A 72,089-nucleotide genomic window follows, 5' to 3' on the forward strand; every position below is an offset into this window, starting at 1 on the left:
GCTTTATGAAGGACTCTGTGTCAGATATATTTCTAATTCACCTGGATTATAAACATTACATACTGACGATGAGGAATATGTTTGAACCCTATTGCTTTAGCTCAGCAAACAGTGAGTAACCTGCTGCAATACTCACAAGAATGGCTGCATGTAATGAGTACAATTTCTCTGTGTTTGACTCTGATGCAGAACTTATCTCTGTAGGCCCAAGATGGCTAAAATGGATTCAGAGATTTGAAAAATGTTCTTATTGCTTTGGATGTTACTGATACAAACAGAAAAAAAGGCTTTACTGCTTTATTTACCTGGAGAAAAAGTGTATGACATTTGATACCTTGCCTGCAACCACTGACACATACCATGATGTTAAAGATAAACTGGTAACATATGTTATCCCAGAAAGAACACTCAGTATGAAATATACATATTCAGACAGGCAACACCACAGGGTGATGAACCTTTAGATGCATTTCAAATCAGGTTACGTTTACTATACAGGGGCGCAATCACATATATGGCGCAGGTTTCGGCGCAAGCGTGGGAACCTGCACCGGCCGTTATTTCACCTCACACATCGGGGTATTACAAATACTGCGCCGTTAGATGCTAAACTGGCGTAAGTAGGACAAACTGGCGATCTTCTGAAATGTGCGCAAATACACATTTCAGTCGTCGTAAGTAACTTACGCCAGTATTTTGTCCATGGAAAGTGTCAATAAAAATTATTTTTATGCAAATTAGGCTGACACCGCGATTAGCCTAATTTGCATAAAACTATTTCAAATATAAATGCGACACGTAATTACGCTATTCAAAATTCATATAAAAACCCATGCGCAGCTGCCATTTTCTTCAGTGTGTATGGATTGTTCATTGAGCTACAGCACACTACAGTGAAGTGGAGGATTAGTCAGAGTAGAGAGAGAGGCGCAAACAGAGGAGTTAGTTAGGTCGAATTGTTGTTTGATTAAGCTTGTACACTTACACATATTTTTACATATTGCACACAATTTGCATACATACATATACAAATACACCACACTTTTTTTTTTTATCACCTCACACATTTGCAGGGGCAGGAATAATAAATGTTTAGAAGAGGTTTAACTGTTTGAGATTTGCGGCTGATATGTATGTGATTGCGCATGCGTTTGTTAGGCCTTCAGGGAGTTACGTTGCTTTTTTAGTCAGTGCAAGGGTTACTGCGCCTGCAATTTGTGGCGAGATAAGAATGGAGTAGATTCTCTGAATTCTGAGCGCGTAAGTCCTTACGCTGTATATTAGATACCAAATTGCGCGGCTGTTCTATGTTAGTCTATGGGTAAAAAAAATAAGTCCGAAGGGTGAAATATATAAGCGCCTAACCAAAATCGCGTAAAATCTGGCGGCGTAGGATTTTGCGGGCGATGCTGCATATGTAATGGAGGCCAAAGAATTGTGAGTTTTCAGATGTTGAAAATGAGATTAAAGCACAAATAATATAAAGCTGCATTTCTTCAAAACTTAGGAAATATGCACTGAGACAATCTGAACTATCTTTAAAAGGCTTGCTTTATTATGGCAGAACATCAGACATTTCTGACAGGCAAGCTGCAAGCATAGAAAATAGATCTACTAATGATCAGTTTATTATAAATAGAGTTCAAAAAGACAGTTCAATAGTACAACCACAAGAAAGAACCAGACCTCATACCTCATATGTGATATGCAGGAACTGTGGTGGTTTCTATCCACATAATGGGACCTGTCCAGCAAGGAATAAGCAATGCAGGGCAAGTGTAAAATGTAATCTTTTTGCAAAGCAATGTAGAACAAAATTGTATCAAAAACTTCAATCACATACAGATCCACATACATCAGAGCAGTGGAAAGTAAAAAATCTAGTCAGATCTCCTGATCAAAAAGGACAACACTCAAACAATGATTACAAATATGTATTTGTAGTAAACAGCATGTGTAACCTAACTCAGCCACAAGTTGATTTACTCATTAATGACACTAAAATCACTTCATTGATTTATTCAGTGTCTGTTGTTAATTTAGTGGGTGAACAAACTTTTCACATGTTAAAACTACAACCACAGTGTTACGGTTGCCTCCAGGCTGGCTGGAAGTTGGACCGTAGAAAAGGATGCTCCTAGCGCTCACCAAAGGAGCAGCAGCACCGTAGACTCTATAACTACTGCGGAGCCACCATCAGTAATGCAGACTATATAAACCACCGCTGCTGGGCTGGTATCTCGCCGTCTGCTCTGCGCCCTGGACCTACGACTAGGCTCCAGTAGGCGAACCTCTTCCTTCTGTAGCAATCCCTGTAGCTAAGGGAGTATGAAAAACATAGCAATCCCTGTAGTGATTATAGCTGAAGCTGTCCCCTACAAACATGAGTCAAAGCTGCAAGTTAGAGGGTCAAAAATAGGTCTGATGTGCTGGAGCACACAGCCTCCTTTTTATTGAGGTTACATGCAAACAGGACACTCTCAGGGGGAGGCATAAAATCCCCCATCACACATTTGATATTAGATAGAGAGACACTCCCTTTGACAGGCCACAACATTTACTTCAGCAGATAACATTACACACAATAAAACAATGCAGTCCACCTTATCAATACTAGTCTGATTAGACAATGGGAAAGTTGATCACTAAACCTAATTAGAGCTAATCCCAGCAGACTTGTATGTAGAATAGGTTTCTTGAAGCTGAACAAAATTTAACTCTTAATGGCACACAATGAAACTGAACCAAGTGGGAGAAAGCCAGGGACAAGTCATTTCACAGGTCTGGGGACATAGTCTTAAAGGGGCATTGTTCACCAAAGTCACAATATGTCCCCAGACGGTTCTTAAAGGGCCATACACACCCAATAAAAGTTAATAGGTTTTCAGGGGCACAATCTTCCAGGGGCCATAGTCATGTGGAAGGAGGCTGGCAAATAGGCTTCTCCAAAATCCAGGGAAGCAGGGCAATTTTCCATTTAAAGGGCCAGTTACAAACAGCAGTTTGTAACATATCTCCCCTTTTGGAGGGAGACTAACCAGGCACCTGACCTTCAGCCGGTCAGTGCCTAAGTTAGTCTCGCAACCCACCCACAAATAATCGTTAGCAGAAAAGTAGCCCCCACACAATACGTAGTACTGGCCTGTAAGTTCCAGGTTGTAGGATGAAAGTGTAGCATCCTCGGCCTTCCTGGCGCAGCTGGGCAAATAGCTGATGGTACTTGGGGGGCAGAGGCCAGCGGCACTCTGCCCTGGTGCCAGCGCTTCTGCTGGGGTGAGGGGTTTGCAGGCCAGTCCTGTAACAAGGACAAGGTCTGTAGGGCAGAGGCCAGCAGCGCTCTGTCCTGATGCCAGCTCTTCTGCTGGGGGAATTGGGGCATAGTCCTGCCCGGTGGCAAAGGGAACGTGGGGGTCAGTGGGGGTTAACATCTCCACTGTTAACCCTGGGCCCAAGTTAGGAGTTAGCTGGGGAGGGGGAGATTGGCTTACCTCCTCCTCCTGATACTCCGGCGGCCGTTGGGAAGGGAGGTCGATGCTCTCCGCTTCCTGTGGAACATGCTGCGGCTGGGGAGAGAGACCGGTTGTCTCCTCTCCCTGGAAGGCACACTCCGGCTGGGGAGGGAAGTCGATGCTCTCCCCTCCCTGTATCTGGGTCTGTCGCTGGTGATCTGGGCCGCCTGCCCAGCATCCCTGTAGGGCCGGTAGAGAGACTGCGGTCCCATCTCCACCTGCCTGCTGGGGGTCCTCCCAGGACCAGTCTATGAGGCCTGCTGCCTCTGGTATCTCTGGTTGGGGTTGGGGAAGGAGACCGGTTGTCTCTTCCCTCTGCACAGTATACTGCCGCTGGGGAGGGAGGTTGCTGCTCTCCTCTCCCTGTGGAACATGCTGCGGCTGGGGAGAGAGACCAGGTGTCCATACCCTCAAACTCCACAGTTGGCGCTCAAAGGCTCGTGCCGCTTCGTTCTCAGTAGCCAATTCCCGGATGAGGCAACTGACTACCTCCTGTGCAGGGTCTGGACCATATCGGACTAGCCGCCTCTTTACCTCTGGAACGAAATCAGCGCCCTCATAGCGACGGATTAGGTTGAGGTGCTCTTCACAGGGTTCTGACCAGTGTCTTGTCAGCTCCATGCTGCTGTAGGTAGGGACGCTGCGCAGTGGCTAGCGTTGCCCTCAATTACTCTCTTACGATACCAGTGCTGTTGTGGTGCTGCTCCTTGCGCTAGGACGCGATCCCACCGCTGCCGCCAAATGTTACGGTTGCCTCCAGGCTGGCTGGAAGTTGGACCGTAGAAAAGGATGCTCCTAGCGCTCACCAAAGGAGCAGCAGCACCGTAGACTCTATAACTACTGCGGAGCCACCATCAGTAATGCAGACTATATAAACCACCGCTGCTGGGCTGGTATCTCGCCGTCTGCTCTGCGCCCTGGACCTACGACTAGGCTCCAGTAGGCGAACCTCTTCCTTCTGTAGCAATCCCTGTAGCTAAGGGAGTATGAAAAACATAGCAATCCCTGTAGTGATTATAGCTGAAGCTGTCCCCTACAAACATGAGTCAAAGCTGCAAGTTAGAGGGTCAAAAATAGGTCTGATGTGCTGGAGCACACAGCCTCCTTTTTATTGAGGTTACATGCAAACAGGACACTCTCAGGGGGAGGCATAAAATCCCCCATCACACATTTGATATTAGATAGAGAGACACTCCCTTTGACAGGCCACAACATTTACTTCAGCAGATAACATTACACACAATAAAACAATGCAGTCCACCTTATCAATACTAGTCTGATTAGACAATGGGAAAGTTGATCACTAAACCTAATTAGAGCTAATCCCAGCAGACTTGTATGTAGAATAGGTTTCTTGAAGCTGAACAAAATTTAACTCTTAATGGCACACAATGAAACTGAACCAAGTGGGAGAAAGCCAGGGACAAGTCATTTCACAGGTCTGGGGACATAGCCTTAAAGGGGCATTGTTCACCAAAGTCACAATATGTCCCCAGACGGTTCTTAAAGGGCCATACACACCCAATAAAAGTTAATAGGTTTTCAGGGGCACAATCTTCCAGGGGCCATAGTCATGTGGAAGGAGGCTGGCAAATAGGCTTCTCCAAAATCCAGGGAAGCAGGGCAATTTTCCATTTAAAGGGCCAGTTACAAACAGCAGTTTGTAACACACAGTTTACACAGAGTACAATGAATATATATGCATATAGATCAACTAAACTCCTTAATGTCATTGGTAACTTTACAGCCACATGTGCATTCAAACACATCAAAACAGCAACTATGTTTTATGTTGTAAAGGGTCAAATCTCTTCTATTCTGAGTTTTGAAACCTCATCCAGTTTGGGACTTATAAAGCTGATGAATGCAATCTCACCTAGAAAGTGCACAGGATCTGTAGCATATCAGTTAGTACAACAGTAGTCTGATTTGCTTAATGGCATTGGTAGACTGAAAGATTTAAAAGTATAGCTGAATATTAATCCTCATATAAAACCTGTAATACAACCACATAGAATAATTCCATTTTATCTAAGGCACAAGGTTGAAGCTGAAATCAAGAACCTTGAAACACAAAATCTCCCCAAAAGTGTGAATGCCAAAACCCAAAGACCCAAATAATGTAAGAAAATGCATAGGCATGAGACAAGCAAACACTGCCATCATCAGGGAGTGCCATGTTACTCCAACATTAGATGATATAATTCATGATCCAAAACAGGCAAAAAATTTCGCCAGACTTGATTTAAAATCAGGCTACTATCAACTGGAATTGGATCCAACAAGCAGATATATAACTACTTTCTCAACACACACAGGATTGTAGAGATACAAGCGCCTATGTTTTGGTGTTTCTTCTGCTGCTGAAATATTTAAAAATGTAATGCAGCAAACATTATCTGGAATTCCAGGAGTTAAGAACTTCAGCAATGAAATTATTGTGTTTGGAGGTACTCAAGAGGACCATGATAAACATCTCACTGCAATTTTTGAGCAACTAGACTACACGAGAAAGGACTTACCTTAAATCGTGTGAATTTAACAAAACTAAACTAAAATTTTATGGATTTTCAGCTGAAGGTGAATCAGCAGTTCCAAAGAAAGTGGACGCAATTCAGAATGCAAATCCTCCTATATATTCCAGTGAAAACTGAAGTTTCCTAGGGATGGTTAATTCATGATGTTTATTTATCCCTAATTTTTCTACTATTGCCACACCATTAAGAGCGTTAACAAAGAAAAAGTGTGCCATGGCGTTGGACTGATACTGAACAACAAGCTTTTCAACAATCGAAAAAAGAGATTGAACAGTCACAAGACATGTCCTATTTTGACCCTCAGCGACAAACTATTCTTTTAGTAGTTGTTAGCCCTGCTGGTTTAGATGCTATTCTGCACAGAGAGAAGAAAAAGGCAAGCATTATATCATTGCTTATGGAAGCAGTTCCCTAATTGATCTGGAAAAACGTTATTCTCAAACCGAACATGAAGCTCTGGCATTAATTTGGAGTTGTGAATACTTTCATTTACATTTGTATGGTTTTCCATTTACACTGATCCTAAGCCTTTACAGTTGATCTGGAATAATTCAAAACCGCCCGCTAGAATAGAAAGATGGGCTTTAAGGCTACAGCCATACAATGTCACTGTGGTTTATAAATCTGGAAAATAGAACCCAGCAGACTATATATCTCGACATTCTATATCAGTAGGTTCACTTACAAGTTCTTCAAGTTCCGTGGTTACAGAAGAATATATTAATTTTGTTACTAATCCTGCTATACCTAAAGCATTGAGTGTAGAAGAAATACAACAAGTAACAATAGCTGATCCTATACTGCAAAAACTTTCTGTATTAATTCAGAATGGAAAATGGAAAACAGCTGACTCTGACAAAGTACATGGAAAAGAGTTGAAAACATTTGTAAGATTTTGGCAAATAACTCAGGGGCCTGGATTACAAGCTGCTCGGTAAATGTGTTGTAAACATACCGTGCGCAATGTGGCTTTAATGCAATTTCCATTGTGCCGCCATTACAAGTTTCAAGAAAACTTTCTTTTGTGTGCGTTATGCTGCGGTAACCCACATACCGCACACAAACCAAGTTCTGAAGTGGCGTGCACATGCAAGTATTCCCACATAGAGATCAATTAAGAAAAAATGTTGGAAAAAAAAACTAACACCTGCGATTGCAAAATCGCCATCACATTTTCGCATTCCCCATTGAAGTCTATGGAGAAAAAGAAAGTTGTCGAAAAACATGCTAACATAAGCCCCTAGTCTAATAACCCCTAAACCGCCATCTCCCCACAAAGAAACTACTAAATAAACCTATTAACCCCTAAACCACCATGCCCCCGCATCACAACTACTAAATAAACCTATTAACCCCTAAACCGCCATCCCCCCACATCGCAACTGCTAAATAAATCTAATAACCCCTAAACCACCATCCCCTCACATAGCAACTACTAACTAAACCTATTAACCCCTAAACTGCAATCCCCTCACAACACAACTACCTATATTAAACTATTGACCACTACTACTTCCACCAAATCCCTTTCCTTCCCTTTCCTTCCCCCTCCTCCCTTTACCCCTAACCCAGACCGTTTCCCTGAACAAGGTTATATAGGATACAGACTCACAAATGTCTTCCCTCAGGTTTCTCACCCACAATGTTAGAGGCTTGAATACAGTGGGAAAGAGGAGCCTTCTCGCTAGATCCCTACACTTCCACAAGGTCAATGTGGCCCTTCTCCAAGAAACACACTTACTTGCCGATAACCCCCCTACATACATCTCCCGGGACTTCCCCGTCATTGAGGTAGCCTCATACTCAAAAAAAGCTAGAGGAGTGGCCATACTAGTTCATAAAAGGGTAGCATTTGAACCCCTCCAGGTGATTAGGGACCCCCAAGCAAGGTATCTTATTGTTGTTTGTAACCTAGACCATGTTACTTATACCCTAGTGTCTGTCTATCTACCAAACACTTCTCAACCTAGATACCTGAGGCAGATAATGAATAAAGTTGAACAGTTCAAATAGGGCAGGATGATCCTAGCGGGCGATCTGAATATGGTGTGGGATAATGGGCTAGATAGGAAAAGATTATCCTCTCAGAGACAAACGGTCACTCCAGACTCCCTAAGTGGTAGATTTAGAGAGCTTATGACTAGATTTAATTATTTTGATATATGGAGATCCCTGCATCCCTGTGACAAAGACTACACCCACTTCTCTCACCCTCACTCCACATTTTCCAGACTGGACTATTTTTTCTGCCATCCTGAAACTCTGGACCATATACGGACCACGAGTATCCATATATGCCCCTGGTCTGACCATGACCAGGTCACACTAGACCTAGATGCTAAACACACCACCAGTATCAGACCACCATGGAGGCTACCCCACCATCTCTTGGCTGATATCCCTTTAGAGAGGAACTTAGGAAGGAAATAATAGCCACATTGCAAATCAATGACTCTCCCGAAGTCCGGGATGACATAATTTGGAGGGCATTCAAGGCTACTACTCGAGGCCTATTTATACGAAAACAGACACACTTAAGGAAACAGGCGGGCCTCTCTCTGTCCCAGGCACACTGCTGGTTATGCTCCCTAGAATTACAACAACGCACTTCAGACACCGCAGACTTGAGGCAGGAGGTCAAGGACCTCAGAAAACACATTTGTCAATTAGAATTTAGAAAGACCCAAAACAATCTCCTAAAATTAAAACAGCTTATGTACGTGAAGGGTAATACAGCAGACACCATTCTTGCCAATAAAATTAGGCAGCGTAGGGGCGCGTCACATATTCATGAGCTTAGACAGGGCACTCAGGTCTCCAGGCTACCCTCTTTAATTGGCCGGCAGTTTAGTGATTATTACTCCTCACTATACAATATCCAGGATCAGGTGGGGTTTGAACAGTCTCCATCAGCACATATAAGCCCGTTCCTACACTCCTTGAAACTCCCCACCCTTGATGAAGCACAAAAGGAACTTATAGATGTACCTATCACTTGTCAAGAAGTGAAACAGGTAATTAAAGATTTGAAATACCTTAAGGCCCCGGGCCCAGATGGGTTCACTGCAATATTCTACAAAATATACCTCAATGAAATTTCACCCATCCTTACCCGATTCTTCAAATTAGCAATGGATGAGGGCAAATTTAGGGGGGAGTTCCTTGAAGCGTCTATCATTACCCTACCCAAACCTAACAAGGACCCAATGTTATGCACTACCTACAGACCTATATCACTCACTAATACTGATATTTAAATCTATGCTAAGATTCTGGCCAAGAGATTAGCAAGACTATTACCTTCCCTTATTAACCCAGACCAAGTGGGCTTCATCCCGGGAAGGGAGGGCCCAGACAATACTAGAAGGTTGATGAACATACTATGTGAAGCTTACAGGTTGAATAGGCCTTTAGCCATGCTCTCCCTCGATGCAGAGAAGGCCTTTGACCGGGTCCGTTGGGAATACTTGTGGAGAGTCTTGGACACTTTCCAGTTCCCAACACAGATTATTCAAGCAGTGAATGTGGTCCCTCTCCCCCAATCCCATCTCTCCATCCCTTCTCCCTTCCCTTTAACTGTTGAACCTGGTAGATGGTCGCAGCTAGCTCCCCCAGGAGTACAAAGGAGAGCCGGGACCCTCAATGTCATGTCATTCTTGTTGTACTGTTAACACATTTCATGTTTCAATATTGTATTCATACACGAATATGTGACTCTGTATTTGTAGTATGCTTTGGTTGTACAGTTGTCATTTACTATCTGGTGAAAAAATTAAAATATTTTTATTATTAAAAAAAAAAAATAATGCAAAAGGTAAACAAAACAGAACCCGAAAGTGCAGCAAAAATAGGCGAGACACTGCTGCAAAACCAGACATGACTGTAACGACTTGCTTTGTTGAAGAGTAGGCTCTGGAGCACCAATGCACTACTAGGAGCTAGTGAGAGCATTTTTTTTTTAAAGTGACATTCCCTTATAGCAACCAATCATCTTTGTAGCCATACGGCTCATTTTTTTTATAAGGTCTTCTTTTATGTTAAATTCATGTGTGAGGCAGTGATGGGAACGCATGCGCAATATGTGAAGATCCCAATGACAACATAGTAGACAGTGAATTGAAACTCTTGTTCTGATTCACTGTTTAATTACTGTGATCTGCTTAATAAAGTGCTGCGAGGCAGCAATATATTTAAAGAGGATCTGACACGACACCGAGAAATATTCAAAAGTACAGACATTACTCTATAAAGGCAGCATGGCAGAGAGACATTTTACTATACATCACAATAGATTCCAATGCTGGGGAAATATTCCAAGCAGCATCAGCACTGACATTGGCGATGTAGAGTAAAGGATCACTTTTAAATATATAGCACAGAGCCTAATAAATATACCTATGTACCCTGAACCGATATAATCCCCCACCGCAAACTAACCCTACACTACTTAACCCCTAAACCATGAATAGATCACAACAATAAACTTCCTAACCTATTAACCCCTATACCATCTACAGCCCACCGCAATAAACTTCCTAACCTATTAACCACTATACCGCCAATAGCCCACCGCAATAACCCCTACACTACTTAATCCCTATATTGTCAATACCCCCTAACCTATTAACCCCTATACCTGCAAAAAAAAAACAACACAAACTACCCCAACACCCCTTAAATTGCAAAAAATAACACACTAAATTTACAAAAAATAACTAAACCTAACATTACAGAAAAAAAAAACACTACCAAAAATAAAAAAAACTGTTATGCCTATACTAAAACTAAGGCCCCCTTTAAAAAAATACACCCCAAATAAAATAATAATTTAACACTAAAAGTTACTATAAAGGACTTTAGATAGGGTATTGCCCTAAAATGACAGCTCTTTTTCAACCAAAAACTACAAACCCATTCTACAATAAAAGTATCCTGCCCCTAAAAAGCCTAATCTAAAAAAAAACTAAACTAAAAAAATAACCTTATCTTAAAAAAAGATTGTCCTGAAAAGGACATTTGGTTGGGCCATTGCCCTTAGAAGGGCATTGGGTAGGGCAGTGCCCACAACTCTTTTACTGCCCAAAAAATAAAAACCTATTCTTAGAAAAAGGTTGCCCTGAATCTCTTAAGTAAAGGTTACGAGTAGGGTGACAGCCTGTTTGCCTTGCCAACTTTTCAGTGGCGAGACTTTTCAGTGGCAGGCAGGTAGTGAAAGTGTAGTTACAGTTAGGTTACACAGGCATTATTTGAAGTGTTCCGACACAGAAACCATGTTTAGTTTTAGGCTCCCGCCCCCTGAACGTGCCGACAAGTGGTGATGTTTTGTTGACGTAGCGTTCCCCATTATATCCTATAGGAGACACATGGAGCACCCTAACTCCCTAAAATGCCTACAAAAAAAACCTAACACCTAACGCATGCGCAATGTCTATCTACCTGTCAACCGCAATCCCCCACCTATATACCTAATAAAGTGTTTAACCCCTAAACCGCCACTCCCAGACCCTGCCACCACCTACATTATATTTATTAGCCTGATCCTCCAACACCGCCGCCAGCTATATTAAATTTATTAACCCCTAATATGATTCTAAAAACAAATAACAACAAAGTGCGCTACTGTAAAACCCCAAATATGTGTGCTTAAAGACAGCCTTCATATAACTAAATCATATATACACATAGTACATATAAAAAATATATGACCTAAATTATCACAAAATTACAAATGCTAAGTGTTTGTTACACAAAGTACTTGATATTAAATCCGGGTAATATGTAGGTCTCAAATAGTCAGTGTTGCAGCTTCTCCAAAATAAGTCCCATCACAGGCTGTTCAAAGAATCGCTAGTACAAACAAAGAAAAAGAGAAGCGCATACACGCATCTAAGTGTAGACAATACAGTAAATTTATTAAATAGCCCCTTCCAAAAGAGTGCTACTTACAAGACAATAAAATGTACCGTTCACATCAGTTGTGTACAACTATGTTGCTTCGGCGACTGCTTCAGCGTCTGACGTTTAGTTAGCCCGCCTCCTTCTGGATACTTCCTTAAGAGGTAGTAGCAACAAACACTGTGGGGGACTTTAAAAATGCATGGGACAAGCATAAGGCTATCCTACGAACTAGATAAGTTTATACTGTTAGGTAAGGTCGGGCAGACTTGCTGGGCCTATGGCTCTTATCTGCCGTCAATATCTATGTTTCTATGTTTCTATGTTACTCCCAGTTGATTGACTCGTAAGACTGTTTGACACATAGATAAACTGACAGCCAGCCTGCTCTTTTCAGTGCATGAGAATCCCCAATCCAATCGAGATTACATAGGATGCCTAGCTGTATATATATATATAGTTTATATGCTACAGCAAAAACTTAGGGGCGCGATCCGATATACGGCGTAGTTTACGGCGCAAGTGAGGGAACCCGCGTTGCCCGCAGTTTCAGCTCGCATCTCGAGCTATCCAATATACGGCGCCGTCAGTTGCTAACGTGCCGTAAGTCGGATAAACCAGCGATGTCCAGAAATCTGCGCAAGTACAAATTTCTGGCGTCGCCAGTGACTTACAGCACGTTAGAAACTGCCGGCGCCTACAAAACCTGACTAAAGTATGAAATCACTCGCACTGTCTAACACGCCTCCCTAACATAGCCCGACACGTCTAACACGCCTCCCTAACATAGCCCGACACTTCTAACCCTCTATCCGCTATCCCCCCTCACTATCCTAACAATAAAATATGTATTAACCCTTAAACCGCCGCTCCCGGACCCCGCCACCAGCTCTATTAAATCTATAACCCCCTAAAGTGAGCCCCTACCCCGCCGCCATCTACCTTACCTACCCCCTAAAGTGAGCCTCTACCCCGCCGCCATCTATTTTAAAATTAACCCCTAATTTAATCCCCCTACCCCGCCGCCATCTATATTAAATTATTTAACCCCTAAAATACTAAAACTATCCCTACTACTAAACCTAAGTCTAACCCTACAAATAGCCCTGAAAAGGGCTTTTTGCGTGGCATTGCCCCAAAGTAACAGCTCTTTTGCCAGCCCTTAAAAGGGCTTTTTGCGGGGCATGCCCCAAAGAATTCAGCTCTTTTACCAGCCCTTAAAAGGGCTTTTGACGGGGCTTTGTCACAAAGTAAACTGCTCTTTTGCCTACAATCTACATCCCCCTACACCGCGGCCACCTATAATAAATGTATTAACCCCTAATCTAATCCCCCTACACCGCCGCCAGCTATATTAACTATATTAACCCTAATTATATTAGGGTTAATATAGTTAATATAGTTGTTATATTATATATATTAACTATATTAACCCTAATTATATTAGGATTAATATAGTTAATATCGTTATTATATTATATATATATATTAAGTATAATAACCCTATCTAACTCTAACATCCCTAACTAAACTCTTATTAAGATAAATCTAATATTAATATTATTAATTAAAATATTCCTATTTAAATCTAAATACTTACCTATAAAATAAACCCTAAGATAGCTACAATATAATTAATAATTACATTTTAGCTATGTTAGGGTTTATATTTATTTTACAGGTAAATTGTTAATTATTTTAACTAGGTATAATAGCTATTAAATAGTTATTAACTATTTAATAGCTACCTAGTTAAAATAATTACCCAATTACCTGTAAAATAAATCCTAACCTAAGTTACAAATACACCTACACTATCAATAAATTAAATAAACTACAAATATCTATCTAAAAATACAATTAAATAAACTAAACTAAATTACAAAAAAAAAAAAACACTAAATTACAAAAAATAAAAAAAAGATTACAAGATTTTTAAGCTAATTACACCTATTCTAAGCCCCCTAATAAAATAATAAAGCCCCCCAAAATAAAAAAATTTCCCTACCCTATTCTAAATTAAAAAAAAGTTCAAAGCTCTTTTACCTTACCAGCCCTTTAAAGGGCCATAAGCGGGGCATGCCCCAAAGAAAACTGCTCTTTTGCCTGAAAAAAAAACACAATACCCCCCCCAACATTACAACCCACCACCCACATACCCCTAATCTAACCCAAACCCCCCTTAAATAAACCTAACACTACCCCCCTGAAGATCTCCCTACCTTATCTTCACCATGCCGGGCCGAACTCCTCATCCGATCCGGGCGATGTCTATCCAAGCGGCAAAGAAGAATTCTTCATCCCGGCGATGTCTTTATCCAAGCGGCAGCAAAGTCTTCTTCCATCCGGCAGCATCTTTCATCAAGCGGCATCTTCAATCTTCTTTCTTCGCTCCATCAACGCGGAGCATCCATCCCGGCCGACGACTGAACGACGAATGAGGTACCTTTAAATGACGTCATCCAAGATGGCGTCCGTTGGATTCCGATTGGCTGATAGGATTCTATCAGCCAATCGTAATTAAGGTAGAAAAAATCTGATTGGCTGATTGAATCAGCCAATCAGATTCAAGTTCAATCCAATTGGCTGATCCAATCAGCCAATCAGATTGAGCTCGCATTCTATTGGCTGATCGGAACAGCCAATAGAATGCAAGCTCAATCTGATTGGCTGATTGGTTCAGCCAATCGGATTGAACTTGAATCTGATTGGCTGATTCAATCAGCCAATCAGATTTTTCTACCTTGATTCCGATTTGCTGATAGAATCCTATCAGCCAATCGGAATTCGACGGACGCCATCTTGGATGACATCATTTAAAGGTACCTCATTCGTCGTTCAGTCGTCGGCCGGGATGGATGCTCCGCATTGGTGGAGCGAAGAAAGAAGATTGAAGATGCCGCTTGATGGAAGATGCTGCCGGATGGAAGAAGACTTTGCTGCCGCTTGGATAAAGACATCGCCGGGATGAAGAATTCTTCTTTGCCGCTTGGATAGACATCGCCCGGATCGGATGAGGAGTTCGGCCCGGCATGGTGAAGATAAGGTAGGGAGATCTTCAGGGGGGTAGTGTTAGGTTTATTTAAGGGGGGTTTGGGTTAGATTAGGGGTATGTGGGTGGTGGGTTGTAATGTTGGGGGGTGGTTTTGTGTTTTTTTTTTTCAGGCAAAAGAGCAGTTTTCTTTGGGGCATGCCCCGCTAATGGCCCTTTTAAGGGCTGGTAAGGTAAAAGAGCTTTGAACTTTTCTTAATTTAGAATAGGGTAGGGAATTTATTTATTTTGAGGGGCTTTATTATTTTATTAGGGGGCTTAGAATAGGTGTAATTAGCTTAAAAATCTTGTAATCATTTTTTTATTTTTTGTAATTTAGTGTTTTTTTTTTTTTGTAATTTAGTTTAGTTTATTTAATTGTATTTGTAGATAGATATTTGTAGTTTATTTAATTTATTGATAGTGTAGGTGTATTTGTAACTTAGGTTAGGATTTATTTTACAGGTAATTGGGTAATTATTTTAACTAGGTAGCTATTAAATAGATAATAACTATTTAATAGCTATTATACCTAGTTAAAATAATTAACAATTTACCTGTAAAATAAATATAAACCCTAACATAGCTACAATGTAATTATTAATTACATTGTAGCTATCTTAGAGTTTATTTTATAGGTAAGTATTTAGATTTAAATAGGAATATTTTAGTTTATAATATGAATTAGATTTATTTAATAAGAATTTAGTTAGGGGTGTAAGTGTTAGATAGAGTTAATATAGTTAATATAAATACTATAGTAACTATATTAACTATATTAACCCTAATATAATTAGGGTTAATATAGTTAATATATATAATGTAATAACTATATTAACTATAATATACTTAGGGTTAATATAGATAATATAGCTGGCGGCGGGGTAGGTAGATTAAATTAGGGGTTAATAATTTTAATATAGATGGCGGCGGTGTAAGGGGCTTACATTAGCGGTTAATACTATTAATATAGGTGGCGGCGGTGTAGGGAGGGCAGGTTATAGGACAAAAGAGCTGTTTACTTTGGGGCAAAGCCCCGCAAAAGGCCCTTTTAAGGGCTGGTAATAGAGATAATTATTTTAGGGGGATTAGATTAGGGGTTAATAATATTAATATAGCTGGCGGCGGTATAGGGGGATTAGATTAGGGGTTAATAATTTTTATATAGGTGGCGGCGGTGTAAGGGGTCAGATTAGGGGATAGATAAGGTAGATGGCGGCGGTGTAAGGAGTTCACATTAGGGGATAGATCAGTTAGATGGTGGCGGTTTTAGGGGCTAACAGTAGGGGGTTAGTTTATGTAGATGGCGGCGGTTTAGGGGTTAAATACTTTATTAGGGATTGCGGCGGGGGATCGCGGTTGACAGGGAGATAGACATTGCGCATGCGTTAGGTGTTAGGTTTTATTTAGCAGATCGCGGTTGACAGGTAGATAGACATTGCTCATGCCTTAGGTGTTAGGTTTATTTTGAAGCTAGTTTAGGGAGTTACGGGGCTCCAATAGTCAGCGTAAGGCTTCTTACGGCTGATTTTTGTGGCGAGGTGAAAATGGAGTAAGATTTCTCCATTTTCGCCACGTAAGTCCTTATGCTGTATATTGGATACCAAACTGTGCTGGTTTGGTATACCTGCCTATGGCCCAAAAAACTACGGGCAATGGCAGAAATATACGGACGTAACTTCTAGGTTACACCGTATATAGGATACCAAACCAGCGCAAATATTGGCGTCGCCAGCTTTTGCGGGCGACGATTTTTATCGGATCGAGCCCTAGATGTCCATAGACATGTGAACTTTAAAATGTTATATGACGGTTTCTCAACTCATCCGACTAAACGCATAATTGTGAATCGGATAGCTTCACTGAAACCTTCCTTAAAAGGCTAAAAAACTCAAAACTCGATGTACGTTTCGTGTCTAAACTTGACACTTTTTCAAGAGTATACAGCCTTATGGGAAATACTCCTTAAATAGACCCAATACCACACCCCTGATATGTTAACACTTTCGTTCACTGGATTATACCTTTTTACATTTTTATAGGTGTGAGGGTTTTGGAATGTTCCAAAATCCCTATATGTATTCCCTCATTTAATAAACATTATATATACATAGTAAAATCTTATGCTAAAAAAATTAAAAAATGTTTTGTTAAAAATAGTAATAAATAGATGATTTTAAAAAACTTTTCATCATAAAAACTTTTTAACATAGACAATGTTGCTAGACAAGTAAAAATCTGGTGATAGAGAACCAATTAGCTGAAAACCCATGTTATTATACTCAGCTTAGATACTTAAAATGTGGAATTTATTTCCTAATTTTTTTGTTATATATATATATATACAACTGTACCCTAAAATCTCCTACATAGTAGCAAACTAATTCTAAACACCAATTAATTAAATTTTAAAGTCAGCCGTATTATGTTATATGATAGGTAATATTCTTTTAAAAAATATCTATACTATGCTAAAAAAGATTGAATATCTATGTCCACTTTTAACCCTTTCGGTTGTAAACAATCGAATTGTTTTATCCAAAACGTCTCTCTCTGCCTAAGTTTTAGCAGTCTGTTGGTATCCCAGATATTAGGGGGTATCCACTCAATAATTTTGATTTCAAGATCTTTTATATCATTATTATGGGCAATTTTAAAATGTACTGGCACACTGTGGGTTTCTAGGTTTTTCTCTATGTTCGTGCGCCCTATGTAGATCAAATTGCATTTGAATTTCAGTTGATACACCACATATGTACTTAAACATATGCATCTACTATTGACTTGAATTTTTTTGGAATTATCAAAATTGAAAAACACGTTATTTCCTGTTTTAAGGTGGGGGCACATTACACAATTTTTTGTTTTGCACTTAAAGGTACCATTCTTGATGTTATCCCTGTGTAATAAATTACCCTTTAATGTCTTGTTTGTTTGCGTAATGAGGGATTTTCTATCCATTCCTTCCACCTTTAATTTTGCAGTTTTTAATAAATGTTTGTTATACCCCTTCTCTTCAAATTTGGATGTCAGGGTCTCAGCTTCTATTAAATAATTCTCTCTTTCTGTGCAGTTACGTCTGATACGTTGATATTGCACCAGCAGAATGACGTCGCATTCTATTGGCTGATCCAATCAGCCAATCGGATTGAAGTTCAATCCGATTGGCTGATTCAATCAACCAATCAGATTTTCCCTACCTTAATTCTGATTGGCTGAAAGAATCCTATCAGCCAATCGGAATTCGAGGGACGCCATCTTGGATGACGTCATTTAAAGGAACCTTCATTCGTAGTTAGTTAATTAATTGATTGATAGTGTAGTGTTAGGTGTATTTGTAACTTAGGTTAGGATTTATTTTACATGAAATGTTTTAATTATTTTAACTAGGTAGCTATTAAATAGTTATTAACTATTTAATAGCTATTGTACCTAGTTAAAATAAATACAAATATACCTGTAAAATAAATATAAATCCTAAAATAGCTACAATGTAATTATTTATTATATTGTAGCTATCTTAGGGTTTATTTTACAGGTAAGTATTTAGTTTTAAATAGGAATGCTTTAGTTAATAATATTAATATTATTTAGATTTATTTCAATAATAATTAAGTTAGGGGGTGTTAGGGTTAGACTTAGGTTTAGTGGTTAATATATTTAAAATAGGTGGCGGTGGTGTAGGGGGATTAGATTAGGGGTTAATATATTTAAAATAGGTGGCGGCATTGTAGGGGGCTCAGATTAGGGGTTAATACATTTAATATAGCTGGCGGCGGAGTAGGGGAATCATATTAGGGGTTAATAAATTTAATATAGGTGGCGGCGGTGTAGGGGGCTCAGATTAGGGGTTAATATAGTTAAAATAGGTGGTGGCGGGGTAGGGGGCTCAGATTAGGGGTTAATATAGTTAATGTAGGTGGCGGCGGGTAGGGGGCTCACATTAGGGGGTAATACATATAATATAGGTGGCGGCAGTGTATGGGGGGTCAGATTAGGGGGTAATACATTTAATGTAGCTGGCGGCGGGGTCCGGGAGCGGCGGTTTAGGGGTTAATATATTTATTATTAGGAGTGAGAGGGGGGATTGCGGATAGAGGGGTATACGTGTCGGGCTATTTTTGGGAGGCGTGTTAGTCAGTAACGGCAGATTTAAGACTTTAGTTAGCTTTTTTAGGCGGCGGCAGTTTCTAAAGTGGCGTAAGTCACTGGCGACTCCAGAAATTTGTACTTACGCTTATTTCTGGACATCGCTGGTTTGTCCGACTTACGGCACTTTAGCAAACCTGCGCCGTATATCGTATTGCGCCCAAGGTGTCTGTGCAAATACACAGGTATAATTATATAAATAAAACTGCAGTAGTACTGGATCACATAGACTAGTTAGACAAGTGTGCATAGAGGTGCAGGACATTGTCATATGCTATGAGTTCTGATTTGAGATGTGGTTTAGAGATGAGCTGCTTGTTATAGGAAATATAAAGTGCCATAAATGCATCCATACCAAAACTGAGTATCAAATGCAAAGAGTTGGATGAAGGATTATTCACAGCAGTGCTTGCAGTGGCCCTATTTATTTCAGTCTCTAGGTCAGCTCATTTTAAGTGTCCAGGATTAAACCTCATGAAAATGCTGAGAACTTGTAAGAGTTTTCCGTAGCACACAGAAAGATTCACTCATAATTGCTCCAACAGAATTACCTCATTACCTCTAGAGGGAAAATACTCTCTATTAGTTCTGAATCCCTTTAACTCAAATATATTGAACAAAGCCAATTTTGTAAATGTTCAGAATTTGTCTCACTAGTGTAAGAACAAAGTTACACAACCAGAATAATATAAAAAGCAATGACTGAAAATAAAAGCGTGCCCTGCTCTTGATTTTAGGAATCTAAAAATAGCATAATGCATTTGCACGCTCTGAAAATGAATTAAAATGTATAATAACAATTGCATCAGTGAATAATTTAGTAATTTGTCAATAAGGGTGCGCAATAGAAACATTACATAAACAACATTTATTGCAGAAAGTCTGCAGTGTTCTCTCTCCTTTTATAGGAAAATGTCAGTTTATTTTTCTAATTCTTTTCTCAGCCCTGTGCTTGCAAGTAGAATTAATTAATTGAAAGCAGGTTATGTTCTCAAGCAGCAAACCCATAACTAAAACTTTTGCAAAAGATTTAACCATTTCCCTGGTAGAAGTGAAAACAGATACAATTTTTAATTAAAATTAAATGTGAATACAAAAATTAATTTATAATATAATGGCTGGTATCCTTTGTGGCTAATTAATACAATAGATTGTAATTTTCCTATTAGTAAATGTCACACACATAATGAGAGCACTGCAATTTAGTGGGAACTGGGAACTTGCAATCTCCTCTTTTGTGGAAGACAAAATTAAACGTTAATCATGAATCAGAAACATAGCTCTCTTCCATACCTAGGTAGGCTCAACAGTATGTCAATTTTAAATAAAAGATAATAAAAAATAAATGATTTGTAATATGCTGAGAATACACTGTACAATCTTATAAAATGCCTGTCTGTTTTCACGGGTACAAAATGGACAACCAAAGAGAAGATTAAGAGTTCCCACAGGAGCAACAGGAAGTTGCTGTTCTCCAAATATACTATTTTTATGTATCAAAAAACATGAATAATTTCAAGTATCTTCATTAAGCTAGTCATCTAGCAAATATTGGTTGATGAACTGCTTCCTGAGTATAAGTTTTCCCTCTCCTAAGTATTTAAGGTCATTCTTATAGTTTAAAGATGCAGTGCAGATATAGATCTTGTGACAGGGGGCAGTGAGAAAAATGTATATAATGTAAATAAGGCTTTATTATTTTTTTTAACGTATACAATCCAGAAATAAAGTTAGGGAAAAGATAAGGATAAGCCAAACAAAATGTTATATATATATATATATATATATATATATATATATATATATATATATATATATATACACACACAAGTTTTATGTAAATAGAAACAAATAAAGCAAAGAAAGATATGGGCCATTTTGCCCATGGCAACACAGCAGTATAAAACCAACAGCAGAATGGTATGGAAACATAATAATTAAAGCTTTTAATAGTGTTTATTTTACTTGATAACTGCACTCAACTACAAAATAAGGATCTACGCGAATAGGTTAGCATATTGAACTCAAGCTTGGTCTACTTCTAAGACAGCGCTATACTTTTGCCAAACAAACTCCAAAGATCCTGGTATAATTGAGACCTAGGGCCAGATGATCAAAAATGTATGGTTTTTGGTCTTTGGTGTCTTTGTTTTTGTTTTTTTTATCATCACTATGTTAATGTAGGTGTTTCTGCTTCACATCCAGAACTCTACAAAGTAAATCTAACTGTTCTTAAGCTAAAACATGCTTTTCTAAAATTCTGTGAGGGACCTCTCAATACTGAAAGAATTCTTAAACAATCAAACCAGAGCAGAGAGCTTTAAATCATAGTCCTTACTCATCATCTAATTTTGCAGCATGAAACAACTAGAGTCCCAATGATTTACAAAACATGTAAACATAAATAGTTAGAGCAATAAATTAGCATGAGTATTTATCAAACCTCTACTCAATGAAGTCTAAAACCATTCGCCTAGATTACGAGTTTTGTCAGTAAAGGTGTGCGGTGCTAACGAGCAGTTTATGCTCACCGCTCACCTACAGACAGCGCTGGTATTATGGGTTTTTACAAACCCGGTGTTAGGCGCAGAAAAGTGAGTGGAGAGCAAAATTTTGCTCCCCATCTCCCTGTATTCCAGCGCTGCTTATGTTAGCGGTGAGCTGGCTAAACGTGCTCGTGCGCGATTTCCCCATAGGAATCAATGGGGCAGAGCCGGCTGAAAAAAACCTAACACCTGCAAAAAAGCAGCGTTCAGCTCCTATGCAGCCCCATTGATTCCTATGGGAAATAAAAGTTATGTCTACACCTAACACCCTAACATTAACCCCGAGTCTAAACACCCCTAATCTTACACTTATTAACCCCTAATCTGCCGCCCCCGACATTGCCGACACCTGCATTATATTATTAACCCCTAATCTTCCACTCCAGACACCGCCGCCACCTACATTATACTTATGAACCCCTAATCTGTTGCCCCCAACATCGCCTACACCTACATTTTATTTATTAACCCCTAGTCTGCTGCCCCAATGTCGCCGCCACCTACCTACACTTATTAACCCCTAATCTGCCGCCCCCAACGTTGCCGCCACTATATTAAAGTTCTTAACCCCTAAAACTAAGTCTAACCCTAACCCCCCCTAACTTAAATATAATTTAAATAAATCTAAATAAATATCACTATCATTAACTAAATTATTCCTATTATATATATATAATATACTAATAGTTACATTGTAGCTATTTTATGATTTATTTTTATTTTACAGGCAACTTTGTATTTATTTTAACTAGGTAGAATAGTTATTAAATAGTTATTAACTATTTAATAACTACCTAGTTAAAATAAAGACAAATTTACCTGTAAAATAAAACCTAACCTACACTATAATTAAATTAATTCCCTAAATTAACAACAATTAAATACAATTAAATACAATTATCTAAAGTACGAAAAAAAAAACCATCCTCTTCTTTCTTCGACGACTGAATGAAGATTCCTTTAAATGACGTCATCCAAGATGGCGTCCCTTCAATTCCGATTGGCTGATAGAATTCTATGAGCCAATCGGAATTAAGGTAGAAAAAATCCTATTGGCTGATGCAATCAGCCAATAGGATTGAACTTCAATCCTATTGGCTGATTGGAACAGCCAATAGAATGCAACCTCAATCTTATTGGCTGTTCTAATCAGGTAAAAGAGCTGATTACTTTGGGGCAATGCCCCGCAAAAGGCCCTTTTAAGGGCTATTTGTATTTTAGTATAGGGTAGGGCTTTTTATTATTTTGGGGGGCTTTTTTATTTTATTAGGGGGATTAAATTAGGTGTAATTAGTTTAAAAAACTTGTAATTATTTTATTATTTTCTGTAAAAAAAAAATTGTACTTTAGATAATTGTATTTAATTGTAGTTAATTTAGGGAATTAATTTAATTATAGTGTAGTGTTAGGTGTAATTGTTACTTAGGTTAGGTTTTATTTAACAGGTAAATTTGTCTTTATTTTAACTAGGTAGCTATTAAATAGTTAATAACTATTTAATAACTATTCTACCTAGTTAAAATAAATACAAAGTTGCCTGTAAAATAAAAATAAATCTTAAGCTAGCTACAATGTAACTATTAGTTATATTGTAGCTATCTTAGGGTTTATTTTATAGGTAAGAATTTAGTTTTAAATAGGAATTATTTAGTTAAATGTAGTTATTTTATTTAGATTTATTTAAATTATATTTAAGTTAGAGGGTGTTAGGGTTAGGGTTAGGGTTAGACTTAGATTTAGGGGTTAATAACTTTAATATAGTGGCGGCGACGTTGGGGGTGGCAGATTAGGGGTTAATAATGTAGGTAGGTGTTGCCGATGTTAGGAATGGCAGATTAGGGCTTAATAAAATGTAACTAGTGTTTGTGAGGCGGGAGTGCGGCGGTTTAGGAGTTAATATATTTATTATAGTGGCGGCGATGTCCGGTTCAGTAGATTAGGGGTTAAAAATTTTATTTTAGTGTTTGCAATGTGGGGAGGCCTCGGTTTAGGGGTTAATAGGTAGTTTATGGGTGTTAGTGAACTTTTTAGCACTTTAGTTAAGAGTTTTATGCTACGGCGTTAGACCATAAAACTCTTAACTACTGACCTTAAAATGCGGTACCAGGCTTGACAGGAGAGGGTGTACCGCTCACTTTTTTGGAAGACTCATAATACCGGCACTATGCAAGTCCCATTGAAAAAATAGGATACGCAATGACGTAAGTGGTTTTGCGGTATTTTCGAGTCTGGCCGAAAAAGTGAGCGGTACACCTGTACCTTCAAGACTCGTAATACCAGCGGGCATTAAAAAGCAGCGTTGGGACCTCTCAATGCTGCTTTTTAAGGCTAACGCAAGACTCGTAATCTAGCAGATTATTTGCCATCTCTGTTGCTGCTGCAAAGTTCCAAAAAGGTCTCTAATTTACTTTCTTCCATACCAAAGCCCTTTAATGTAAATTTCATTAATAAATAAATAAATAATAATATTTTCATGAACTATTTTCAAATATTTCCCATAGCCACCAAAAGTTTTTGAACCATGTGATCCTTGTCCATAAATGTATCACTTTTCACCAATCAAAGCTACTGCCTTGAATTATTAATTACAATCCTCACCAAATTATTACCCACCATTACAACAGTAACATTTAAGGAGTTTATTTTGATTTGCAAGTTCACAAATTTGCAAAACAATACAGAAAACCCCCCATGAAAAGTAATATAAATGCCAGAACCTCATAACCGTCACACTAATGAGTATACCATTTTTTGAACTGCTGGTGCAATGATAAATGCCGAGAGCGTATGCTGTCTGCATTTATCGATGTTCAGCGGACATGATCCGCAATATCGGATCATGTCTGCTCGCACGTTCTTAAATAGGCCCCTATATCTCTTTCTATATTGTGATGCAGTGCTAAATATATATATATATATATATATATATATATGTATATATATATATACAGTATATATATATATATATATATATATACTGTATATAACAAATACATGTAATTTCTCTATTTAAAATAAGTTTTTTTTCATTTTCAGAAGCACACATTTTTATTTTTAAATTCATAAACTAATTAATTTTTAATATTTGCTGAAAAGAAAACATATGGTAAAAAAAAAATAAAAAAAAGTTTTTGTGATAATTTATTGTTATTTTCATTGTTCATTTTCAGATGTGGGAATTATGTGTATAATTTTTAAACAAAGGGTTGTAATTTGTGTATACTTGGCTTTTGCTAAGAAACAGGTAGATTACGAGTTATGTGCGCTATAGGGAATTTAACGCAAAAAAAGTTGCGTTATTTCACCCTCTATAGCGCAGCCATTACAAGTTTTGAAATCAACTGTGGGAGCAATAATTAGAAAATGGAAGACATACAAGACCACTGATAATCTCCCTCGATCTGGGGCTCCACGCAAGATCTCACCCTGTGGGGTCAAAATGATCACAAGAACGGTGAGCAAACATCCCAGAACCACACGGGGGGACCTAGTGAATGCCCTGCAGAGAGCTGGGATCAACGTAACAAAGGCTGCCATCAGTAACACACTACGCCACCAGGGACTCAGATCCTGCAGTGCCAGACGTGTCCCCCTGCTTAAGCCAGTACATGCCCAGGCCCTTCTGAAGTATGCTAGCGAGCATTTGGATGATCCAGAAGCGGATTGGGAGAATGTCATATGGTCAGATGAAACCAAAGTAGAATTGTTTGGTAGAAACACAACTCGTCGTGTTTGGAGGAGAGAGAATGCTGAGTTGCAACCAAAGAACACCATACCTACTGTGAAGCATGGGGGTGGCAACATCATGCTTTGGGGCTGTTTCTCTGCAAAGGACGACTGATCCGTGTACATGAAAGAATGAATGGGGCCATGTATCGTGAGATTTTGAGTGCAAACCTCCTTCCATCAGCGAGGGCATTGAAGATGAAACGTGGCTGGGTCTTTCAGCATGACAATGATCCCAAACACACCACCCAGGCAATGAAGGAGTGGCTTCATAAGAAGCATTTCAAGGTCCTGGAGTGGCCTAGCCAGTCTCCAGATCTAAACCCCATAGAAAACCTTTGGAGGGAGTTGAAAGTCTGTGTTGCCCAGCGACAGCTCCAAAACATCACTACTCTAGAGGAGATCTGCATGCAGGAATGGGCCAACATATCAGCAACAGTGTGTGACAACCTTGTGAAGACTTACAGAAAATGTTTGACCTCTGTCATAGCCAACAAAGGATATATAACAAAGTGTTGAGATGAACTTTTGATATTCACCAAATTCTTATTTTCCACCATAATTTGCAAATAAATTCTTTCCAAATCAGACAATGTGATTGTCTGTATTTGTTTCCACATTTTGTCTCTCATAGTTGAGGTATACCTATGATGACAATTACAGGCCTCTCTCATCTTCTAAAGTGGGAGAACTTGTACAATTGGTGGCTGACTAAATACTTTTTTGCCCCACTGTATATTGGTGCTAGCTTAGGTTTTATTTTTATTTCACAGGTAAGTTTGTATTTATTTTAACTAGGTAGAATAGTTAGTAAATAGTTATTAACTATTTACTAACTACCCAGTTAAAAAAAACACAAACTTACCTGTGAAATAAAACTTAAGCTGCCTTACACTAAAAACTACAATTACAAAAAATAAAAAAACACTAAAATTACAAAAAATAAATTAACTTACTATTACAAAAAATAACAAATAAAAATATCCAAAATAATAAAAATGATTCCTATTCTAATACCCTTTTAAAAAAAAAAAAAACCCCACTACAAAATAAAAAACCCTAATCTATAATAAACTACCAAGGGCCCTTAAAATGGCCTTTATGTGGACCCTTAAAAGGGCCTTTTGTAGGGCATTGCCCTAAAGATAACAGCCCTTTTCCTACAAAAGAAAAACAAACACTCTCTAACAGTATACAAACCCCCTAACCCCAAACACACAAAAATAAAGTTAAAATAAAGTAAAACCTAATCTACCCATTGCCTTGAAAATGGCATTTGTATGGGCATTGCCCTTAAAGGGCGTTCAGCTCTTTTTCCTGCCCTTATGACATGCCCAACCCCTAATTTTAAAATAAAACCCATTACACAAAATAACAATCCAATTATCCAAAATAATAAAAATGATTCCTATTCTAATACCCATTTAAAAAAAAAAAAATCACCCCAAAATAAAAGAAACCTAATCTAGAATAAACTACCAATAGCCTTCAAAAGGGCCTTTTGTAGGGAATTGCCCTAAAGATATCAGCACTTTTTTTTATCCCGGCGGCTCCATCTTCATCCAGGCGGCTTCATCTTCATCCATCGCAGGACCGGCATCTTCTTCATCCCTGCGGAGGCGGAGTGGCAATGCGTGGAGGCGGAGATCCAGGCGAAGGTCCAAGGTGGAGATTCAGGCGAGGGTCCAAGGCGGAGGTCCAGGTGGAGGTCCAAGGTGGAGGTCCAGGCAGAGGTCAATTGATCTGATGTGGAGGTCCTCTTCATGCGATCGTCCGTCGTACACTGAGGATTGAAATGCAAGGTACCCCTTTTTTTAATCAGCCAATAGGACTTAGGGCTGCCAACATCATATTGGCTGTTCAAATTAGCCAATAGGATTTAAGCAGCTCTCATTCTATTGGCTGGTTCGAATTAGAAAATAGAATTAGGTTTATTGTGACGTGGAGGGCTTTTGGTTTAGGGGTTAATAGTTTAATTTAGTATATTTCGTTGTGGGGGGCTTGCAGTTTAGGGGTTAATAGGTTTATTATTGTGGCGGCGGTGTCTTGTAGCGACGGAATAGGGGTTAATAGATTCATTATAGTGTGGGGGATGTTGGGGTGCGGGGGAATATGGGTTAATAATTTTAGTATAATGGCGTGATGTCAGGGAGCAGTGGAATAGGGGTTAATACATTTTATTAGTGGCGGCGGTGTCGGGAGCAGCAGATTAGGGGTTAATAACTTTAATATAGTTTTTGCGATGTGGGAGGGCCTTGGTTTAGGGGTTAATAGGTAGTTTATGGGTGTTTAGTGTACTTTGTGACAGTTTAGTTATGAGTTTTATGTAACAGTTTTGTTGCGTAAAACTCATAGCTACTGGTCTCAGATTGCAAACGGATCTTGTCGTTATAGGGTGTAATGCAAGCTTTTTAGCCTCACCGCAAAACTCGTAATGGCAGCGCTATGGAATTCCCATAAAAAAACATAATTTTTACGTGTGCGGGACTGATATTACAGGCTAAAAGGCTTGTGATACAGCTATACCGACAAGACTTGTAATTGCTGCGGTGCTGTTTTAACGCTGAAATTACAATTATTTTTTTAAGTTATAATGTAAAGCTAATTATTTATTTTTAGCAATACATTTAACACACATTTTTATACTAGATTCGTTATAATTTTCTGGCAGGGAAATATTTTAAATATCTTTTTATTGTTTATTGTTTTTTATTTCCTGTCACACATTCTTTCAACATTGGAAAAGTCAAAATCAGCTAAATTATTAGTTATGCACGCTATAGGGAAATTAACGAATGCAACAAAAGTTTTGATACTTAGCGCAGCCATTACAAGTTTTTAAAAACCTGGCTTGTGCGTGTGATATGGTGCTTTTAAGCTCCATACCGCACATAAAACAAGCGTTGTTTTGACGTGCTCGTGTACGCTTTCCCCATAGACATCAACGGGGAGAGCGGGTCAGAAAAAAGTCTAACACCTGCGATCGCAGAATGAAAAGCTCCGTAACGCGGCCCTATTGATGTCTATGGGGAAAAAGAAACTAACGTTTTAACCTAACACCCTAACATAAACCCCGAGTCTAAACACCCCTAATCTGCCGGCCCCAACATCGCCGGCACCTACATAATGTTAATAACCCCTAATCTGCCTCTCCTGATATTGCCATCACCTAAATAAAACTGTTATCTGCCGCTCCCGATATCTTTGCCACTATACTAAAGTTATTATCTATTAAACCCTAAACCACCGCTCCCTGACATCACCGCAACTAAGTAAAGCTATTAACCCCTAAACCTCTGGCCTCCCACTAAATAAATCTATTAACCCCTAAACCGCCAGCCCCCCACATCGCAAAAATCTAAATTAAACTATTAACCCCTACACCTACCCCTAAACCTAACATAACCCTAACCCTAACCCTACCCCCTAACTTTAACATAATTACAATAGAGCAAAATTAAACTTACAATTATTAATAAATAATTCCTGTTTAAAACTAAATACATACTTACTTTTTATTTCACAGGTAAGTTTGTATTTATTTTAACTAGGTAGACTACTTAGTAAATAGTTATTAACTATTTAATAACTACCTATTTAAAATACATGCAAACTTACCTGTGAAATAAAACCTAAGCTACCTTACACTGAAACCTAAAATTACAAAAAATAAAAAACACTAAAATCACAAGAAATAAAAAAACTACCATTACAAAAAAAAAAAAAAAAACAAGACGAAATTATCCAAAAAAAAAAAGTATTCCTATTCAAAGCCCTTTAAAAAAATAAAAACCCACCCCAAAATAAAAAAAGCCTAATCTAGAATAAACTACCAAGGGCCCTTAAAAGGGCCTTTTGTAGGGCATTGCCCTAAAGTTAACAGCTCTTTTGCTATAAAAAACACACCCCCTAACAGTATACAAACCCCCACTGCCAAGCCCACAAAATAAAAATTAAGTAAAACCTAATCTACCCATTGCCCTGAAAAGGGCATTTGTATGGGCATTGACCTTAAAAGGGCATTTAGCTCTTTTGTTGCCCAAGCCCTAATCTAAATATAAAAACCCACCCCAAAACGAAAAAAAAAATATTACACAAAATAACAAGCAAATTATCAAAAATAATAATAATTATTCCTATTCTAATACCCATTTTTAAAAAAACACCCCAAAATAAAAAAACTAATCTAGAATAAACTACCAATGGCCCTTAAAATGGTCTTTTGTAGGACATTGCCCTAAGTTAAACAGCTCTTTTACCTGTAAAAAAAATACAAACACCCACTAACATTACAAACCCCCACCCCCCCAAACCCACAAAATAAAAAAAACGATCTAAAAAAACTTAAGATACCCATTGCACTGAAAAGGGCATTTTAATGGGCATTGCAGTGCTCTAGACACGTGCACGCTCCTGAGCTCACGTCCCTGATTTTCAACAAACGATACCAAGAAAATGGGAAAAAACATTGATCATAGAAGTAAATTAGAAAGTTGTTTAAAACTGCATGCTCTATCTATCGGAATCGTGAAAGAAAAATTTTGGGGTTTATGTCCCTTAAATTCAAATAATTAAAATATAATAAATAAATACAATAATTTATATAATTAACAATAAATGTGATCAAAGAAAAGCTTTTAAATAATTAAAATGTGGTGCCATGTTACTGATGCTCAAAGGAAATACAGTAATATATATGAGATATAGTTTTTCTTTATAAAGTTACAAAGTAAGCCTTTGTTTTATAAAATGTTAATATCTATCTCCAAATGATTAGCTTTAATTGATTTCAAAATGATTTTATTATATGTTTTGTTTGTAATTCCAGCTATGACATCCTTAACATAATTGTACAGTATACCAACATTTAAGTATTAAAAAAAAAGTGTCCTCAGCTAAATCAGCATATCATATCATGTGAACAGACCGCCATCTAGTGTTCATATTGCAGTATTTTTATATGTTGCCTAAGAATTTCTATTATTTTATGACTTAGACATTAAAAAACTAAAGAAACATTAGATATAATCACACAGTCAAATAAAAGATTAGCATAAGAATAATATGCAGATATATATTTTAAAAACTCTATTAGTTTATTTATTTTGGAAGAAATAAGTGTAAAATCTAGATGTCCCTTGGCTTAAAAGCCTGTTCGCTTACCTCCTCTGCTGATTACAAATTAGTTATTAGAGTAACAATTTCATAGTGTTTAATGTCCTTTTACACTGGCAGCATGTTGTGCTAACATTAGAATACATTGCAAAACAAATATTCAAATAACTAAATGTTCAACATTAAACCAAAATGTATTGTTATGTTAGATGTATGTGTAAAATTACAATACCATAAACTACAAGATATCAAGTTACTCTAAGCAAATGTAAATGTATCAAAGCTACAAAAGAAAAGTTCATCTGTAGCTACAATACTTAACTTAATGTGCTTTGGAGAGCACGGAGAGCACGCTAACTATTAACCACTTAAAAAAAAAAAATTGAATACTGACAATTTTAATCAGTATTTTTTTGTTTTCTTTATTTTCATTGGTGCATTAAAACAAATTGAAAATCTTTTTTTGGGGACAAATGTGCATTTGTCCAAAAAAGAATGCATATTTCTAATATATATAATTTATTTTTAGCTTTAACCGTTTATATTTGGTATTTAGTCTCGCCTACCCAACGAGCACAAATTTAGATTTTGCTTGATAGTACGCATTTACTTTCAACATGTAATATGCGCACAAGTTAGCGCTGCAAGATATTGTAATATCTTAATATCGTGCCCACTTTAACAATAACACGGCACTTGTAATCTAGCCCAAAAATATAACCACTCCGTTGCAATATGATAGATTACGCTTAAAGGGACATTATACACTCATTTTTTCTTTGCATAAATGTTTTGTAGATGATCTATTTATATAGCCCATGAAGTTTTTAAAAAAAAAAAATGTTTAGTTTTGCTTATTTTTAAATAACATTGCTCTGATTTTCAGACTCCTAACCAAGCCCCAAAGTTTTATGTGAATACCGTCAGCTACCTTCTCCAGCTTGCTCCTGTTTGTGTAAAGGGTCTCTTCATATGCAAAAGAAGGGGAAGGGGGTGTGTCTTATTTCCCACTTGCAGTGGGCTTTCCAACTACCTTTTTAAACAAAGCTAAACTGAAAGCGTCTAAGTAAGGCCTAGATTTAGAGTTTGGCGGTAGCCGTCAAAACCAGCGTTAGAGGCTCCTAACGCTGGTTTTTACCACCCTCTGGTATTTGGAGTCAGTCAGGAAAGGGTCTAACGCTCACTTTGCAGCCACGACTTTTCCATACCGCAGATCCCCCTACGCCATTTGCGTATCCTATCTTTTCAATGGGATCTTTCTAACGCCGGTATTTAGAGTCGTGGCTGAAGTGAGCGTTAGAAATCTAACGACAAAACTCCAGCCGCAGAAAAAAGTCAGTAGTTAAGAGCTTTCTGGGCTAACGCCGGTTTATAAAGCTCTTAACTACTGTGCTCTAAAGTACACTAACACCCATAAACTACCTATGTACCCCTAAACCGAGGCCCCCCCCACACTGCCGCAACCTACATTATCCCTATGTACCCCTAATCTGCTGCCCCTAACATCGCCGACACCTATATTATATTTATTAACCCCTAATCTGCCCCCCCAACATCGCCGCCACCTACCTACACTTATTAACCCCTAATCTGCCGACCGGACCGCCCCGCTACTATAATAAAGTTATTAACCCCTAATCTGCCTCACTCCCGCCTCAATAACCCTATAATAAATAGTATTAACCCCTAATCTGCCCTCCCTAACATCGCCGACACCTAACTTCAAGCATTAACCCCTAATCTGCCGACCGGAGCTCACCGCTACTCTAATAAATTTTTTAACCCCTAAAGCTAATTCGAACCCTAACACCCCCCTAAATTAAATATAATTTTTATCTAACGAAATAAATTAACTCTTATTAAATAAATTATTCCTATTTAAAGCTAAATACTTACCTGTAAAATAAACCCTAATATAGCTACAATATAAATTATAATTATATTGTAGCTATTTTAGGATTAATATTTATTTTACAGGCAACTTTGTATTTATTTTAACCAGGTACAATAGCTATTAAATAGTTAATAACTATTTAATAGCTACCTAGTTAAAATAATTACAAAATTACCTGTAAAATAAATCCTAACCTAAGTTACAATTAAACCTAACACTACACTATCAATAAATAAATTAAATAAAATACCTACAATTACCTACAATTAAACCTAACACTACACTATCAATAAATTAATTAAATACAATACCTACAAATAAATACATTTAAATAAACAAACTAAAGTACAAAAAATAAAAAAGAACTAAGTTACAAAAAATAAAAAAATATTTACAAACATTAGAAAAATATTACAACAATTTTAAACTAATTATACCTACTCTAAGCCCCCTAATAAAATAACAAAGCCCCCCAAAATAAAAAAATGCCCTACCCTATTCTAAATGAAAAAAGTTCAAAGCTCTTTTACCTTACCAGCCCTTAAAAGGACCTTTTGTGGGGCATGCCCCAAAGAATTCAGCTCTTTTGCCTGTAAAAGAAAAATACAACCCCCCAACATTACAACCCACCACCCACATACCCCTAATCTAACCCAAACCCCCCTTAAATAAACCTAACACTAAGCCCCTGAAGATCATCCTACCTTATCTTCACCACGCCGGGTTCACCGATCGATCCAGAAGAGCTCCTCCGATGTCTTGATCCAAGCCCAAGCGGGGGGCTGAAGATGTCCGTGATCCGACTGAAGTCTTCATCCAAGCGGGAGCTGAAGAGGTCCATGATCGGGCTGAAGTCTTCATCCAAGCGGGAGCTGAAGAGGTCCATGATTGGGCTGAAGTCTTCTATCAAGCGGCATCTTCAATCTTCTTTCTTCCGGATCCATGTTCATCCCGCCGACGCGGAACATCCATCTTCACCGACGACTTCCCGACGAATGACGGTTCCTTTAAGGGACGTCATCCAAGATGGCGTCCCTCGAATTCCAATTGGCTGATAGGATTCTATCAGCCAATCGGAATTAAGGTAAGAAAATTATGATTGGCTGATGGAATCAGCCAATCAGAATCAAGTTCAATCCGATTGGCTGATCCGATCAGCCAATCAGATTGAGCTTGCATTCTATTGGCTGATCGGAACAGCCAATAGAATGCGAGCTCAATCTGATTGGCTGATCGGATCAGCCAATCGTATTGAACTTGATTCTGATTGGCTGATTCCATCAGCCAATCAGAATTTTCCTACCTTAATTCCGATTAGCTGATAGAATCCTATCAGCCAATCGGAATTCGAGGGACGCCATCTTGGATGACGTCCCTTAAAGGAACCATCATTCGTCGGGAAGTCATCGGTGAAGATGGATGTTCCGCGTCGGCGGGATGAACATGGATCCGGAAGAAACAAGATTGAAGATGCCGCTTGATAGAAGACTTCAGCCCGATCATGGACCTCTTCAGCTCCCGCTTGGATAAAGACTTCAGTCGGATCATGGACATCTTCAGCCCCCCGCTTGGGCTTGGATCAAGACATCGGAGGAGCTCTTCTGGATCGAACGGTGAACCAGGCGTGGTGAAGATAAGGTAGGATGATCTTCAGGGGCTTAGTGTTAGGTTTATTTAAGGGGGGTTTGGGTTAGATTAGGGGTATGTGGGTGGTGGGTTGTAATGTTGGGGGGGTTGTATTTTTCTTTTACAGGCAAAAGAGCTGAATTCTTTGGGGCATGCCCCACAAAAGGTCCTTTTAAGGGCTGGTAAGGTAAAAGAGCTTTGAACTTTTTTAATTTAGAATAGGGTAGGGCATTTTTTTATTTTGGGGTGCTTTGTTATTTTATTAGGGGGCTTAGAGTAGGTGTAATTAGTTTAAAATTGTTGTAATATTTTTCTAATGTTTGTAAATATTTTTTTATTTTTTGTAACTTAGTTCTTTTTTTTTTTGTACTTTAGTTAGTTTATTTAAATGTATTTATTTGTAGGTATTGTATTTAATAAATGTATTGATAGTGTAGTATTAGGTTTAATTGTAGGTAATTGTAGGTATTTTATTTAATTTATTTATTGATAGTGTAGTGTTAGGTTTAATTGTAACTTAGGTTAGGATTTATTTTACAGGTAATTTTGTAATTATTTTAACTAGGTAGCTATTAAAAAGTAAATAACTATTTAATAGCTATTGTACCTGGTTAAAATAAATACAAAGTTGCCTGTAAAATAAATATTAATCCTAAAATAGCTACAATATAATTATAATTTATATTGTAGCTATATTAGGATTTATTTTACAGGTAAGTATTTAGCTTTAAATAGGAATAATTTATTTAATAATAGTTAATTTATTTCGTTAGATTTAAATTATATTTAAGTTAGGGGGTGTTAGTGTTAGGGTTAGACTTAGCTTTAGGGGTTAAAACATTTATTATAGTAGCGGTGAGTTCCGGTCGGCAGATTAGGGGTTAATGTTTGAAGTTAGGTGTCGGCAATGTTAGGGAGGAAAGATTAGGGGTTAATAATATTTCTTATATGGTTATTGAGGCGGGAGTGAGGCGGATTAGGGGTTAATACATTTATTATAGTAGCGGTGAGATCCGGTCGGCAGATTAGGGGTTAATTATTGTAGGTAGGTGGAGGCAACGTTGGGGGCGGCAGATTAGCGGTTAATACATATAATATAGGGGTCGGCGGTGTTAGGGGCAGCAGATTAGGGGTACATAGGTATAATGTAGGTTGCGGCGGTGTACGGAGCGGCAGATTAGGGGTTAATAATAATATGCAGGGGTCAGCGATAGCGGGGGCGGCAGATTAGGGGTTAATAAGTGTAAGGCTAGGGGTGTTTAGACTCGGGGTTCATGTTAGGGTGTTAGGTGCAGACTTAGGAAGTGTTTCCCCATAGGAAACAATGGGGCTGCATTAGGAGCTGAACGCTGCTTTTTTGCAGGTGTTAGTTTTTTTTCAGCTCAAACTGCCCCATTGTTTCCTATGGGGGAATCGTGCATGAGCACGTTTTTGAAGCTGGCCGCGTCCGTAAGCAACGCTGGTATTTAGAGTTGCAGTGGCGGTAAATATGCTCTACGCTCCCTTTTTTGGAGCCTAACGCAGCCATTCTGTGAACTCTAAATACCAGCGGTATTTAAAAGGTGCGGGGAGAAAAAAAGCACGCGTAGCTAACGCACCCCTTTGGCCGCAGAACTCTAAATCTAGCTGTAAGTTTTTAAACAGTTTTATACTGGATTTTTATATCAGTATCTGTGCATCTTATTCTTTATAGTAGTGTCTACTACATGCATTTATATGAAAATGAGTGCATACTGTCTCTTTAAAGGAACATGAAACCCAAGATTTTTTTTTTCATGATTCAGATAAAGTATACAATTTTAGACAACTTTTTAATTTATTTCAATTATAAAAATGTTTTCTCTGTTCTCTTGGTATCCTTTTTTAAAGTATACAAAAGAGACAAGGGAGCCTAAAATGGCCTAGCACAGTCTATGCAAGTAATGAAAGTGGTGATATTTTTGAGCTAGATTACAAGTGGCATGTTATTGTTAGCGTGGATACGATATTACGATATTGCACTATTGCGCAATAACAAAACAAATGTAAATGTTTAACAAAAATTCAGTATTCATTTCGTTTTAAACAAAACAAATACCAAATAGTACATTTATTTAATATTCAGGGAAACTATTTTCCCTGAATAATCCAGACAAAATTTAATCTGAAACAAAATGTTCTTTGCTGCACGTGTCTAATTATGTATACTTTGGAACCCTTTCCACTCAAATACCTTAAGACATAAAAAATCATATTTATTCAAAATATATTAATATTTAATATGTGATTTACTGTGTATTTATTGTACATTTTTTACATTCCAATGTTCTTCACATAGGAGTAAATGTTCTTTGTAAGTTTAAATATATATCCCTATATATTCCTGTATATATTTATATACGGTACTGTGCAAAAGTCTTTGGCCACCATTAGATTTCTTGTTTTAGCATTGTTATAATGACCATATATAATTATTTATCAGTCTCTTTATTAGAATACAACTAGAAAATACAGGATATTTGTATGCAGTATTAACCCCCCCCAGAAAAAAACAGCTTCTATAGGCTAAAGTGGCAAGTATTTAGTGTGAACTCCCCTTACACTTGAGCAATAGCAGGAACTTGGCTCTAGTAAACAATTGAATGGAACCCTAATTAATGTCATCTGCTTTTGTCCTACTATATTATACCAAAATGACTGCTGTGAAAAAGGTCTATTACACCTGGTTTGTTCAAGACATGCTTGAGTATTACATACAAATGTGGTATGAGTTTAATTCATTGCAAGTTTGCTTATAAGACCAACTTTAATTCACTCTCAGGTAGATTACGAGTTTTGCGTTACGGCTTTTAATGCTGAAAAATGGCAATTTTCACGTAATGGCAGTAACGCACTATTACGAGTTGTGTTGGTATAGCTATACCGCAAGCATTTTAGCCTGTAACGCAACTTCTATTTCGCACTAAAAAAAAATACGTTTTTGTGTGGGATTTTCATAGTGCCAGTATTACAAGTTGGGCGGTGAGGCTAAAATGCTAGCGTTACAGCCTATACCGACACGATCCACACCACCATCTTAAACCAGTAGTTATGAGTTTTGTGTAACAAAATTTTTTCACAAAACTCATAACTAAAATGTTACAAAGTACACTAACACCCATAAACTACCTATTAACCCCTAAACGATCTCCCATATCGCAAACACTATATTAAACCTATTAACCCCTAATCTGCCACCCACCCACATCGCGACTATTAAATATTTGTATTAACCCCTAATCTGCCACCGCCGACATCGCAAACACTATAATAAAGCTATTAACCCTTAATCTGCCACTCCTCAACATCGCCGACACTATAATAAAGTTATTAACCCCTAAACCTCCGGCCTCCCACATCTCCGCAACTAACTAAACTTATTAACCCCTATACCTCCAGCCTCCCACATCTCTGCTGTTCAAATCAGTCAATAGGATTTCAGTAGCTCGCATCCTATTGGCTGTTTCGAACAGCCAATAGGATTTCAGTATCTCTCATCCTATTGGCTGATTTAAATTTGAAAAATCAAATCAGCCAATAGGAATGCAAGGTACGCCATTTTGAAATGGCTATTGGCTGTTCAAATCAGGCAATAAGATTTCAGTAGCTCTCATCCTATTTCAAAACAGCCAATAGGATTAGAGCTACTGAAATCCTATTGGCTGTTCAAATCAGCCAATAAAATTTCAGTACCTTTCATCCTATTGGGTGATTTGAACAGCCAATAGGATTTCAGTAGCTCTAATCCTATTGGCTATTTTGAAAAACTCAGCCAATAGGAATGCAAGGTACCCCAAATTGATTGCGGTACCTTGCATTTAATATTCAGTATACAACGGACATCGGATGAAGAGTAGCCTCCATGCCGCCGAGGACCGCCAACGCCGCCACAGATCACCACCGCAGAGGATCGTCACATCTGGGAAGACCGCTCCGGACCTCCGCTCCATGCTGCCTTCACTGTGAATGAAGATGATGGACCCGCCTGGAAGATGACCTTCTCTGCTGAACTTCTGAAACCGTGAGTACCAATTTGGGGCTTTAGTGTTAGTTTTTTTTTTAAATTTTTTAGTTTTTTTTGTTTTTTTAAATTAGGGTTCTTTGAGCAATTTCAAAAAGAGCTGAATGCCCTTTTAAGGGCAGTGAAAAAGAGCTGAATGCCCTTTTAATGGATAGTTTAGGTTAATTAGTGTTAGTTTTTTTTATTTTGGGGAGTTTGTTCGGTGGGGGGTTTTACTGTTAGGGGGGACTTTGTTTATTTTTAATGTAAAAGAGCTGATTTCTTTAGGACAATGCCCTACAAAAAGCCCTTTTGAGGGCTATTGGTAGTTTATTCTTAGATTAGAGGGGTGTTTTTTTTTTGGGGGGGGGCTAGTGACGTATGGGATATACAATCCTACCAGGAGGGGTAAAGTTTCCCAAACCTCAAAATGCCTATAAATACACCCCTCACCACACCCACAATTCAGTTTTACAAACTTTGCCTCCTAAGGCGGTGGTGAAGTAAGTTTGTGCTAAGATTTCTACGTTGATATGCGCTTCTCAGCATTTTGAAGCCCGGTTCCTCTCAGAGTACAGTGAATGTCAGAGGGATGTGAAGGGAGTATCACCTATTGAATGCAATGGTTTTCCTCATGGGAGATCTATTTCATAGGTTCTCTGTTATCGGTCATAGATATTCATCTCCTACCTCCCTTTTCAGATCGACGATATACTCTCATATTCCATTACCTCTACTGATAACCGTTTCAGTACTGGTTTGGCTATCTGCAATATGTGGATGAGTGTCTTTTGGTAAGTATGTTTTTATTACTTAAGACACCTCAGCTATGGTTTGGCACTTTATGCATTAATATAAAGTTCTAAATATATGTATTGTACTTATATTTGCCATATTTTTTGTATTTATATTTGCAGACTGTCAGTTTAATCTTTGGGGAAAAACATATTTTTTTTCTAATTGCCTGCTTTTTTCTTTAAAATTGCAGGCAAAATTAGTCCAGTGAGTGTGCAAAATGCCAAAGTTTATTGTATCATTTTTGGCGCGGGAATTTTTTGGTGCAAAGGTACGTCCGATGACGCAAATTTGTAATTTCCGGCATCTTAGTTGACGCTGAGTTCCTTGCATAAGGTTGCATCGTTAGTGACGTGAGTGACGTTGTGCGTCATACTTGGCGCCAAATAATTTCATTATTTAAAGGCCCATTCCTATATGCCTCTTGCCTTTTTTCTTTGTCAGAGGGCTATGCTATTTCCATTTTTTTCCCATTCCTGAAACTGCCATATAAGGAAATTGATAATTTTGCTTTATATGTTTTTTTTTCTCTTACATTTTGCAAGCTGTCTCAATCTGATCCTGTCTCAGAAGTATCTGTTGGAACCCTGCTGCCTGATAATAGTTCTACCAAAGCTAAGTGCATTTTTTGTAAACTTGTGGAGATTATATCTCCGGCTGTGGATTGTAATAGTTGTCATGATAAACTTTTACATGCAGATAATGTGTCCATCAGTAATACTACATTGCCTGTTGCTGTTCCTTCAACATCTAATGTACAAGATATACCTGTGAATTTAAAAGAATGTGTTGCTGATTCTATTCAAAAGGCTTTGTCTGCCATCCCGCTTTCTAATAAACGTAAAAGGTCTTTGAAAACTTCTCATAAGGTTGATGAAATTTCAAATGACCAAACAACATACTGAATTTTCCTCCTCTGATGAGGATCTATCTGATTCAGAAGATCCTTCCTCAGATATTGACACTGACAAATCTACTTATTTATTTAAAATGGAGTATATTCGTTCTTTGTTAAAAGAAGTGTTGATTACATTGGATATTGAGGAGACTAGTCCCCTTGATATTAAAACTAGTAAATGTTTAAATTCAGTTTATAAACCTCCTGTGGTTATCCCAGAGGTTTTTCCAGTTCCTGATGCTATTTCTGATATGATTTCTAAGGAAAGGAATAGGCCTGGTACTTCTTTTATTCCTTCTTCAAGGTTTAAAAAAATGTATCCTTTGCCAGCAATTACAATGGAGTTTTGGGAAAAGGTCCCCAAAGTTGATGGGGCTATCTCAACTCTTGCTAAACGTACTACTATTCTTATGGAAGATAGTACTTCTTTTAAAGATCCTTTAGATAGGAAACTTGAATCTTATCTAAGGAAAGCCTATTTATATTCAGGTCATCTTCTCAGGCCTGCAATTTCTTTGGCTGATGTTGCAGCTGCATCAACTTTTTGGTTGGAAAATTTAGCGCAACAAGAATTGGATTCTGATTTGTCTAGCATTGTTCGCTTGTTGCAACATGCTAATCATTTTATTTGTGATGCCATTTTTGATATCATCAAAATTGATGTTAAATCTATGTTTTTAGCTATTTTAGCTAGAAGAGCTTTGTGGCTTAAATCTTGGAATGCTGACATGACTTCCAAGTCCAGATTGCTGTCTCTTTCTTTCTAAGGTAGTAAGTTATTTGGTTCTCAGTTGGATTCGATTATTTCAACTGTCACTGGGGGGAAGGGAGTTTTTTGCCTCAGGATAAAAGACCTAAGGGTAAATCTAAAGCTTCTAACCGTTTCCGTTCCTTTCGACAGAATAAGGAACAAAAACCTAATCCTTCCTCCAAGGAATCTGTTTCCAATTGGAAACCTTCTTCAAATTGGAATAAATCCAAGCCATTTAAGAAACCAAAGCCAGCCCCTAAGTCCGCATGAAGGTGCGGCCCTCATTCCAGCTCAGCTGGTAGGGGGCAGATTAAGATTTTTCTAGGATGTTTGGATAGATTCTGTCCGAAATCAATGGATTCTGAGTATTGTCTCTCAGGGGTACCGAATAGGATTCAGAGTAAAACCTCCTGTGAGAAGAGGTTTTTCTCTCACGCATCCCAGCAAATCCAGTAAAGGCTCAGGCTTTCCTGAAGTGTGTTTCAGATCTGGAGTTGTCAGGGGTAATCATGCCAGTCCCGTTTCAGGAACAGGGTCTGGGGTTTTATTCAAATCTATTCATTGTCCCAAAAAAAGAAAATTCATTCAGACCAGTTCTGGATCTGAAAATTTTGAATAGTTATGTAAGAGTACCAACTTTCAAAATGGTGACTATAAGGACTATTCTGCCTTTTGTTCAGCAAGGACATTATTTGTCCACAATAGACTTGCAGGATGCATACCTTCATATTGCGATTCATCCAGATCATTATCAGTTTCTGAGATTCTCTTTTCTAGACAAGCATTACCAATGTGTTGCTCTTCCTTTTGGCCTGGCGACAGCTACAAGAATCTTTTCAAAGGTTCTCGGTGCCCTACTCTCTGTAATCAGAGAGTGGGGTATTGCAGTGTTTCCTTATTTGGATGATTTCTTGGTACTAGCTCAGTTTTTACATTCTGCAGAATCTCACACAAATCAACTAGTGTTGTTTCTTAGAAAACATGGTTGAAGGATCAATTTACCAAAGAGTTCCTTGATTCCTCAGACAAGGGTCACCTTTTTAGGCTTCCAGATAGATTTAGTGTCCATGACTCTGTCTCTAACAGACAAGAGACGTTTAAAATTGGTTGCAGCCTATCAGAACCTTCAGTCTCAGTCATTCCCTTCAGTAGCTATGTGCATGGAAGTTTTAGGTCTCATGACTGCAGCATCAGATGTGATCACTTTTGCTCGTTTTCACATGAGACCTCATCAGCTTTGTATGTTGAACCAATGGTGCAGGGATTATACAAAGATATCACAATTAATATCCTTAAATCCCAATGTTCGATTATCTCTGACTTGGTGGTTAGATCACCATCGTATAATTCAAGGGGCTTCCTTTGTTCGACCAACCTGGACTGTAATCACAACAGATGTGAGTCTTTCAGGTTGGGGAGCTGTTTGGGGATCTCTGACAGCACAAGGGGTTTGGGAATCTCAAGAGGCCTCTGTTGAAGAGAGAACCGTTCATTTGTTTTCATACAGACAATATCACAACTGTGGCATATGTCAATCATCAGGGTGGGACTCGCAGTCCCAAAGCTATGGAAGAAGTATCTCGGATACTTGCTTGGGTGGGAATCCAGCTCCTGTCTAATTTCTCCGGTTCATATCCCAGGTATAGACAATTGGGAGGCGGATTATCTCAGCCACCAGACTTTACATCCGGGGGAGTGGTCCCTCCATCCCGATGTGTTTTCTCAAGTTGTTCAGATGTGGGGTCTTCCAGAAATAGATCTGATGGCTTCTCATCTAAACAATAAACTTCCCAGGTACCTGTCCAGGTCCAGGGATCCTCAGGCGGAAGCAGTGGATGCGTTGACATTTCCTTGGTGTTCTCAACCTGCTTATATTTTCCCGCCTCTAGTTCTTCTTCCAAGAGTGATCTCCAAAATCATCATGGAACAATCGTTTGTGTTGCTGGTGGCTCCAGCAGGGCCACACAGGTTTTGATATGCGGATCTTGTTCGGATATCCAGTTTCCAACCTTGGCCACTTCCATTAAGGCTGGACTTTCTGTCTCTGTTTTTCCATCAGGATCTCAAATCATTAAATTTGAAGGTATGGAGATTGAACGCCTAGTGCTTAGTCATAGAGGTTTCTCTGACTCAGTGATTAATACTATGCTACAAGCTCGTAAATCTGTTTCTAGAAAGATTTATTATCGAGTTTGGAAGATTTATATTTCATGGTGTTCTTCTCATAAATTCTCTTGGCATTCTTTCAGAATTCCTAGAATTTTACAGTTCCTTCAGGATGGTTTGTATAAGGGTTTGTCTGCAAGTTCCTTGAAGCGACAAATCTCTGCTCTTTCTGTTTTATTTCACAGAAAGATTGCTAAACTGCCTGATATTCACAGTTTTGTACAGGCTTTGGTTCGTATCAAGCCTGTCATTAAATCAATCTCTTCTCCTTGGAGTCTTAATTTGGTTTTGAAGGCTTTACAGGCTCCTCTTTTAGAGCCTATGAAGTCTTTGGACATTAAATTACTTTCTTGGATAGTGTTGTTCCTTTTGGCCATCTCTTCTGCTAGAAGAGTTTCTGAATGATCTGCTCTTTCTTGTGAATCTCCTTTTCTGATTTTTCATCAGGATAAGGCGGTTTTGCGGACATCATTTAAATTCTTACCTAAGGTTGTGAATTCTAACAACATTAATAGAGAAATTGTTGTCCCTTCCTTGTGTCCTAATCTTAAGAATTCTTTGGAGAGATCCTTACATTCTTTGGATGTGGTAAGAGCTTTGAAATATTATATTGAAGCTACTAAAGATTTCAGGAAGACTTCTAGTCTATTTGTTCTATTTTCCAGTTCTAGGAAAGGTCAGAAGGCTTCTGCTGTTTCCTTGGCTTCGTGATTAAAGGTCTTGATTCAGCAAGCTTATTTGGAGTCGGGTCAAGCCCCGCCACAGAGAATTACAGCTCATTCTACTAGATCAGTCTCCACTTCATGGGCTTTTAAGAATAAAGTTTCAATTGATCAGATTTGCAAAGCAGCAACTTGGTCTTCTTTGCATACATTTACTAAATTCTACCATTTTGATGTATTTGCTTCTTTGGAAGCAGTTTTTAGTAGAAAAGTTCTTCAGGCAGCTGTTTCAGTTTGATTCTTCTGCTTATGTTTTAAGTTTTTCTTTTCATTTATGAGAATACATTTATATTCTGGGTTGTAGATTTATTTTTTTCAGCGAAAAATGGCTGTTTATTTTATCCCTCCCTCTCTAGTGACTCTTGCATGGAGTTCCACATCTTGGGTATTGCTATCCAATACGTCACTAGCTCATGGACTCTTGCCAATTACATGAAAGAAAATATAATTTATGTAAGAACTTAACTGATAAATTCATTTATTTCATATTGTTAGGAGTCCATGAGACCTCCGCTCCATGCTGCCTTCACTGTGAATGAAGATGATGGACCCGCCTGGAAGATGACCTTCTCTGCTGAACTTCTGAAACCGTGAGTACCAATTTGGGGCTTTAGTGTTAGTTTTTTTTTTAATTTTTTAGTTTTTTTTGTTTTTTTAAATTAGGATTCTTTGAGCAATTTCAAAAAGAGCTGAATGCCCTTTTAAGGGCAGTGAAAAAGAGCTGAATGCCCTTTTAATGGATAGTTTAGGTTAATTAGTGTTAGTTTTTTTTATTTTGGGGAGTTTGTTCGGTGGGGGGTTTTACTGTTGGGGGGACTTTGTTTATTTTTAATGTAAAAGAGCTGATTTCTTTAGGACAATGCCCTACAAAAAGCCCTTTTGAGGGCTATTGGTAGTTTATTCTTAGATTAGAGGGTTGTTTTGGTGGGGGGGCTAGTGACGTATGGGATATACAATCCTACCAGGAGGGGAAAAGTTTCCCAAACCTCAAAATGCCTATAAATACACCCCTCACCACACCCACAATTCAGTTTTACAAACTTTGCCTCCTAAAGCGGTGGTGAAGTAAGTTTGTGCTAAGATTTCTACGTTGATATGCGCTTCTCAGCATTTTGAAGCCCGGTTCCTCTCAGAGTACAGTGAATGTCAGAGGGATGTGAAGGGAGTATCACCTATTGAATGCAATGGTTTTCCTCATGGGAGATCTATTTCATAGGTTCTCTGTTATCGGTCATAGATATTCATATCCTACCTCCCTTTTCAGATCGACGATATACTCTCATATTCCATTACCTCTACTGATAACCGTTTCAGTACTGGTTTGGCTATCTGCAATATGTGGATGGGTGTCTTTTGGTAAGTATGTTTTTAGTACTTAAGACACCTCAGCTATGGTTTGGCACTTTATGCATTAATATAAAGTTCTAAATATATGTATTGTACTTATATTTGCCATATTTTTTGTATTTATATTTGCAGACTGTCAGTTTAATCTTTGGGGAAAAACATATTTTTTTTCAAATTGACTGCTTTTTTCTTTAAAATTCGGGCAAAATTAGTCCAGTGAGTGTGCAAAATGCCAAAGTTTATTGTATCATTTTTGGCGCAGGAATTTTTTGGCGCAAAGGTACGTCCGATGACGCAAATTTGTCATTTCCGGCATCTTAGTTGACGCTGAGTTCCTTGCATAAGGTTGCATCGTTAGTAACGTGAGTGACGTTGTGCGTCATACTTGGTGCCAAATAATTTCATTATTTAAAGGCCCATTCCTATATGCCTCTTGCCTTTTTTCTTTGTCAGAGGGCTATGCTATTTGCATTTTTTTTCCCATTCCTGAAACTGCCATATAAGGAAATTGATAATTTTGCTTTATATGTTGTTTTTTCTCTTACATTTTGCAAGCTGTCTCAATCTGATCCTGTCTCAGAAGTATCTGTTGGAACCCTGCTGCCTGATAATAGTTCTACCAAAGCTAAGTGCATTTTTTGTAAACTTGTGGAGATTATATCTCCGGCTATGGATTGTAATAGTTGTCATGATAAACTTTTACATGCAGATAATGTGTCCATCAGTAATACTACATTGCCTGTTGCTGTTCCTTCAACATCTAATGTACAAGATATACCTGTGAATTTAAAAGAATTTGTTGCTGATTCTATTCAGAAGGCTTTGTCTGCCATCCCACTTTCTAATAAACGTAAAAGGTCTTTGAAAACTTCTCATAAGGTTGATGAAATTTCAAATGACCAACAACATACTGAATTTTCCTCCTCTGATGAGGATCTATCTGATTCAGAAGATCCTTCCTCAGATATTGACACTGACAAATCTACTTATTTATTTAAAATGGAGTATATATTCGTTCTTTGTTAAAAGAAGTGTTGATTACATTGGATATTGAGGAGACTAGTCCCCTTGATATTAAAACTAGTAAATGTTTAAATTCAGTTTATAAACCTCCTGTGGTTATTCCAGAGGTTTTTCCAGTTCCTGATGCTATTTCTGATATGATTTCTAAGGAATGGAATAGGCCTGGTACATCTTTTATTCCTTCTTCAAGGTTTAAAAAATTGTATCCTTTGCCAGCAATTACAATGGAGTTTTGGGAAAAGGTCCCCAAAGTTGATGGGGCTATCTCAACTCTTGCTAAACTTACTACTATTCTTATGGAAGATAGTACTTCTTTTAAAGATCCTTTAGATAGGAAACTTGAATCTTATCTAAGGAAAACCTATTTATATTCAGGTCATCTTCTCAGGCTTGCAATTTCTATGGCTGATGTTGCAGCTGCATCAACTTTTTGGTTGGAAAATTTAGCATAACAAGAATTGGATTCTGATTTGTCTAGCATTGTTCGCTTGTTGCAACATGCTAATCATTTTATTTGTGATGCCATTTTTGATATCATCAAAATTGATGTTAAATCTATGTCTTTAGCTATTTTAGCTAGAAGAGCTTTGTGGCTTAAAACTTGGAATGCTGACATGACTTCCAAGTCCAGATTGCTGTCTCTTTCTTTCTAAGGTAGTAAGTTATTTGGTTCTCAGTTGGATTCGATTATTTCAACTGTCACTGGGGGGAAGGGAGTTTTTTGCCTCAGGATAAAAGACCTATGGGTAAATCTAAAGCTTCTAACTGTTTTCGTTCCTTTTGACAGAATAAGGAACAAAAACCTAATCCTTCCTCCAAGGAATCTGTTTCCAATTGGAAACCTTCTTCAAATTGGAATAAATCCAAGCCATTTAAGAAACCAAAGCCAGCCCCTAAGTCCGCATGAAGGTGCGGCCCTCATTCCAGCTCAGCTGGTAGGGGGCAGATTAAGATTTTTCTAGGATGTTTGGATAGATTCTGTCCGAAATCAATGGATTCTGAGTATTGTCTCTCAGGGGTACCGAATAGGATCCAGAGTAAGACCTCCTGTGAGAAGAGGTTTTTCTCTCACGCATCCCAGCAAATCCAGTAAAGGCTCAGGCTTTCCTGAAGTGTGTTTCAGATCTGGAGTTGTCAGGGGTAATCATGCCAGTCCCGTTTCAGGAACAGGGTCTGGGGTTTTATTCAAATCTATTCATTGTCCCAAAGAAAGAAAATTCATTCAGACCAGTTCTGGATCTGAAAATTTTGAATAGTTATGTAAGAGTACCAACTTTCAAAATGGTGACTATAAGGACTATTCTGCCTTTTGTTCAGCAAGGACATTATTTGTCCACAATAGACTTGCAGGATGCATACCTTCATATTCCGATTCATCCAGATCATTATCAGTTTCTGAGATTTTCTTTTCAATACAAGCATTACCAATGTGTTGCTCTTCCTTTTGGCCTGGCGACAGCTCCAAGAATCTTTTCAAAGGTTCTCGGTGCCCTACTCTCTGTAATCAGAGAGTGGGGTATTGCAGTGTTTCCTTATTTGGACGATTTCTTGGTACTAGCTCAGTTTTTACGTTCTGCAGAATCTCACACAAATCAACTAGTATTGTTTCTTAGAAAACATGGTTGAAGGATCAATTTACCAAAGAGTTCCTTGATTCCTCAGACAAGGGTCACCTTTTTAATCTTCCAGATAGATTCAGTGTCCATGACTCTGTCTCTAACAGACAAGAGACGTTTAAAATTGGTTGCAGCCTGTCACAACCTTCAGTCTCAGTCATTCCCTTCAGTAGCTATGTGCATGGAAGTTTTAGGTCTCATGACTGCAGCATCAGATGTGATCACTTTTGCTTTTGGTATGCGGATCTTGTTCGGATATCCAGTTGCCAACCTTGGCCACTTCCATTAAGGCTGGACCTTCTGTCTCAAGGTCTGTTTTTCCATCAGGATCTCAAATCATTAAATTTGAAGGTATGGAAATTGAACGCCTAGTGCTTAGTCATAGAGGTTTCTCTGACTCAGTGATTAATACTATGTTACAAGCTCGTAAATCTGTTTCTAGAAAGATTTATTATCGAGTTTGGAAGATTTATATTTCATGGTGTTCTTCTCATAAATTCCTAGAATTTTAAAGTTCCTTCAGGATGGTTTGTATAAGGGTTTGTCTGCAAGTTCCTTGAAGCGACAAATCTCTGCTCTTTCTGTTTTATTTCACAGAAAGATTGCTAAACTGTCTGATATTCACAGTTTTGTACAGGCTTTGGTTCGTATCAAGCCTGTCATTAAATCAATCTCTTCTCCTTGGAGTCTTTACAGGCTCCTCTTTTAGAGCCTATGAAGTCTTTGGACATTAAATTACTTTCTTGGATAGTGTTGTTCATTTTGGCCATCTCTTCTGCTAGAAGAGTTTCTGAATGATCTGCTCTTTCTTGTGAATCTCCTTTTCTGATTTTTCATCAGGATAAGGCGGTTTTGCGGACATCATTTAAATTCTTACCTAAGGTTGTGAATTCTAACAACATTAATAGAGAAATTGTTGTTCCTTCCTTGTGTCCTAATCTTAAGAATTCTTTGGAGAGATCCTTACATTCTTTGGATGTGGTAAGAGCTTTGAAATATTATATTGAAGCTACTAAAGAATTCAGGAAGACTTCTAGTCTATTTGTTCTATTTTCCAGTTCTAGGAAAGGTCAGAAGGCTTCTGCTGTTTCCTTGGCTTTGTGGTTAAAGGTCTTGATTCAGCAAGCTTATTTGGAGTCGGGTCAAGCCCCGCCTCAGAAAATTACAGCTCATTCTACTAGATCAGTCTCCACTTCATGGGCTTTTAAGAATAAAGCTTCAATTGATCAGATTTGCAAAGCAGCAACTTGGTCTTCTTTGCATACATTTACTAAATTCTACCGTTTTGATGTATTTGCTTCTTTGGAAGCAGTTTTTGGTAGAAAAGTTCTTCAGGCAGCTGTTTCAGTTTGATTCTTCTGCTTATGTTTTAAGTTTTTCTTTTCATTTATGAGAATACATTTATATTCTGGGTTGTAGATTTATTTTTTTCAGCGAAAAATGGCTGTTTATTTTATCCCTCCCTCTCTAGTGACTCTTGCATGGAGTTCCACATCTTGGGTATTGCTATCCCATACGTCACTAGCTTCATGGACTCTTGCCAATTACATGAAAGAAAATATAATTTATATAAGAACTTACCTGATAAATTCATTTATTTCATATTGTTAGGAGTCCATGAGACCCACCCTTTTTATGGTGGTTATGTTTTTTTGTATAAAGCACAATTATTTCCAAATTCCTTTGTTGATGCTTTTTACTCCTTTCTTTATTACCCCACTACTTGGTTATTCATTAAACTGAATTGTGGGTGTGGTGAGGGGTGTATTTATTGGCATTTTGAGGTTTGTGAAACTTTGCCCCTCCTGGTAGGATTGTATATCCCATATGTCACTAGATCATGGACTCTTGCCAATATGAAAGAAATGAATTTATCAGGTAAGTTCTTACATAAATTATGTTTTTGTGTTGTGGGGGTTGGTGGTTTAGGGTTTTTTAAAAAATGTCCATTTTCTACTCCACAAAAGTCTATATTCACAACAAATGATCAGTTTTTAGAAAAATCATAAGACAAAATTGGTACATATTCTGGTAATTGGTAGTAAATTAAATTAAATATTTTAACAGCCACTAGATGTCAGTGCATTATAAGTAATGTGGTCATATGAATTAGGAAGAATAGCTATTGAAAGTGTTAATCCTGTGTATACAGTTACCTGAGTATTATAGCATGAGTAAGGGTTAGGTGGGCTTGAAACGTGGCTGTCTGCTGTCACCAAAGTCAATTATATATATATATATATATATATATATATATATATATATATATATATATATTGTCTTTTCATGTACTTTTATTTTAGCCTTAGAACTTAAATTCAGGTCCCCAGCCCAGTCATGTTAACTTTTTAGTAATGTTATGAGCAAGAATACAGGGCAACACATAACTCACAACTTGAAATATGAGCGAGGTTTAGCCCGGTAGAGCTTTAGGGGCGCAATCCGATATAGATCGCAGTTTGCGGCGCAAGCGAGGGAACCGGCGTCGCCCGCAGTTTCAGCTCGCAACTCGAGCTATCCTATATAAGTCGCCGTCAGATGCTAACGTGCCGTAAGTCTGACAAACCAGCGATGTCCAGAAATCTGCGTAAGTACAAATTTCTGGCGTCGCCAGTGACTTGCGGCACGTTAGAAACTGCCGGCGCCTATAAAACCTGACTAAAGTCTAAAACACCCGCACTGTCTAACACGCCTCCCTAACATAGCCCGACAAGTCTAACACGCCTCCCTAACATAGCCCGCACTGTCTAACCCTCTATCCGCTATCCTCCCTCACTATCCTAACAATAAAATATGTATTAACCCCTAAACCGCCGCTCCCGTACCCCGCCGCCAGCTATATTATATCTATAACCCCCTAAAGTGAGCCCCTAACACCGCCGCCAACTATATTAAAATTATTAACCCCCAATGTAAGCCCCTTACACCGCCGCCATCTCTATTAAAATGATTAACCCCTAATTTAATCTACCTACCCCGCCGCCAGCTATATTATCTATGTTAACCCTAAGTATATTATAGTTAATATAGGTATTACATTATATATATTAACTATATTAACCCTAATTATATTAGGGTTAATATAGTTAATATAGTTACGATAGTATTTATATTAACTATATTAACTCTATCTAACCCTAACACCCCTAACTAAATTTATATTAAATTAATCTAATTCATTTATAAACTAAAATATTCCTATTTAAATCTAAATACTTACCTATAAAATAAACCCTAAGATAGCTACAATATAATTAATAATTACATTGTAGCTATGTTAGGGTTAATATTTATTTTACAGGTAAATTGTTAATTATTTTAACTAGGTATAATAGCTATTAAATAGTTATGAACTATTTAAGAGCTACCTAGTTAAAATAATTACCCAATTACCTGTAAAATAAATCCTAACCTAAGTTACAAATACAGCTACACTATCAATAAATTAAATAAACTACAAACATCTATCTAAAAATACAATTAAATTAACTAAACTAAATTACAAAAAAAAACAAACACTAAATTACAAAAAATAAAAAAAGATTACAAGATTTTTAAGCTAATTACACCTATTCTAAGCCCCCTAATAAAATAATAAACCCCCAAAATAAAAAAAATTCCCTGCCCTATTCTAAATTAAACAAATTTCAAAGCTCTTTACCTTACCAGCCCTTAAAAGGGCCTTTTGTGGGGCATGCCCCAAAGAATTCAGCTCTTTTGCATACAAATACAATACCCCCCCCATTACAACCCACCACCCACATACCCCTATTCTAAAACCACCCAAACCCCCCTTAAAAAAGCCTAACACTACCCCCCCTGAAGATCTCCCTACCTTGTCTTCACCACACCGGGCCGAACTCCTGATCCGATCCGGGCGATGTCTTCCTCCAAGCGGCAAAGAAGAATTCTTCCTCCGGCGATGTCTTCCTCCAAGCGGCAAAGAAGAATTCTTCCTCCGGCGACGTCTTCCTCCAAGCGGCAGCAAAGTCTTCATTCTTCCGGCGGCATCTTCAATCTTCTTTCTTCGCTCCGCCGCCGCGGAGCATCCATCCCGGACGACTACTGAACTTGGAATGAGGTACCTTTAAATGACGTCATCCAAGATGGCGTCCGCCGAATTCCGATTGGCTGATAGGATTCTATCAGCCAATCGGAATTAAGTTAGAAAAATCTGATTGGCTGATTGAATCAGCCAATCAGATTCAAGTTCAATCCGATTGGCTGATCCAATCAGCCAATCAGATTGAGCTCGCATTCTATTGGCTGTTCCGATCAGCCAATAGAATGCGAGCTCAATCTGATTGGCTGATTGGATTAGGGTTAGATAGAGTTAATATATAGTTAATATAAATACTATAGTAACTATATTAACTATATTAACCCTAATATAATTAGGGTTAATATAGTTAATATATATAATGTAATACCTATATTAACTATAATATACTTAGGGTTAATATAGATAATATAGCTGGCGGCGGGGTAGGTAGATTAAATAAGGGGTTAATCATTTTAATAGAGATGGCGGCGGTGTAAGGGGCTTACATTAGGGGTTAATAATATTAATATAGCTGGCGGCGGTATAGGGGGGTTAGATTAGTGGTTAATAATTTTTATATAGGTGGCGGCGGTGTAAGGGGTCAGATTAGGGGATAGATAAGGTAGATGACAGCGGTGTAAGGGGTTCTAATTAGGGGATAGATAAGGTAGATGGCGGCGGTTTTAGGGGCTCACAGTAGGGGGTTAGTTTATGTAGATGGCGGCGGGGTCCGGGAGCGGCGGTTTAGGGGTTAATAACTTTATTAGGGATTTCGGGGGGGGGGATCGCGGTTGACAGGTAGATAGACATTGCGCATGCGTTAGGTGTTAGGTTTATTTTAGCAGATCGCGGTTGACAGGGAGATAGACATTGCGCATGCGTTAGGTGTTAGGTTTATTTTAGAAGATCGCGGTTGACAGGGAGATAGACATTGCGCATGCGTTAGGTGTTAGGTTTATTTTAGCTGCCAGTTTAGGGAGTTACGGGGCTCCAATAGTCAGCGTAAGGCTTCTTACGGCTGCTTTTTGTGGCGAGGTGAAAATGGAGTAAGTTTTCTCCATTTTCGCCACGTAAGTCCTTACGCTGCATATTGGATACCAAACTACGCGGGTTTGGTATACCTGCCTATAGCCCAAAAAACTACGGGCGACGGCAGAAATATATGCGCGTAACTTCTAGGTTACGCCGTATATAGGATACCAAACCCGCGCAAATATTGGCGTCGCCGGCTTTTGCGGGCGACGATTTTTATCGGATCGACCCCTAGATTCACAGAATAAGGAACACTAAAGAGATGTTGGCCATGCACTTGTGTTATTTATAGAATGAGCCTGCAATACTGAGCCAACATGCCTACTATTACTTACTGTGCAGCATATTATAGAGTTAGGTAAATTTCACGACAATTAAAGGTACCTGAAAGTAAAAATTTAACTTTTATTTTTCGGACTGAGCATGCAATTTTAAGAGATTTTTCTACTACTTATATTTCTTAGTATCGGATTTTGAAAAGAATACTTAGGTAGGCTCAGGAGCAGGAATGCACTACTGGGAGGTACCTGGTGGTTGGTTTCTAATACTATATTGACTCACTAGACGTGTTCAACTAAGTCCCTGTGATACTGTTCTGGAGCTGACTTTAACTATGTGTTTATTCCTTTGCAGGGATTAAACAGATAGTTTATGCAAACAACAGTCCAATAATAAAATGCTCTAACACACTATAGAATTTTCTATTTTTTCCTTTTTATGTCTCTTTTTCCTTTCATTCTATTGGATGATTTGAATTTGAATATTCAAATCAGCCAATGGGAATGTAAGGATACCGCTATATAAAAGGGACACCTTGCATTCATTATTCACTGTGGGACTGGAGACCACATGAAGAGGAACTCCGTGTTGAAGGTCTGAAGAGGAGCACCAATATAGCAGCTGCCATCGACGCCGACCTCGCTGCTGCCACTGGGATGAAGTTAGAAGATGGAGCTCCTCTGGGAGTGCGGCTATGATGATGATGAATAAAGATGGAGCACCGCCACATCAATGAGTACCAATTTTTGGGGTTAGTTTTAGGTTTTTTTTTTTTTTTAATAAATTAGGAGTTTTATTTTTTTTGTGCAGCAAAAGAGCTGAATCCCCTTTTCGGGGTAAATGCCCTTTTCGGGGCTACAGGTAATTTAGAATTTTTTAATACGTTTATTTTAATTTTGGGGGTGTAATGTTAGAGGAGTTAGTGTTTTTTTTTTTTTTTTTTTTTTTTTTTAAAAAAGCTGATCGCTTTAGGTCAATGCCCTACAAAGGCCTTTTTAGAAGCTATTGGTATCTTATTTTTAGAATAGGGGTGTTGTTTTTTTTTGTTTTTGTTTTTAAGGGCTATTAGAATAGGATTATTTTTTTTATTGTTGGTAATTTCTTTTTTATTTTCCGGTATGTTTTTTTCTATTTTTTTTTTTAATGTTAGGTTGTTTTTTTTTCTGTAATGATAGTTTTTTATGTAATTAAAATTACTTCACAAAGTTGCCAAACTGATTTTGTATTGTAAAATGTTTTAAAAACACTTCACACATATATACACATAAATACGTACACACATACAAAAATACACATAGACAAACATATTTTTAAGTACTCAAATACATACACATACATAAGTACACACATACAAACCCATACTTAATCACACACATACATGCACATACATAAGTACACACATACACATACATGCATAAGTGCATACATACAAACACACACATTAGTACACACATATAAACATATACATAAGTACACACATACAAACATATACATAAGTACACACATACAAACACATACATAAGTACACACATACAAACATATACATAAGTACACAAATACAAACACATACATAAGTACACACATACATACACATAGATAAGTACACACATACAAACACATAAATAAATACACACACGCATACACATACATAAGTGCACATATACAAACATATACATAAGTACACAAATACATACACATACATAAGTACACACATACAAACACACACATTAGTACACACATACATACATATGCATACACACATACATAAACACATATATCTACATATACAAATACATACACATAATTATACTCCTTAAAGGGACTGTCAACATAAGAATTTTTGTCATTTAAAATGATAGATAATCCCTTTATTACCTATTCCCCAGTTTTGCATAACCAACACAGTTATAATAATACACACTTTACCTCTGTAATTACCTTGTATCTAAGCCTCTGCAGGCTGCCCCCTTATTTCAGTTCTTTTGACAGACTTGCATTTTAGCTAATCAGTGCTCACTCCTCAGTAAATTCACGTGCGTGAGCTCAATGCTATCTATATGAAACACATGAACTAACACCCTCTGGTGGTGAAAAACGGTCAGAATGCATTGAGATTAGAGGCGGCCTTCAAGGTCTAAGAAATTAGCATATGAACCTCCTAGGTTTAACTTTCAACTAAGAATACCAAGAGAACAAAGCAAAATTGATGATAAAAGTAAATTGGAAAGTTGTTTAAAAAAACATGCCCTATTTGAATCATGAAAGTTTTTTGGACTTGACTGTCCCTTTAAATCCTTTCCCATTCCAACACCTTGCCATGTACCATATCCGTTTAAATCACTGTTAAACATTTATTTCAATACAAAACCTATATTTTACATTTAGGGCCAAGTTACGATTGGATCGCTAACGGGTTTATCATGATGTTTGCGATTGACAGGTTTTTCACTCGTATTACAAGTTGAAAGTAAATGTGATTGCTTGAGCGCAATTGAAGTTAATGCTTGTCTTCTGACCTCTGGTTAACTGTAAACAGAACGTTTCTCTGTGCTGTTACATTCAGTGCCTCTAGACCACAATCATCTTTATGACCATAAACTTTTGTCAGAATCCTCACACTGCAACCCCCGCTTCAATAAACTGTTTAAATGTTTAGATGTTTAGGCTTGGTCCTAGGGGACTGCCCTCTTCATCCGTTCCGTGTCGGGTGGCCCATCCTTGTACTGTTCCCCTCCTCAATATTTCAAACTTTCTCAAAATCCCTGTGAGCGTGTGCGATGCCTGCGTGAGCTGTCTGCGTCTGTGGAAACACCTCCCCTTTTATTGGTCGATTGTGGTTGTCAGCTCCATATGCGTTATACCGGGACTCCTTTACTGGCTCCAAATTTAGAATACATACAAAAGATTGTAAGGAGTACTCCGGTCTCTTGCTTCTTTAAAAGTCCTTTTAATCAATTTAAAAAACATATACAACATGTCAATACTTCGTCTCTGGGTCGGCTGTCACAAAAGCTGACATGTTTTGGCTACTTCTGCAATAATCATAGCTTAATTTGTGACATACAGACCTTTGTTTAAAAAGGTGAGATATTCACCCTATTGGTTAAACGAATCTGACATTCAGCGCTCCAAAGCAATAACACTATACAATGTATGCGTGATAGTGAAAATTTTTAAGGCATATATTGTATCATCCTACAGATAGTTTATCTTGCCTAATTCCAGTAATTTCTCAAATCATATTCACTGTTCAAGCCTGTCGGTTTTCTAGTCTTTAACCTCAGAATCCAATATAATTCCTGCCTGGCTAATACTCGATCCCTATCCCCTCCTCGTTTTGGTCGGGGAATTTGTTCAACTACAGTCCACTTCAGACTATTTGGACTTTTATTATGTTGATACTTAAAATGCATGATCAAAGCCATAGTCAGTATACCTAATTTGATATTACCCACATGCTCACGTATTCGTGACCTGACCTCCCGTGAGGTCATACCTACATACAGAAGGTTACAGTAGGAGCATGTTAGCAAATAAATTACATAGGTATGTATACAGTTGATATATTTTTTGTGTAAAAACTTCTCCCTAGTTAACTCACTTTGAAAGCCATTGCCCTGTTGTACATGTGTACAGGCTATGCAATTAGAGTTATGACATTTGAAAACCCCTTTTGTTGTTAGCCATGAGCTTTGAGTACCTTGATCATTGTTCTTTAGGCTAGTGGGAGCTACTCTATTTCCTATGGTTAGGCCTCTTTTAAAGGCAAATCTACAGCCCTTCCTAGCTATCTCTGCTAGGTCATCATCTGCTGTTAACACAGAGAAATGTTTAGAAACGATTTAGCAGATTTGCCCATATTGTTCACTATAGGTGGTCAGGGATGTTCCTCCCTGTCTCCTATGTTCTGCTCGTGAATGTGTGTTCTTGTTCATTACTAGCAATTCATTTCTTTCACGTTTTTCAACCATTTCCCTGATGCCTATTACCATTTCCCTAGGATAGTCTCTTGACACTAATCTTTAAACATAGTAACATAACATAGCATAGTAGATGAGGTTGAAAAAAGACCAAAGTCCATCAAGTTCAACCTATAAAAATCTAAAATATATACAATAAGCTCCAGTTAGGCTTAAATAATCCCACTAAAAAGTGACCCATTTAATACTAGCAATCATATCCATTAATTTTGTTTATAGACAGAAATGTATCCAAATAAATTTTAAATGTATCTAGGGTATTGGCATTCACTACCTCCTTTGGTAATGAGTTCCACAATGCTATTACTCTTACAGTGAAAAAACGTTTCCGTTGCAGGAGATTAAATCTCCTTTCCTCCAACCTTAAATTGTGACCTCTGGTCACAAACAATTTTCTTGGAATAAACAGAGCTTCTGCCATCTCTGTACATGGGCCTTGAATATATTTATATAAAGTAATCATGTCACCTCTTAAGTGCCTTTTTTTCTAAAGAAAACAGACCCAGTTTGGCTAGCCTGTCCTCATAGGTTTAATTCTCCAATCCCCTTATTAGCTTTGTCGCCCTTCTCTGAACTTTTTCTAGTTCTGCAATATCTTTTTTTGCGATTGGTCCCAAGAACTGCACTCCATACTCAAGGTGAGGTTTTACCAGGGTTTTATATAGTGACAGAATTATGCTTTCCTCCCTTGAGTCAATGCCAATATTTTTATTGAGATCCAAAATTGCATACAGCCAGACAAAAAGAAGTTATTTTACATAGAAACCAAAAGGTAGTTACATACATCTGACATATTGCGTCCAGACATAACACTAAGCAAGAAATAACCACATATACAATAAACAGTATATACATGCCTGGACATTTGTTAGAGAACATCCTTAGGTTCAATAGGAATCTCAAATAATGAAACATAGAAATCTAGAACTTGAAATAAGAAGCTGTAAGTGACAAATATACCCATATATTCCAAATATCAGGTTGGTCTCTAGAATCTAGCTCATTCTGATTGGTCAAAAGTGTTATAGGGAAAGGGAAGGCCGTGGAAAAAGGTGAAGGAGTCATCTCGTGGGAGGTGGTGGGAAGAGCTAGGGAAGGAGGGAAGGGTAAAGAGAGGGGAAATAAGAAAGGAAGAGTGAAGGTAGCAGGGGGGGGGGAGGAAGGGAGAGAAAAAGGGAGAGAAAAAAAATGGATAGGATATATTGATAATAGATTACTTACCATGTCCCTGGTCCCAGTTGTCTAAACTGGGAAGTAGTATTATGTATCTGGCTCTATTGGATCTGGATCCAATCTTCCCATATTACCCAATAGTCCTCCATCCGTTCCAAAGCGCTATATGCGAACTTCTCCATATTAGCTAGGTATTGTATTACCTCGCAGACATCCGAAATAGTGGGTGGAGCGATTTGCTTCCATGCCCTGGCAATACAAAGCTTTGTGGCAGCCATTACATAGATCACTAATTGCTTACTACATTTAGGCAGGGTATTGTTGAGAATATGGAAAAGAGCCTGGCTTGGAGTCAGCTGTATAGTCACATTCATAGAATGTAAAAGTATTTCAACATCCTTCCAGAGGTCTTGGATTTTTGGGCAAGACCACCACACATGTGAGTTAGAACCTTCTCCTCCACACAGTCTCCAGCACCATGAGGAGGTGCCAGCAAACATTCTGGACAGCTTAGTAGGCACTCTATACCACTGTAGCATGAGTTTGATGTAACTTTCAAAGATCGTTATGCAATTAATCGTTTTTTTCGTCAAATGGATCGCGTTCCTCAGCTTTGCATCTGATATATTTAAGGACAGCTCCCTGCACCACATTTTGATTTGACCCGGAAGACCCACCGAATGATCTTGCAATATGGCTTTGTACTGAAATGTAAGAGGTTTATCCATCCCCATCTCATGCAGCCATCTCTCTTCCCACTTAGAGTGGGGTCTTAGGTCTTGTGCCCCAAATTTCCAGGAGTGCAATAAGCTTAGTATCCTATAGCATTCAAAGTGAAACCATAACGGAGGTCCACGAAGAGAGTTGAGGATCTGGGGAACTGTTATTAACCTATTATTAGAGAACAAGTGTTCTGCCATAATGAAATTGCGTTGTGCCCAAAATTCGACATTAATATTTGGAAGTCCCCACAACAGTGCTCGTACTTGATGAATCAGCGAGGGGTGTGGGGCGATCTCTGTATGGTGTCTGAGCTCATGCCACATTTTTATATTTTGCTGTACTATGGGGTTAGTTACAATATTAACTAGTTGTTTGTGACTGTGAACCCACAAAATGCTAGGAAGATCTAAGCCTTTGGGTAAGTGTAGTTCCTCTAGTCTAAACCATTTCGGTCTCTCATTAGTGGGGCCCCAGGCCGTAATCTGTGATAATCTTGCAGCTTCATAGTAGAGGAATATGTTCGGGAAAGAAACTCCACCTCTGGAGAACTCTCTCTGAAGAATTTTGTAACTAATCCGAGGTGTTTTCTTCATCCAGACATATTTGGAGAAGAGCTGGTAGATTTGTTGTAAAATACCATGTGTGACATTTAGAGGAATACAGCGAAACAGATACAATACCTTAGGGAGTAACGACATTTTCACCATGGCTATGCGCCCCATCCAAGAGATCTCTCTGAAGTCCCATCTGTTTATTAAGGACTTTAGCTCAGCGATCAGAGCATCAAAATTTAATGATAGAATGCTATCTAAATCCGTGCTTAGATGAATACCGAGGTGCTTGATAGACTCCGTGGACCAATGGAAATCATGCATTTCCTGTAGGTTTGAAAGCTGCTCACTAGAAAGATTGATACTATATGCCTCAGTCTTTGACATATTTATCTTATAGTAACTTAAGGTACTAAACTGTTCTAATACGGCAAAGACTGCTGAAACTGAAGACGTAGGATTCGTGAGAAAGAGGGTAACATCATCTGAGTATAACGCAATTTTTTCTTGGCTAGAGCCCATTGGCATACCCTCAATAGTAGGTAGAGTACGGATTGCCTCCGCCAATGGTTCCATGACCAAAGCAAAGAGCAAGGGGGACAATGGGCAGCCTTGTCTGGTGCCATTAGAGATGTCAAAAGCTGGAGAGCAGAAGCCCATCCCCCTCACCCTGGCGCCTGGGTTTGAATATAGAACTCTAATCATAGTAATGGCTCTAGATGGAAAACCGAATGTCTCCAAGACCTTCCACATGTACTCCCATCTGACCCTGTCAAACGCTTTTTCGGCGTCCAATGACAGAAGGGGGGTGCCCAGTCTCCTTGCTTCCGAAAAAATAGATATTAAACTTCTTGTATTGTCTGGTCCTAGACGACCCTTCACAAATCAAACTTGGTCCGTTGCTATTAATAACGGAAATAGGGAGGCCAATCTGTCTGCCAGTATTTTAGAATACAATTTTGTATCCACATTAATCAATGAAATAGGACGGAAGTTACTACAGTGGGATGGATCTTTGCCTGGTTTAGGAATTGCGACAATGGTCGCTTCAAGGTATTCCTTTAATATCAGCCCTCCCGAGTCAATCTCATTGTAAACCTGACATAGTAGGGGCTTTGTGCCTGTGCCTTTTTATAGAGTTGCCCCGGAAACCCATCTGGGCCCGGGGCTTTGTCATTTTTTAACTGCTTAATTGCCAGTTCGATTTCCGTCTCAGTAAAGGGTTCTACCAGTTTATCCTTATCCTCGTCCGAAAGTATGGGTAGGTTTAGTTTCTCCAAAAAGGAGGAAATGTCTTGGGGCGCTACCGCTTTGGGTTTCTCATAAGATTCAATATTATAAAGTCGCTTGTAAAAGTCTGCGAAGGCTTTCCCTATTTCATCAGGTGCGTGTATCTTCCGTCCCTCATGACTGATATATGGTATCCGAGAGCTAGCCAACCTCTGTTTTAGCTTATTCTGGTGAGGGGGTGAGAAATACGTATAATCTCTGGAATCTGGGTGGCATGCCCTCCACACGTCATATAGTGCGGACTGGTAAATGTGGTTCTGGAACTTAGGGGCCGTGGACTGAGAGTAGCTATCTAACACCTTGCCACTCAGGATTTTCTTGTCCATCTGGGGGTCCCAGACTAAGTTAAAGTCCCCTCCTAGTACTAGCGTGCCTTGTTTCAGACCATCTATAAAATGCAGCATTGTGCGTAGGAATTTTATCTGACCCTGATTGGGGGCATATAAATTTACAAGAGTATAGAGGTGTGAGTTAAGTCTGCAGATCAACAACAGAAACCTCCCTTCCAGGTCCGTTTCCACATGTATCTGTTGAAAAGCCACCGCTTTGCTAATACAAATAGATACACCTCTGCTCTTCTCATGGTAATTTGAGCTGAGTACCACTGGGTAATGCTTAGACTTGAGGATTGGAGTATTGGTCGAAGCCCAGTGTGTCTCCTGTAAAAAGGATACATCACACTGAAGCCTCTTCAAGTATGATTGTACCAAACTTCGTTTTGAGGGCGAGTTGAGCCCTTTTGTATTTAGGGAGACAAATTTGAGACCAGGGCCCATTGTTCCCAGGCAGAAAAAAAAAGAGGGGGGGGGAGGGGTCACAACAGGGGGGAGAGATGAAGAAGGAGAAGTGTAGAAAGAAAGAAGGAGAAGTGTAGAAAGAAGTGTATAGGGAGAGATAGAGATATATAATAGGAGGTAGTGGTGACCAAGTGGATGGGACCGGAGGACTATTACTGATGTAGTTGGATCACTGTTATCTAACTCTTGGTTACAAAGATATGGGTATAAAATTACATGTGCTTAGAATTTGTAATTTTGAGTGAATCTGTGTTCTCTTGCTTACTTTCGGTAAGCTTTGGTTTTACCCTTGGGGGGGTGGAGAGATACAGTCTACCGACCGTATAGATGAGTATCCAAGAAAAAACATGGGGGGTGAGGTCTAGGCCGAGGCAAAGTCTGTTGTTGGGGGGGGGGGGGGTTACATTGTCAATCAGATTTATTCTATATCCCCTATTTGTTAAAGTAATTATAAATAGAAAAGGAACTAAAGTCATTTCTAACCACTTAATAGGTCACCTTATATCTCTAATAAACTAACTTTACTCTATATGTATACTTCAGGGCGTGCATTCTCGTAGGTTGGTACTAAAGATTAAGTAGTAGTCGTGATGGAAGGTATTATGCGCACTTAGGGTGAGATCTACTTTAACTTTGTCAGATGTTTGTGTGTCAGGGAAACAGAAAGTGAATGCAAGACAAGTTGGCGTGGTGAGTTCATGATCTCATAGACATAGCCCATTGTAACAATAACATCCAAAAATAGACTTGTTTTAGATAATATTTTCCATTATCTAGAGTGGAACTCTCCACTCCAGCTGAAATACAGTACCTACTAGCATTTATCCATAGCTTAGCTAATCTAAACCTGTAAATGTAAAAATAGATATCTCGAAATAATAAATAACTGTTATAGAAAACACAAAATGGAAAAAACAGAACAATTTTTCTATGTATAACCAACTGGCATTACAATACCTAGAACAAAACGACTTTCATAATATGTCCATAACATCCCAGCATCTTCCTGGGCGGGGTTAAGTGTCCCTAAAATTTGGTACGATAGGAAACCCAGGTGTAATGCTAGCAAACGGTAAACCTATTTGTATATAGCTTAACTGATGCTATTTCGACATTTTCCTTTATCTAGAGTGGGGCTCTCCGCATCTACTGAAATAAGGTACCTTCTAGTATTAACCTATCCTGAGGAAGTCTAAACCTGCAATTTACAAAAAGTAGATATACGTGCGTGTGTCAAATCACATAGAATATGACAGGCTACTTCTTATCTGGCATGGAACTATACTAACCTGCAGGATCTCACTTTTGTCAGTTCTATAGCCACGTATAATATAAATTGTCGAGCACCTCTTATGCCAGGCCCACAGTCACTCTCGGTGGCCGTTTAAAATGATAAATAATGGTTTTAGCAGCACAAAATGAAAGGATTAACAGAATGATTTCCCTATATATATCGAACTGGCTTTGTGGGGACTAGAACAAAACATTTTTCGTGATATATCCATAGCATCCCAGCATCTTTCTGGGTGGGGTTGAGTGTCGCTAGTGTTTGATAAGAGAAGAATTCTAAGTATAATGACATCTAAAGGTAAACTTATGTGTATATAGCTGAACTGATATAATTTCGATATTTTCCTAAATCTAGAGTTGAGCTTTCCACACCTATCAAAAAGAAGTACCTTTAAGCATTTATATTAAACTGGGTAAGTCTAGACCTGTAAATGTAAAAATAGATATCTAGTGTAAATGTGTCAACCAGCATATAGTATGACTAGTGGAGTTCTCCACACTCACTAACATAAAGTACCTTCTAGCATTTACCCTAAGCTGGGTAAGTCTAAACCAGGGAATGTAAAAATAGATATCTTGTGCGGGTGTGTCAAACAACAGATAGTATGGCAAGTCACTTCCTATTTTACATTAAGCTGTAATAACCTGATAAATCATCTAAAGGTAAACTTATGTGTATATAGCCTAACTGATATCATGTCAATCTTTTCCTATATCTAGAGTGGAGCTTACCACACCATTTAAAATAAAGTACCTTTAAGCATTTATACTAAGATAGGTAGGTCTAGACCTGCAAATATAAAGATAATTGTCTAGTGTAAATGCGTTGACCAACATAAAATATGATGAGTGGAGCTCTCCACACTTACTAAATTAAAGCACCTTCTAGCATTCACCTTAAGCTGGGTAAGTCTAAACCTGGAAATGTATAAATAGATATCTTGTGTAGGTGCATCAAACCACAAATAGTATGACAAGTCATTTCCTATCTTACATTAAGCCATAATAACCTTTTAAATCATCTAAAGGTAAACTTATGTGTTTATAGCTTAACTGATATCATGTCAATATTTTCCTATATCTAAAGTGGAGCTTTCCACACCTATTAAAATAAAGTACCTTTAGGCATTTATACTAAGCTGGGTAAGTCTAGACCTATAAGTGTAAAAATAGGTATCTAGTGTAGATGTGTCAACCAACAAGTATGACGAGTGGAGCTCTCCCCACTTACTGAAATAAAGTACCTTCTAGCATTTACCTTAAGCTGGGTAAGTCTAAACCTGGAAGTAAAGTCTCACATTCGTCAATTCTACAACTACACATAATTTAAAAATGTCAGGTGCCTCCTATGCAAGGCCTACCATTTCTCATAGTGACCATCTGAAATGATAAATAACGGTTATAAACAGCACAAACTGAACAAATTAACAAAACAATTTCTCTACATATAACAAACTGGCATTGTGATAACTAGGGCAAAATCTCTTTCGTAATGCGTCCATGGCCCCTCAACATTTTCTTGAGTGGGGTTAAATGTCTCTAGTCCCATGAGACTATGGGGAAAATCAGAGTATCCCCAATGTGAGAGTACATGAAGGTAGGGGCTCTGCCAAGTTCCATGAGAGCCAGAGACCATCAAAAACATCCAGAAATTGCAAAGTTATTTTTAGGGAGGAAAAACAGTAGGTCTGCCATAGTAAGACATCTCTTTCTCTCGTGTTATTCTAAAAGCCATGGTTAGATCATAACTAGGGGATAAACAGGAACGTCCCCCCTACAGAACATGTCAATAAGAAACATACATAAATGAAAAATATACTTATCAATGTTCATCATCTGAGGGATTCTCTGCTTGATATGATGACAGCTGGTGTGAAGCTAAGTTCTGACTTTTAGAAGGAGCAATTCTCTGAGCAAGCGGTCTCCATTCAAATGCCATCAGTCTCAGAATGGAAGAGGACATGGTGCTTTGTTCTGTTTCTTTAGGAATAGGGGAGACGATCTCCTTGTTTTGACTGGTGTGTTTGATCCATCCTTTAAGGAGAAGCTGCCCTTTGTCAGGGGTGTCAGCCATGTAGAATCGCCCATCTTTCTGTATCAGCAGCTTAGTGGGGTAACCCCATCTGTACTTTATTCCCATCTGTCTCAATGACTTGGTGACTTCACGGAAGGTGCCTCTCTTTTGCACCGTGTACTGAGACAGGTCAGGAAATATTTGTATAGACTCAAATCTTTTAGGCAGTGTGGGACGCTGAAACATGGCTCTAAGAATCTGTTCTTTATAGGTGAAATAGTGAAATCTGGCAATCACATCCCTTGGTTTATCCGCTGAGACATTCCTCCCTCTAGGAAGTCTGTGCACTCTGTCCACTAAGGTCTCATTAGGGAATCCTGGGGGATGTAATATTTCACAGAGCTCATTGAGGAACTTGCCAAGTTCTGTTGGGGCAACTTCTTCGGGAATACCCCTGAATCTCAAATTGTTCTTGCGGGAACGATCCTCCATGTCAGCCATCTTAGCCTCAATGGAGTCCAACATATCAACCAGCACTTGTGAGTGATTAGCTAAATTCCCTTGTTCTACTGTTAAGTCCTCCTGCTTTTTTTCCAGAACGTCAATACGTTCACTGATGGCTCCAATATCTCTTCTGAGGTCTGCAGCAGATCCCTTGATAGCTTTGGTGAGGGATTCCTGGAGGGAGTTCATCCTCTGGGTGAGGGTGGTAACAATATCCGAGGCCATAGAGCCAGAGAGGCTATTTACTTCTCCAGAGGCTTCTGTCATGTCAGGACTATCAACTATATGTTGTTGTGAGGTGTTAAATTCAGCTATGGACTTTCCTGCGACAGACTTAGCTTTAAAATGGTCCGCCACAGATTTTTTATACTCTGAAGGGTTAGCAGTTTTCCTCCTAGAGCCTTGTGGCATGATAGAGTCCAGGGAGATTCAGCTGGGGAACAGCGATGTGAAATAGCACAGTAAAGCAGAGATCTCTCAGTAAGATATCTAGGACCAATGTCTTGGTTCACAGTCATTCAATTCACAGCCTTATGCCTTGGCCCCAAGGACCAAACCCCTCAGTGCATACTGCGAGCCATGAGTGCTAACAGAAGTAGGATTATGGCTAAAGATTGGAGTGGAGAAATAATAAGTGATGGCTTAGAAAGGAATCCTCCTTGACTGTAATTGAGGCTGGGGGTGTACACCACTTGGCTCCCCTATATTGGGGTCTCTAGTCCTGCATGGCAAGTGCAGTTCTTTCAGAGATCGTTAGGTTACTTGATGACGTCAGCCTCCAGACAGGTGATGAAGGTAATTTACAAACTAGAACTTCTCAGTAGTATAGGCCCCTTCCAGGGGAGATGCCTCCTATCGGCCAAGTCGGTTAAAGGGTAGGGGGAATGACCCACAGGCACCAAGCACCTGCGGGAAAGGAAGGAGGGGACTAACCTTAAGTCAAACCTTGAAATAGGGCCAGACGTAGTGAGCTGGAACGTGTAGGTGATGTATTGGGTTAAACAAAAGGCTCACTCACTTGCAGTTTCAATAAAAAGGCTCAGTATTCTACCCAATTAGTAGTGCTAAATCCTGAAGTAAAGCAATCACCTGCTGAGGACTAAGGGCATACCCAGTGTAGCTCTGTTTCAATAGTTAGGAGTCTGGCAGATAGAAGGCCGCAGGGTGCCAGACAATGTAAGAGGAGACAGTACTCTGTATAAGGTGAAGTGATGCAGGTAATGCCTGTGAGCCCACACAACTGCTGAGTAGTGAAATTTAACTGGCCCAGCGTCCCACAACTGCAATGCTCTTGGTAGCTAAATGTGTTCCAGTAATGTGTGTAGACAGCGATAGGGGGAACATTTACTGATAGAGTGCAGCCAGATTGGGGTGTAATATGCCCTTTGTCATTATTATAGTGTTAAAGTTCCCAATATTATGTAATGCAGGGCCCCAGAATAAATTAAGCAATTATCCTCAGTGTGTGGGGTGCTGGAAAGGAAAGATGTCAGAGTCTCCTGGCAGCCCACCTGGCTTTATAGTAATTAAATGTATCTCACCTGGCTTGTCTTAGGAAGGATGCAGGCAGAGGTACCTTCGAGTATCCACCTCACCTCACAGGATTCCCCAGAGGTCCCTAGGAAGTCCAGCTGGGCATCAATTGTAAAGGGTGACCCTTTCTCCCTAAGGCCGCTAACTCGGGCTGTAGCTTCCTCTTCACTACGCAGTAAAAAATGGCCGCGGTTCGCGCCAAAAGGCCCAGAGTTAGGTAATTGAGCCTCCGCTTGTCCTCTCCACCGCCAGCAGGGTCCACCGACTCTCCCCTCACACCATCAGCCGGATACCCTGACAAGTGGAAAATGGATGTGTGTTCCGGTCGGAACCGGGATGCTGTATGAGGCGTGTGATTGACGTTAGTGGCCTTCTAACACACCGGGTCAGTCCCTAGCCGCTATCCACCTCCTTTACTCAAAAATGTAGATGCAGCTCAGATCTTCAGCTCCGGAGCGGATCCCCGACCCTCTGGAGCCTGCTGTGGGCGTCTCAGGTGTGTCTCCAGGCGGATGTGATTCGGGAGTTAACTACCCGGTCTCTAGTCCGTTTTGTTCAGGGCTGGTTGAGCAGAGTAGGGGCAGCCTAGAATTCGCCCAAAATAAGCTAGTGTTTGCAGAGAAGTATTTTAAATAAAAATAAAGGCAAAAAAGTGGCAAATTTTAACTATTTTAGTTATTTTATAGTTGCCTAAGGCAGGAGCTCTTTAGTTCTGCGTCTGACCGACACGGCGGTTAACTCCGCCCCCCGAGTCAATGCCTCTTTTAATACATGCTAGTATCTTATTAGCCTTTGAAGCTGCTGCCCTGCATTGTGTACCCATCTATTACTACCCCCAAATCCCTTTCCTCCTGTGTTTGGCTAAGACTTGTCCCATTTAAATAATACATTGCCTGCTTATTTTTACTTCCAAAATGTAGAACCTTGCATTTTCCCGTATTAAATCTCATTTTTCATTTACCTGCCCATACTTCTAGTTTTTACAGGTCCCTTTGTAACGAAAGTTCATCCTGCGCTGACCTAATGATCTTACTTAACTTAGTATCATCTGCAAAAATAGAGATGTCACTATTTAATCCTAGCTCCAAATCATTTATAAAAATATTAAAAAGAATAGGGCCCAGAACTGATCTCTGGGGGACTCCACTGATTACCTGTGTCCAATCTGAGTATGATCCATTTACTACTACTCGTTGCTCCCTATCTTTTATCCAATTATTTATCCATAAACCAACATTTTCAGCTATTCCCAGTCCCTTAATTTTGTGCATTAATCTCTCATGTGGCACTGTATAAAAACACCATAGCAAAATCTAAGTATATCACATCAACTGATTCCCCTTTATCTATATTTTTACTTACTTCCTCATAGAATCTAATTAGATTAGTTTGACATGATCTATTTCTCATAAAACCATGCTGATTAGAACTCATAATCTTGTTTACACGAATATGCTCATCAATATATTTCTTTATAATCCCTTCAAATATCTTCCCCACTATTGATGTCAGACTAACTGGTCTATAGCTTCCTGGAACATCCCTACTTCCCTTTTTGAAGAGAGGCACCACATCAGCTTTACGCCAATCCTTGGGTACCATGCCTGAGGATAATGAGTCTTGAAAAATTAAGAGTAGAGGTTTGTCTATAACAGTGCTAAGTTCCCTTAACACCCTTGGGTGTATTCCATCTGGGCCTGGTGTTTTATTTACCTTAATATTATCCAATTTGTTCCTTATATCCTCTATACATAACCCAGTTAATGGTATGGGCTGGCATGTTCTATTTTCTTCCAAAGTATCATCCAATGGTTCCTGTCTTGTGTATACTGAATAAAAAAAATGGTTTAGTATCTCAGCCTTCTCCCTGTCACTGTTAATCATGCTACCCTGCCCGCATTTTAATGTACCTATATTGTCTTTCTTAGATTTTTTGCTATTTATGTACTTAAAGAACCTTTTAGGGTTAGATTTAGAATCCTTTGCAATTATATTTTCATTTTCAATTTGGGCTAATTTGGTTGCTTTTTTGCATGCTTTGTTACATTCCTTATAAATATGGAATTTTGTGTCTCTACTATTTTCTTTGAATAATTGAAATGCTCTACGTTGTTTCCTATTTTCTCTTAACATATTTATATTCAGGCACATTGGCTTGGATTTTTTATTTTTATTTTTATAACGTATGGTATTTGTTGATATGTATATTTATTTAACAAAGTTTTAAATGTTATCCATTTATCCTCTGTATTTTTATTAGAGAATACTTTGTCCCAATTTATGTTATTTAATGATTTCCTTAAATCGTTGAATTTTGTTTTCTTAAATTTAAAAGTCTTGGTTAAACCTTTAAGACACTGCTTATGAAAAGAGATTTCAAATGTGACCATGTTATGATCACTGTTACCCAAATGTTCTTTGACTTCTATGTTTGATATTATATCTGTATTATTTGATAGCACTAAATCCAATATAGCGTTACTCCTAGTTGGCTCCTCTATTAATTGTGACAAGAAGTTATCCCTGAGAACATTTAAAAATCTATCCCCCTTAGCTGAATTACTAGTTTCATTGGCCCAGTTTATATCAGGGTAGTTAAAATCTCCCATAATTATAGCACTGTTATTAGCAGCCTTACCTATTTGTATTAGTAGTTGAGTTTCATCCAGATCACTAATGTTGGGGGACTTGTAGCATGTTCCTAGTAATATTTTATTAGGATTTTCCCCCCCACTCTTTATTTCCACCCGCAGGGTCTCTACATTGTCGCCTGTATCAAAAATATCTTTCCTTATTGTAGATTTAAGGTTAGGTTTAATATACATGCAGATTCCTCCACCCCTTTTATTATGCCTGTCCCTCCTAAAAAAAGTATACCCCTCTAAGTTAACTGCCCAGTCATGTGAATCATCCCACCAAGTTTCAGTTATACTGATAACATCATAGTCCTCTTCTTCAACTAAGAGCTCCAGCTCCCCCATTTTACCTGTCATGCTTCTTGCATTTGTTGCCATACATTTAATTTTCATGTGCTTTCTGCTGATACTTGGTGTGCTTTCCTCCATACTTTCTAATGTGACATTTCTTAAGTCATCTCTTCCTTGAGATATCAAAGGAGTGACAGACTCACAGACTGATCTCTCTATTCTATTGTGTTCTAACTGACCCTCCCCCCCTTTGCCTAGTTTAAAATATTCTCTAAACTTGCTACCATCCTTTCCCCCAACACACCTGCACCCATGTCATTCAGATGCAATCCATCATTACTGTACAAACTGTACCCAAATGAAAAGTCAGTCCAGTACTCTAAAAAGTAAAACCCCTCATTTTTACACCATGTTTTTAACCATGAATTAACAGACCTTAGCTCCTTCTGCCTTAATGAATTAGCAGACTGCACTGGTAATATTGCCGAAAATATTACTTTGGAGGTCCTTGCTTTAAGCTTGCTACGTAACTCCCTGAAGTCATTTTGTAGGACTCTCCATCTCCCCTGATTCCTTCATTAGTACCAATAAGTACCATGACTGCAGGATCAGACCCACATCCCTCTAACAATCTATCAATACGCTCCACAATATGCCTAACACGAGTCCCTGGAAGACAGCAAACTGTTCTGTTTAAAGGGCCTGGCTGACAAATTACCCTATCAACCTTCCTAATAATAGAGTCTCCTACCACCAACATTTGCCTCAGGCCCTGACTTGTATGCCCCTCTTCCATGACTGAAGAACTGTTAACTATAGTATGCCCCTCTACCATGTCTGAGGGACTACCCACCATAGTATGTTCCTCTTCCACAGCTAAAGGACTGTTCACTATACTAGGCAACATAGCCCTCTCTGACACTGCAACCCCTGAACTGATATCCCCAACATCTTCACTTTATCTGGCAAATCTATTGGGCTGTGTACCAGCTCAGAACTGGCCTGTCTCTTCTGCTTACCTTTACCTCACCCTCTGACTGTGACCCAGCTACATCCTGGAGTCTCCTCATCTGAATCCTCCCCATTCCCACTGCTAGAACCATTAACAACCAGCCCTAGCCATTTCCCTTTCAAGTGTCTGAATTTCATTCAGTGTTGCAATTTGTTCCTCCAGAACTCCAATATGAGTTTCTAAAGAGACAATATGCTCACATTTGCCACAAACATATAATCCCTGAAGTGGCTGCTTCAGTGATGCAAACATATGGCAAGCTGTACACTGAATGACATTCTCACACATACTTACTAAAATAATTAACTTAAAAGTATAAAATAATTATATTTCCCCTTGGTTACTCTACTCCAAACCCTTGGGTAGCTAACTATTATACTTAAACAGACAATCTTACTTTAACAAAGAATCAATGTAGCAACCCTGAAAGAGCAAGCTCCTAGAGTAAATGTGCTAAATTTATAGTCTAGCTAAGCCCAAACAGTTGGAAAAAAAATCCCACCCCTAATTACCCACACAGGAAACAAAAAAATAAATAAAAAATGGATAGATACAAACCAACATTACTTATTTTGTTTTATAAAATGCAACCCTTGCACAGCAAAATATTTATAAAATAACTTACGCCTAAATTACGAGTTTTGTCGGTAAGGCTGTGCGTTGCTAACGAGCATTTTTCCCTCACCGCTCACTTACAGTAACGCTGGTATTACGGGTTTTTATAAACCCGGCGTTAGCCACAAAAAAGTGAGCGTAGAGCAAAATTTAGCTCCACATTTCACGTCATTACCAGTGCTGCTTACGTTAGCGGTAAGCAGGTAAAACGTGCTCAAGCATGATTTCCCCATAGGAATCAATGGGGGAGAGCCGGCTGAAAAAAACCTAACACCTGCAAAAAAGCAGTGTAAAGCTCCTAAAGCAGCCCCATTGATTCCTATGGGGAAACACATTTTATGTCAACACCTAACACCCTAACATGAACCCCGAGTTTAAACACCCCTAATATTACACTTATTAACACCTAATCTGCCATCCCCAACATCGCCGACACCTGCATTATGTTATTAACCCCTAATCTGCCGCTCCGGACACCGCCACCACCTACATTATACTTATGAACCCCTAATCTGATGCCCCCAACATCGCCAAACCGTACATTATATTTATTAACCCCTAATCTGCCACCCCAAATGTCGCCGCCACTATATTAAATTTATTAACCCCTAAATCTAAGTCTAACCCTAACCCTAACCCTCCTGAATTTAAATATAATTTAAATAAATCTAAATAAAATAACTTTCATTAACTAAATTAATCCTATCCGGTGCAGAGCGGGTCCATCTTCAAGACATAAGACGCGTAGCATCCTCTTCCAACGAAGTCCAACTGAAGAATAAAGGTTCCTTTAAATGACGTCATCCAAGATGGTGTCCCTTGAATTCTGATTGGCTGATAGAATTCTATCAGCCAATCGGAATTAAGGTAGAAAAAATGGCCGGCTTGGATGAAGACTTCTGCCCGTCTGGAGGACCACTTCGCCCGGCTTCGTTGAGGACTTCGGCCCGACTGGGTGAAAAC

Source organism: Bombina bombina, chromosome 4, assembly GCF_027579735.1.
Source record: "Bombina bombina isolate aBomBom1 chromosome 4, aBomBom1.pri, whole genome shotgun sequence".
Taxonomy (NCBI): Eukaryota; Metazoa; Chordata; class Amphibia; order Anura; family Bombinatoridae; genus Bombina; species Bombina bombina.